The 71,210-nt window shown below is 33.2% G+C and overlaps 4 protein-coding genes and 1 pseudogene across 5 annotated transcripts; 2 read left to right on the forward strand and 3 right to left on the reverse strand.

Moving 5' to 3' along the window:
• Nucleotides 1-2,095: 2,095 nt before the first annotated feature.
• On the reverse strand, nucleotides 2,096-3,187 carry LOC123716468 (annotated as a pseudogene).
• Nucleotides 3,188-6,724: 3,537 nt separating this feature from the next.
• LOC123716234 (monocarboxylate transporter 2-like) lies at nucleotides 6,725-11,582 on the reverse strand. Its single transcript, XM_045671870.1, has 7 exons — nucleotides 11,488-11,582; nucleotides 10,987-11,257; nucleotides 9,723-9,925; nucleotides 9,116-9,335; nucleotides 8,522-8,691; nucleotides 8,232-8,394; nucleotides 6,725-7,516 (listed from the first exon to the last, which is right to left on the reverse strand). The coding sequence occupies exons 1-7, from the start codon at nucleotides 11,572-11,574 to the stop codon at nucleotides 7,182-7,184; spliced, it is 1,449 nt and encodes a 482-aa protein (XP_045527826.1). The 5' UTR covers nucleotides 11,575-11,582; the 3' UTR covers nucleotides 6,725-7,181.
• Nucleotides 11,583-25,858: 14,276 nt separating this feature from the next.
• Nucleotides 25,859-27,115, forward strand: LOC123716469 (NADH dehydrogenase [ubiquinone] iron-sulfur protein 3, mitochondrial-like). The gene has a single exon (XM_045672233.1). The coding sequence runs from the start codon at nucleotides 25,859-25,861 to the stop codon at nucleotides 26,660-26,662; it is 804 nt and encodes a 267-aa protein (XP_045528189.1). The 3' UTR covers nucleotides 26,663-27,115.
• Nucleotides 27,116-27,839: 724 nt separating this feature from the next.
• LOC123716247 (lachesin-like) lies at nucleotides 27,840-50,011 on the forward strand. 2 transcript variants are annotated; one of them, XM_045671894.1, is made up of 9 exons: nucleotides 27,840-28,005; nucleotides 30,380-30,500; nucleotides 30,853-30,959; nucleotides 31,565-31,750; nucleotides 37,572-37,764; nucleotides 38,563-38,688; nucleotides 39,781-39,900; nucleotides 47,334-47,504; nucleotides 48,738-50,011. In XM_045671894.1, the coding sequence occupies exons 2-9, from the start codon at nucleotides 30,386-30,388 to the stop codon at nucleotides 49,067-49,069; spliced, it is 1,350 nt and encodes a 449-aa protein (XP_045527850.1). In that variant the 5' UTR covers nucleotides 27,840-28,005; nucleotides 30,380-30,385; the 3' UTR covers nucleotides 49,070-50,011. The 2 variants fall into 2 exon arrangements, with proteins under 2 accessions (XP_045527850.1, XP_045527849.1); XM_045671893.1 differs by having other exon boundaries at nucleotides 27,841-28,005; nucleotides 38,560-38,688.
• Nucleotides 32,121-34,144, reverse strand: LOC123716246 (sodium-dependent noradrenaline transporter-like). The gene has a single exon (XM_045671892.1). The coding sequence runs from the start codon at nucleotides 34,036-34,038 to the stop codon at nucleotides 32,218-32,220; it is 1,821 nt and encodes a 606-aa protein (XP_045527848.1). The 5' UTR covers nucleotides 34,039-34,144; the 3' UTR covers nucleotides 32,121-32,217.
• Nucleotides 50,012-71,210: the final 21,199 nt, after the last annotated feature.

The following is a 71,210-nucleotide window of genomic DNA, read 5'->3' on the forward strand; positions in this document are numbered from 1 at the left end:
TTTATCGTCTTCGTTTGAACATTGTCTAAATTTTATTGATTTGTATAATTTGTTTAGTTGTTGAATTGTTTTTGTGAAATTGAATGTGTCCCCGTTACTAATATGTTTACTTACCATGTGTCAGATAATATGATCATTTACTGAAATATTATTGTGCTCATAGGTTTAGTATAAATAAAACTTTATTGGAAACAATTAATAATTATGTTATTAGAGTTGGTATCTAGAGGTATAATAATACTTAAATTATATTCTCTCTTCGCATAAAACATTGTCTTTATATAAATGCTCACTGGTTCACGTAGAACTAAATATCACAGCCACCGTGTTCTATAGAATTATCTCTATCAGATTATGCAAAATCTTGGCTATAATAATATCACAAGTTCGTGTGTCTTAGTTTTTACTTCATTTCAGTTTCGTCTACTTTCTCTTTCTTCTTTTGATAGTACTGATGCAACATATCAGGTATCCACATTATTAGGAATATTATCATTATTGAGTTTTGCGCACTGATACAGGCAATATAATCTCCTGTAAAGTCTCGGACCCATCCTAGGAAATATCCAATGGGTGGTGTTAGCAATCCCATACTCAACATCCCAAGACCTACAGCTGAAGCCACTTGATCCATCTGGATCTGATCCACCCTTGTTCAGAAATAGTAATATTCCTGGCCACAATTACTATACTCCGTCCGATACCATACATTGAGGATAATACCAGTATAACATACATATCCGTTTGGTACGCCAGGACTGGAAAAAAATAATCGAATAATGATTAGATTGCGTAATCGCAAATGAGGCAACAGTTTACCTTGAAATCTAATCTAGTTTTGAAGGAAATGAAAAATAGTTGTAATTTCAGTTTTTATGAGCGAATATTAATTGCGGTAGTTTCTATGATCACAATTAATACTATTTATAAATATATAAAATAACTTAACTTTAATCTTTTTAACATATTTATAGACCCATTTTTAGTGCAAGACATCAAAATTAATACAATGTAGTTTGTTCAGATTTCATTTGAACATTGTCCAACTGCTGACACGGCTCACGTGTGTTCCAAATATTATTAGCTGAAGAGTAATTTTGAATAACATTTATTAGAATATTAAGCAATTGCCTGACATGACTCACGTGTGTTCCAAAATGTTAATAGCTAAAGGTGCACAATACACCAACAGCTCACATATATAATATCATGTATGTGTGAATAGGTGTAAGTAGTATTTAAGATATTGTCTTTGAACAATAAACCAGATTTGAATATTGCTCTGTCGTATTCATTTCTCGCTTCCTCTCAAAGTAAGGAAGACTACTTCAAGCCCTTAATTATCGTGGTGAGCCTGCCCGATAGCTTTGAGATAATTCCACCACCTCAAACCAATGGTCTCTTGGTGCAGACATCCCGTACTTATTTATATATTCACTATTTATGTGTTAGGGTACATCTGTAGGGCTTAGGGATCCGTAGGGTTGTTAGGTTCTTACATCTCCCCCCTTTCATATATTTAGCTATGTAGTGCAGCTTGCTCATACATACATTACATATACAATACAGATACTCCTGACATAAAATATATATAAAGATTAAACACACATTGTACAGTCCACTAGCTAGCAAGCTGTACATAGTTTATGGTTTTGTTCTCTATAATCTCAATTAAAAAAAATGCTTGAGATAATTTGGTATAAAAGATTATTTCGATTTCTACAATAAAAGGAAATTAAAACAAACATTTTGCTCAACTTTTTAAAACTATAATCTGATCGGATCAAAAATGTATAATTAAAATCTTTGATTAAATAGGACGTCAGCGGTCCCTACTTAAAACATATATTAACGAAAAATAAATAACGATATTTCGATACGAAAATAGAAACAAAAGAAAAATCGTCCCTATCCTTATCACAGGGTTTCTTGTTGCATTTGACGAATAACACTCAAAGATAAAGCGCCATCGCGTCGCTTCGTGATTCGGTTAAATTGTAAGCTGGAATTTGAGGATCCTTAACAAATACATAAATAAACAGGTATTAATAGCTTTTTAACAATTAAGATTATATTAAACAGTTACTCATTTACTATCTCCTAATGATTTAAGAGCCTTTTGACTATAAAAATGAGGAACTAGCTTATGTTTGCCGTCATCATTTCAAATCGGCAAAGTAGCGCGTCGCGTTGTATATAATTCGTCTTGTTTTTACTTTCCTCCAATAAATGAACCTTTTCATCAACCACTACTTCCTCTTCAATCTTTTTCATATGCCATTCAACCGGTTGAATTAGTAACGTACCACAAATCTATAAATAATATCAATTATTAATTACACGGTCACCGCTCTGTTAGACAGTCAGAAACTGGTCAAGCGTATCAGTTTCTGATTGTCTAACAGAATGCCATGATTTATGTCTCATTATGTATGTGATCACAATCTAACACTTTATACGGAGAGAGTGAAACATGCTCTGATAATCACCCCGTGTAAACTCATTGCCGAGAGCAGCAAACATGCTCCTCTAAATCCGTAGCTTTCCAATAGATATCGGACTACATGAGGCATGAGAGTCTGACCAATCCCCGTTCCAGTCATAGCGATGCCAACTGCAATACTCTTTTTCAATTTAAAGTAACTATTTATAGCTACGAAGGACGCATTTTGTATAAAACCCAATCCAGCGCCTGTAAAATAAATATTAATTTTTAATCTCAAAATGTTGAGGCATTCTATTCATTCATTTAACATATTTTGCTGTATTAAAGTACGTATAAATCAATCATTTTAATATACTATCATCCTGTTTTTAAAGTATATGAGACGGTCCAGAAACGAACCAAAAACTTACTCAAAAGTATCCCATAAGTGATAACAAGGTGAATAATATTAGTAGAAAATCATCTAAGAAAATTCCAACAGTGTAAATCATAGATTTAGTAACGCATACAAATCTGGGTGAAGTTAGCTTAACTAGGTCTCCAGCGAATGGTCCACTACAGTAACTTACACATAACATAGTATTCATTATTATATTTTTAATGAATGCGGTGAAAATGCACAACTGCAGGCCCGCGCATGCAGTCGCTATCGCGGGGACTGTGGGGATGGTTAACTCTTATCCCTCTGCTAATCAGAGGGGGGAAATCCGACTCACTAAAAATTTCTCCTGAGCCTTCCATATCGCATGCTATGCCGTAAACATTCATTCTGAATGAATGACGTCCGGCACCGCATTGAGTCCCCCGGGGGTCGCACTAGGCATTCAACCCAGGGAACACAGGCGAATATGTCTGCATACGGGCTCAGCAACGGCGCAGCGGAACGCTGTTGGACAAACGCTCCTCACGTCTTGCCCCCGCGCCCCCGCCTCGCCGCCGCCGAGCACAACCCCTCCGGCCATCGCCACGCACCTCCCGCTGTCGCTCGCCAGCCTCCTTCTGCAGCAGAACAAGCTGACAGAAGAAGGTTACCACACGCCATGCCTCTTGGCTTTGCTGCAACAACGCTCGGTAGCGAGAGGTCCGTCCCGACTACCGACACTAGGTCATGGCGTTGCCGGGTGTGCTCCGCCCTGTTCTCTGGGACACCACAATGGTGCCACCATTGGGAAAGGTATCCCCAGACCTTATCTGCGCCATCCGAAAAGACGCCCCTACAACGTTCCCCCCGAGAGCTTCAAAGTGGGCCTTGAAGTTCCAGCGGCCATCCAAGACGAGACCAAGGTACTTCATCTTGGACGCTACTGGAAACCCCACTCCTTCCACCATCAGGACCGCCCCAGGAGGTGGACCATTCCTAGGGCCATGGAACAATAGGGCGTCCGTTTTGTCAAGAGACACCCTAAGGCCAAAGGCCATTATCCGTCTCACAACAAGGGAGGTGCCGACCGTTGCGAGTCGAACCACCTCCCCATAACTTGCCCCATTGGCCACTACAAGGGTGTCGTCTGCATACCAGAAGACGCGCAATCCCGGAAGAAGTGTGCCCCTCAACACCCAATCGTAGGCCATGTCCCACAGAAGCGGCCCAAGGACTGAGCCTTCGGGAACCCCACACCGCACAGGGTGGTTGGAAACCGTGCCCTCCATGTTGGAGTACACGATCCGTCTTTCAAAATAGTCTCCCACTATTTGGCGCAGATACAGAGGGACCTCGAAAAACTCAAGGTCCTCTCTGACCACACCAAAAGGGAGACTATTGAAGGCATTCGCAATATCTAACGATACTGCCAATGCTGGTAAGGTATATCGGTAAGGGAACGGATCATCATCCCGTCCCCGGAGCACTGATGGGCCCTTTCCTTTACCTCACAGATAGCCCCCTGGAGAGTCCTCTTGCGATCATTATAGATCGAGCGAAGGCCCTCGGTGACATCGGGACTATCTCCCCTCCTCCTGTAGTAGGCCCTTCTGGCCTCGCCACATACGCCCCGGAGATTGGCAATCTCCGACGTCCACCAGTAGACCGCTCCCCTCCCGTTCGGCGGCCTCCATTTGGGCATTGCCGCATCTGACCCCCTTCGGAGACTCAGACCCAGTCTGCCAGCTCCTTCGTCCACATCCACAAAACCAGTGGGCGCAAACCACCCCTCTGCAATGACCAGGGGAGTCTGGGCCTGCACTCTCCACCTCATCGAAGTAGAGACCCACAACCGGATATATCGGTGATCCGATAGGGTCTCCACTCCGTCCAGCACGCTCCACGCCGTCGTCACACGGGCCGCCGCTGCAGCAGCAAGGATCACATCGACCCTTGAACTGGAAAACGAGGCCCAACTCCGCCGCCCACGAAATGGCTCAGACGCTGATTGGGGGAAAAATACGCTCCAACGAGCATCCAGTCCCCCCAATCAGCAAGAACAAACCCGGAACCTCCATGCGGCTGAGCAAACACAGCCGCATCACCTCGAAGGTCTCCCACCCACGAGCTCTGCCGCGACACATAATAGGGCTCAGTGACGACGGCAGCCATTACAAGGTCTTAAATTCCCCTGTAGGAGACTAGTGTTGCTGTCAACCATTTTATTTGTTTGACAGCTCCAGACCAACCTCCATGGGAGTGTTCCCTACCACCGTGCTGGATGCTTTATGGGCGTACGGGGGCCTCTTGAGCCTTGGAGGGTTGCAAGCCCTACCTGCCATATTGTGGTCCGCCGGCTTCCCGGCCGCTGAGCAGACCACACAATGCAACTCTTTCGAGCTGCATTCATTGACCTTATGGCCCGCAATCCCACATCGGTGGCAAACCTCCGCCAGGTCCACCGCTGAGTCACATGTCGCACGCACGTGACCCAGCTTTTGGCACTTATAGCACCTCAAAGGGCGGTCCTCCCGGATTTCCACCCAGCAGGAACTCCACCCAATGAGAAGTGTCCCGTTCTTCACCTTATTGGCGGAGGCAACCGGGCACAGGAGGAACATCTCCCCGATTCCCAGCTCCCCACGCCTCAATATCCTCCCTGGCTTAATGGCGGTCTCTGGGCACCCCCCCATGGCAGCCATCGCCTCTATCACGTCGCTCAGTGACACTGTCGACAGGTATACCCAAGTCAGGCAGGCTATCAGTCTTGGACTGATAGTCTGCTCCCTGCAGCGGTGTGATAACCACTGCTGCCTTCACCCTTAGGAGGAGGAGACACGTCCTCGTCCCCATCTCTAATTGGATTTTTTTAAAAAGGCCCGCTTCCTTAAATTGGAGCGGACCCTGACCTCAACTTCACCCTCGCTGTCCGAAGACAGCAGAGGCTTTTCTCTCCTTTTTTCATGTCAGCCCGTCTTTACCAACTGACTCTACCAACTCACTCTACCTCCAACTCTACGGTAGAGTCGATGACCCTACCACCGACTCTACCACCAACTCTACCTCAGACTCTACCTCAGACTCTACCAAAAACTCTATCACACATCTCACAGCGATATCCCGCACTTGGCACTTCACTTCAACAACAAGATGACGTCGAATATTGTATATCACTAATCATAAAAGATGCTAACACCAATATCTCATAATCTAATTTAGGCTTGTATTCCAATTCCAATGACAAGTGCGATACTCATCTACAATGTTTAGAAATAATGGTTTTGCTTTTTTGCTTCCGAAACTTGATACAATTTTGTTCGTCGTTCTAGAATACGGAATATTAGGGACTTAAATAAAGGATAGATTTTAGTATATTACTTAAAAATAACATAAACATAACATAACATAAGGAACTCCTATAAAACATATTAATACTTATGTATAAAAAGAAATATACTATTAAATAAATACTAAAGAATAATATATGTAGACTTCACTATGTATAATTTTAGACGTGTCACTGAGAATAACATAACAATATTATGTTATACAGGAATAAAATAATCTTTTTAATAGAATGGGTAAACAAAGTAGGTCGTGATGCGTACTGGGCCCTACTTTGCAACATTTTTTATTTTTATTCTTTCAAGCCAAAATAATTTATTCAGCCGGAAATAGAACTCTGGATTACCAATCCTCGTTCTGTGCCTAAAGTAAGCTGGGTAGACAACAACATCGTGCTAAAGATTGAATTTGCATTGCGGATTTGGACAAAAACGACATGTTCGCACAGAGACAAAAATATGCCATATATATAAATATGTTGCACAAATGTATCAACAGTTTTGGTTCGCTGAGTATTTTAAGTAATGTAATTTTCACCCACAAAAAATAATGCAACAGTATAATGAGGTTTCATTAATCTTTTTATTTTAAATTTTACAAACTTCTTGCTACTTATAGTAGTGCGTATAAGTACGTAATATATACAGTCACATAAAAAGCTCAAAAAAGAACAATTACGTATAGATTCTCACTATCATAACATAGAATAAATATAACGATATTCGATTATATTTTTATCATCGGTTCATATTTGACTTCGATTCAAAGCGTTTTTAAGTACTTTTACCCGCTTAAAAACAATTAGTGGCGCGGCTGTTAGGGTATTTCACTAATAAATCTTTGGAACTTTTATACAAAAACAAAACGTACTTCATTTTTGAAACCCACCCATGCACTCGAAGGCCCTGGTGTCGCAAAAGTCCATGGCTTTAAACTATATTATAACTGACCTGGTATTAACTAACAGCTTATTTCTCCCACGTTCGACAAAAGTAACTAATAACTAATGTGATTTCTTGACATGATTATTTACACATCTTCTGCGTTCCCCTTTTTCTTTCTATAATATAGCAGTAACATATCCGGTAGCCATAAAATCAAAAATAAAATTAGTAAGGCATTTTGAGCAGATATACATGCTATATAGTCTTCTGTGTAATCTCTGATCCAACCTAGGAAATACCCTATAGGTGGAGATGTAATGCCCAAGCATAGCATACCAAGTCCGACGGCAGAGGGTACTTGGTCGGCTCTGCAATGCTCAGTTATAGTCAAATTCCTTGCTACGATGACCACGCTCCGTCCGATGCCGTATAGTGCAGACAAAACTAATAAGGATGTCAAATCTGTTTGATATGCTAACACTGAAAAGAAATAGCTTTTATGAAGAATCTCATTTAAATTTATCTATCTCTATCAATGTTATCTTGTTTGATAAAAATAATAATATTATTAATACTAGTAAAAAGAATATCGGCGCTACCGCTTTCTTAATAGGCAAGATCACACACCGTTGACTTTTGGGGTATATCATGCCGGTTTCCTCACGATGTTTTCCATCGGCGTACCAGAGAGTGTTAAATACGCATATAAAATAAAGTAAAATAGTCGAGAACCTGCCTTTGAACCTGCGATCTCAGGACTAGAGTCGCACACTGAAGCTAATACTGTTTATAAATTATTATCAAACTCAAAATAACTTTATTCATATAGGTAAATAAGTACACTTATGAAGTTAAGAAAAGAAGTTAAATTAATTGTAAATTTACATTTACTACCAGTTCGCAAGTCAAGGGCGTAGGGCGGGCAAGAAACTTTCCGCCACTTTTTTTTAATTGCTAGGTATCAATGAGGTAGGACTCAATGAGTCATACAAATTGTTTGAATTAATCAAGGATTAGGATCATTTTAATATTCGTCAAATACATTGTTATTATTGTTATATTGTTAATTGTTCAATATTTATATTCACTTCAGCCAAAGATATTGACTTCTAAAAGAAAATCTATTATCTAGTTACATAAGGACGCCACAAGCGACGCGTATTCTTTTTAAAGCATAACCTGGAACTGAACTTACTCTGCCTGGTTATAATTATCCAAATGGACGTTAAAAACAGCGTCAATCGAGCTGTCAATTTTAATCTAACTTGAACTTGTGGTACAATAAGCCTTCCAAAAATGTCAGCTAATGCTACAGCAGACATACACGTAGCCGTTTCATTTCTGCTCAAACCTATATTCTGTAAAAACATAATATCGGCAGACGTTGATTACTTCGTTCTCAAAAGTAAATAAAATAAAAAGTAATTTTCTATTTTATATAATTTTTTGAATGATTCTTTGGCGAAATAATTAATAAATGCTAACCAGTAAGAAAAATGGGAACAACATGCCGAAATTCTGAATCGAAATGGCCGTTAACCCGATTCCTATAATAACAATAATGAAACGAGGACTTGATAATAGCAATATGTCAAATAATTCGTAAATTCTTTCCAATGCAGTTTTCTTTAGGTTCGTCGTTTCATTTAAGGATCCTGTAAAGTCAAATAATATTAAAAATGAAGAATTTCCTGAAATGGAAAGCAAATCACGTTATACTAAATTTAAAAAATGTGTGTTGTGTTAAACAATTGTGTTTCATAATGTATTGATTTATAAAGTCAATTTACATTGATATTACTTAAAATACATATTTGGCAATCATTATTCGGTTACCTCCCTATAAATAATTTATGCAACCAACGATACATTTATCTACTTTGTTATACGGTAGATAAAAATCGAACTAATATCCGATGATCTTTAATCTGACTCAGTCACTGTTCTGTACAACTCGTCAAACTTTGTTCAAAATCTTAACTCAGAATATCTATCTATCTATCTTTATATACTAGTTATCGTATTACTCTGATAAATACGTACAGAATACAAGTATATACATTCAAATTACTCTACTACCTGCTTTGAAATCATCAGAAAAACCATTTACAGATATTTTTTCAAGTAATTGCGATTTACATTCATTATTTCTATCTTTAGTAAACATTATTGCTGGTCTATCATCCTTTATATCTGTTTGAGATTTATTCATTTCGATTTTTTCTTCTTCAATTACAACTTCTTCTTTAATTTTTTTCATATGCCATTTAACTGGTTGCATTAACATTCCTCCACAAACCTAAATTAAGTACAAAATACACTATATATAACATGTACTTTTACGCCAAAGAAAAATATTAGGAAACCGGTTCAGAAAACTACTTATTAAATAGAAATGATCAAAAAAGCTAATATAAAAATCTAAGGCCAAGACAATGTTTTAGCACCATACTGGAAACTTTTATAATGCTTAATATGTATGTATTTGTTTTTATCTTCATATTAGTTATGGTCTTATGTTTTAATACCAAAACACTAGCTCCTGTCCTACTGTAGTAGTGTCCTATCACTCGATCATAAAAACTAAATATATCAAGCATTTGTTAATTATTTGAGGCAATAAAATAAAAATTAAACTTATTGACGCTATTTTCAATCTGTTTAGGAGATTTTAATAAATACCTACTCCATGTAAACACAGTGCTGAAAGAAACCAACATGCACCTCTGAAGCCGAATATATCTAAAGAATATTCCACTACGTGTGGCATTAAAGCTTGTCCAATCCCGGTGCCTGTCATTGCAATGCCCACTGCAATACTCTTTTTCAATTTGAAGTAGCTGTTAATAGCTACGAACGATGCATTATATATGAATCCTAATCCTAGGCCTGAAATTTTTGCGATAAATTTAGGAGTTTGCAGCTTTACAGAGGTGAAATTTGATGGATTTGACTTTATTTTCCCTCGTATTCATAAAATGTATTACACATTTTTGGTTAAGTAACTAATTTTCAAAGGTACGAAATGATGTGACTTTTCTAGCGTATCACATACGCCAAAAAGCCATAACGTAAAGTTTAAGGAATAACATTAAGCTTGATTGAATATACATAATATAAAAGAGGTGAAGCGAACTAACAGGGATGTGAAAGGGAAAATACAATGATACGAAGAAATAATTAAACCAATTATACATAAAAACTAGCAAAACGATTATAAGAGACTATTGTCTACATAGGCAAAATATAATAATACAAAATTTAAGCACATTCAGATGCACAAGAAGGTCAAACAAGGAACTGAATCTGGGTAAAATAAGGACAACCCAGAGTGGCACAAACAAGAAAACAAGCCATACATCAGGCAACAACGTTCTAACAAGAAAAGGAAAGAAGAAAATGCAGAAGTCAAAAACACTTCCTATCCTACCAACACACAAATGATAAATCCTATTGCTGGATGAGATATGTACCAACAGTTGAAACAGTTAAACTCAGATTATTAAGTCCCTGCACAAGCAACGTCAAACTAGAATTCAGAGGAGATGTAATGAAAATAGAGATAGGAGTCATATGACATGGTAATATTGTCATAAACCTCATAAGAGTTACAATAACTATTATCTTCTCTCGGGAAAGCAAGCGTAAATATAGGATTAGAACTGAATGTAACAAAAATATTGACAAACAGGTTTAAATCACCCATCAGTATTATGAGAAAAAGTATAAATAATGTCCTCATCTTGGCAAACAATTGTCATTATGTAAATCAATAATGAGAATGAAGTTAAGGATAAAGAAATAAAAAAGGCTTCATTATTAATAATTTGGGTTGTTTGTAAGTTAAGTTTTATTCTTATTTTAACAAAATTTCCAACTAGTAAAATTGTCCATTTTTTATTTATACTCATAAATTCTGATTAAGGATATTTACACCACAATTAACTTACCAAAAACAACTCCATAACTCAAACTCAGGTGGACTATGTTTGTCGAAAATGAACTCAAAAATATCCCCGTTGCACATATAAGTGATCCGGTGACACATACGAATCTTGGTGATTTCAGTTTCACCAAAACCCCCAGAAACGGTCCACCGAGATTTACTACGCAAAGCATTACACTCATAACCATCGCTGCTCCTGTTGTTCGATGACCCATTTCTTTTAGTTTGTCGCCATATAATAAACTAAATTGTGAGAACACTGCCTGGTTGAAAACCTATAAATATTTAAAATTAAAATTTTATTATCGGTAGGCACTGAAAGGCAAAAATTAATTCTTATAAACATTACAAAAAACATAAAAAATCAAGCCGTTATTCATAAAAACAAAATAATGTTTTTAATTAAATTATGCTATCTACATCTATACATATTTTTTTAAACTTTAACTTAATAAACATTACACCATCTTCTATTTACAACATATGAACGGGGTCATTAACCTACATTAGTAACAGCACTGCCAAATAGTACGATCCATCCCCAGCCTCCATCGGGTGGTACCAGTTTTGTTATGGTCTTCGTTTTAGACATTTTCACTTTTATTTTAAATCTAAAATATTTTACTACTTTAAAGCTAGTTAAAGATTTTATAATTAATGTCACGTGCAAGAAATAACGTCATCTGTAGTAGAATAAAATATATTAGTAAATTGTAGTAAAAATCTTACCCAAATAACCGAACAATTCACATTTAGTACACTATACCATAGATAATAATAATATTTTCGAAACATTACTCAAACATACACACGACGCGAGTATGCGACAAAAAATTAAGCGCTATCTAAATGCTAATGTTTAAAGATATGTATTAAATGTAAACCTACAACTATATTACGTCATTTCGGTTTCATCTAATTTCTCTTCCTTCTTTTGATAGTACTGATGCAATTTATCAGGTTATAAGAAATATTATCATTATTGAGTTTTGCGCACAATTGCGGCAATATAATCTCCTGTAAAGTGTCGGACCCATCCTAGGAAATATCCAATGGGTGGCGTTAGCAATCCCATACTTAACATCCCAAGACCTACAGCTGAAGCCACTTGATCCACCTGGCATTGTTCAGATATAGTAATATTCCTGGCCACAATTATTACCATACTCCGTCCGATACTAATATAACCATAATAATACCAGAATAACATACATATCCGTTTGGTGCGCCAGGACTGGAAAAAAATAATCGAATAATGCGTTGCCACATTTGCGATTGCGTAATCGCAAATGTGGCAACAGTTTACCTTAAATATGTAGATATATAGAATATATACTATTTATAAATATATAAAATAACTTAACTTTAATCTTTTTAAAATATTTATAGACCCATTTTTAGTGCAAGACATCAAAGTTAATACAATGTAGTTTGTTCAGATTTCATTTGAACATTGACCAACTGCTGACATGACTGACGTGTGTTCCAAATATTATTTAGCTGAAGAGTAATTTTGAATAACATTTATTAGAATATTAAGCAATTGCCTGACATGACTCACGTGTGTTCCAAAATGTTAATAGCTAAAGGTGCGCAATACACCAACAGCTCACTAAAATAATTGTATGTATGTGTGAATAGGTATAGTATTTAAGATATTGTGTTTGAACAATAAACCAGATTTGAATATTGCTCTGTCGTATTCATTTCTCGCTTCCTCTCAAAGTGAGGAAGACTACTTCAAGCCCTTAATTATCATGGTGAGCCTGCCCGATAGCTTTGAGATAATTCCACCACCTCAAACCAATGGTCTCTTGGTGCAGACATCCCGTACTTATTTATATATTCACTATTTATGTGTTAGGGTACATCTTTAGGGCTTAGGGATCCTTAGGGTTGTTAGGTTCTTACATCTCCCTCCTTTCATATATTTAGTTATGTAGTGAAGCTTGCTCATACATACATTACATATACAATACAGATACTCCTGACATACAATATATATAAAGATTAAACACACATTGTACAGTCCACTAGCTAGCAAGCTGTACATAGTTTATGGTTTTGTTCTCTATAATCTCATTTAAAAAAAAATGCTTGACATAATTTGGTGTAAAAGATTATTTCGATTTCTACAATAAACGGAAATAAAAACAAATATTTTGCTCAACTTTTTAAAACTATAACCTGAACTGATCAAAAATGTATATTAAAATTTTTTAATAAAAAAGGTGGTCAGCGGTCCCTACTTAAAACATATATTAACGAAAAATAAATAACGATATTTCGATACGAAAATAGAAACAAAAGAAAAATCGCCCCTATCCTTATCACAGGGTTTCTTGTTGCGTTTGACGAATAACAATCAAAGATAAAGCGCCATCGCGTCGCTTCGTGATTCGGTTAAATTCTAGGCCCGCTGGAATTAGAGGATCCTTAACAAATACATAAATAAACAGGCATTAATAGCTTTTTAACAATTAAGATTATATTAAACAGTTACTCATTTACTATCTCCTAATGATTTAAGAGCCTTATGACTATAAAAATGACCTAGCTTATATTTGCCGTCATCATTTAAAATCGGCAAAGTAGCGCGTCGCGTTGTATATAATTCGTCTTGTTTTTACTTTTCTCCAATAAATGAATCTTTTCATCAACCACTACTTCCTCTTCAATCTTTTTCATATGCCATTCAACCGGTTGAATTAGTAACGTACCACAAATGTATAAATAATAATAATAATAAGCCTTTTTCCACATCTTTGACATACATTTGATTAAAATAAAAAGATAAATTTATAGTTTTACTAAGATGCGGCCCCTATCCGGGAGAAGGCCTCCTACAACTTTTTACACCCTACTTTATTTTTTGCCATAGTCATCCAATTTCTGCCATCTACTCTCTCTATCCCGTCGGCCCATCGCTCTATTGGTCTTCCTTTCGGACCCGTCCATTCTGTTACTGCTCTAGACCATCTGTCATCTGTACAACGGGCTACGTGGCCTGCCCATCTCCAGTTAAGTTTAAGGGCATATTGCTCAGCATCAATAATATTCGTTTTTCTGCGAATATTTTCTCTTCTATGTTTGTCGCGTAATTTAATTCCGAGAATACTCCTTCTCCTCCTGGCACGGACGTATTTTGGCTTTTGTTTTGTTTTTGAAAATCCAAGTTTGTGCTCCATATGTAAGGCAAGGCAGCAGGCAAGAACCCACTACCTTTTTTTTTAACTTAGTTGGGAGCTTACTTTTGAGGATTTCTTTTAAGCTCCAAAACTTCTTCCAAGTTGTGGTGACGCGGCGCTCCAGTTCTTTGTTATGTCTTTGTTTCTTCAATGAAACTTGTTTACCAAGATAAGTATAGCTGTCTACATACTCAATGTCTGTTCCGTTAAGCATAATCAGGTAAATGTTGTTATTTGTTGCAACTTTTGTTTTCGAAGTATTTATTTATAGTCCTATTTTTTTGCTGGCAGTATTTAGGTCTTCTATCATTTCTTGTCTTGAAAGCCAAAATAATTTATTCAGCCGGAAATAGAACTCTGGATTACCAATCCTCGTTCTGTGCCTAAAGTAAGCTGGGTAGATAACAACATTGTGCTAAAGATTGAATTTGCTTTGCGGATTTGGGCATAAACGACATGTACGCATAGAGACGCAAAAATATGCCGTTTATATATATTTATTTAAAAACATAAAAATAGAACCAAAGAAATAATCCTTTTTCACATACAATGATAGACGTGAATTGAGTCATCACGTTTTCAATTTGAAAAATCACGTGGAAATCATTACGATAATTTACGTAGCGTTTAGAAAATTGAATTTTACTTTAAACTTAATTACTAATATGCGAAATGTAACAATTGCGAATATATTAGGAGAATAATGATTAGAGAGAATAAATATGAGGTCTATATTATCAAATTGATTTTAGTTAAGGATATCATACCATCACCGAATATTCACGTATAATATTGCAATGTAATCATTACATCCCTCTAATGCATCCCCATACAGTTTGTTGTATGGGGATGCATTACAGGCAACGGGACATAGGACAGCTGGGGCTGCTATAGTAATGAATGCTATGTTATGTGTAAGTAACTGTAGTGGACCATTCGCCGGAGTCCTAGTTAAGCTAACTTCACCCAGATTTGCATGCGTTACTGGATCTATGATTTGCACTGTTAAAATTTTCTTAAGTGGATTTTCTGCTAATATTATTGACCTTGTTATCACTTATGGGATACTTTTGAGTAAGTTTTTGGTTCGTTTATGGACCGTCTCATATACTTTAAAAAACAGGACAATAGTATATTAAAATGATTGATTTATACGTACTTAAATACAACAAAATGCGTTAAATGTATAGAATGCCTCAAAATTTTGAGATTAATAAATAATATTTTTTTTACAGGCGCTGGATTGGGTTTTATACAAAATGCGTCCTTCGTAGCTATAAATAGTTACTTTAAATTGAAAAAGAGTATTGCAGTTGGCATCGCTATGACTAGAACGGGGATTGGTCAGACTCTGATGCCTCATGTAGTCCGATATCTGTTAGATTGCTACGGATTTAGAGGTGCATGTTTGCTGCTCTCGGCAATGAGTTTACACGGGGTGATTATCAGAGCATGTTTCACTCTCTCCTGATAAAGTGTTAGATTGTGATCACATACAAAACGAGACATAAATCACGGCATTCTGTTAGACAAGCAGAAACTGATACGCTTGACCAGCTTCTGAGTGTCTAACAGAGCGGTGACCGTGTAATTAATAATTGACATTATTTATAGATTTGTGGTACGTTACTAATTCAACCGGTTGAATGGCATATGAAAAAAATTGAAGAGGAAGTAGTGGTTGATGAAAAGGTTCATTTATTGGAAGAAAGTAAAAAAAAAGACGAAAACCAACGCGACGCGCTACTTTGCCGATTTTAAATGATGATGGCTAATGATGAAGCTAGTTCCTGATTTTTATAGTCAAAAGGCTCTAAAATCATTAGGAGATAGTAAATCAAATGGTCATCTTAATGGTAAGTAACTGTTTAATATAATCTTAATTGTTAAAAAACTATTAATGCCTGTTTATTTATGTATTTGTTAAGGATCCTCAAATTCCAGCGGGCCTAGAATTTAACCGAATCACGAAGCGACGCGATGGCGCTTTATCTTTGAGTGTTATTCGTCAAATGCAACAAGAAACCCTGTGATAAGGATAGGGACGATTTTTCTTTTGTTTCTATTCTCTTATCGAAATATCGTTATTTGTAAATATGTGTTTGAAGTAGGGACCGCTGACCACCTTTTTAATCAAAGATTTTTAATATACATTTTTGATCAGATCAGATTATAGTTTTAAAAAGTTGAGCAAAATGTTTGTTTTAAATTCCTTTTATTGTAGAAATCGAAATAATCTTTTACACCAAATTATCTCAAGCATTTTTTTTTAAATGAGATTATAGAGAACAAAACCATAAACTATGTACAGCTTGCTAGCTAGTGGACTGTACAATGTGTGTTTAATCTTTATATATATTGTATGTCAGAAGTATCTGTATTGTATATGTAATGTATGTATGAGCAAGCTGCACTACATAACTAAATATATGAAAGGAGGGAGATGTAAGAACCTAACAACCCTACGGATCCCTAAGCCCTAAAGATGTACCCTAACACATAAATAGTGAATATATAAATAAGTACGGGATGTCTGCACCAAGAGACCTTTGGTTTGAGGTGGTGGAATTATCTCAAAGCTATCGGGCAGGCTCACCACGATAATTAAGGGCTTGAAGTAGTCTTCCTCACTTTGAGAGGAAGCGAGAAATGAATACGACAGAGCAATATTCAAATCTGGTTTATTGTTCAAAGACAATATCTTAAATACTACTTACACCTATTCACACATACATGATATTATATATGTGAGCTGTTGGTGTATTGTGCACCTTTAGCTATTAACATTTTGGAACACACGTGAGTCATGTCAGGCAATTGCTTAATATTCTAATAAATATTATTCAAAATTACTCTTCAGCTAAATAATATTTGGAACTCACGTCAGTCATGTCAGCAGTTGGTCAATGTTCAAATGAAATCTGAACAAACTACATTGTATTAACTTTGATGTCTTGCACCAAAAATGGGTCTATAAATATTTTAAAAAGATTAAAGTTAAGTTATTTTATAAATATTATTTATTCTATATATCTATCTATTTTTCATTTCGAAAAAATCGAGAAACAAAAGCCTAGGAAGTGTTGGCTCTGAAGCAGCCATGAATAATCCCGCCGTCATCACCACGCGAGCGAGCTGCCCAATTAAAAACGTTCTCTTTCCACGATTTTTAGCTTAGAATATTGTATAATAAGCCAATAAAATACCCCACTTAACGTTTCCAAGGGCCGTCGGCTATGAAATATGCAGCTCTCATTACAGTTAGTAGAAATTAAATGCATAAGCCTTCGCTTTAGCTACGATATTTTAACATATAAAATTCCTTGCAATCAAAATTTAAATATCCAACGAATATTTCACTGTATGGTTTACGATATGTATAGTCTATGGAGTGTTTGGATAGAAGTACGGAATAAAATGAGATGTATTGTTGTCTGGGCATAAGGTTAGACAGACATACAGCTATACTCAGAGTTGTTTATTAAGTGTACTCTATTATTTACTAAAGATGTAATAAATTCACCATACATATTATTTGAAACTGAAAACTTTAATTGTCATAAGTTTCTTAAAATAAAATAATCTACCTATATAATTTAACGAAAGATAAATACATTACTTGAACTACTACAATAATACAATAATAATACAATTGATATGGGATTCCCCTGTTTGTTTAATGTACTCAACTCAGTTTCCATATAAGGTAAAACCTTATTGTAATGAAATTATTAGTATGGTACCTGCTATGTATAAAATCATTTGGTATTAGCATACTATTTGCAATTTAAAGGAATTACGTGTTTTGTAATTGAGCAGTATTGGCCATGTGGCTTCAGTGTGCGACTCTGAGGCTGCAGATTCGTTCAGGCTGTGCCCCAATGGATATTATGTCAATATGCGCATGTAATTCTTGTCACACTCCTTGCATCACGAAACAGAACAAAATATAAAAGGGTATTTGCGTAGTGATATAACCAGTGGGTTATATAGGTAAATTTTAAGTACTTAATACAAATTAACAAATCGACAATACGTCTAGTTTAAGTTGATTATTATGTGTGAATTTTATAGTTAGAATAACAATCGGCAAATAGATCCAGCCCTTAAATTTCATTTTCAACTTTGTAATGTTGCCTATAGAGTAATTACAATAAAAGAATTCTCTTTTCTTAGATTGCTTGAAAGGTTTCGCAAAGGCTTTATCCTGTGTCGCGATAAAATTGGCCACTTACATAAAATTTTACGTAAATTTACAATGCAAAGAGTGAAGATAACACGTTATTCTTATAATCTTAGTGTAAGAAGAATCTTACATGCGCCGTTTTTCTATGCTGAGAATAGAAGTATGAACTTTTTGAACTAAAACCTTTACTATAAAGGAGCATGTTGTTAAAGTTTCAAGAAGACTAATTTCAACGGAGTTCTAGTATTTTGGAAAACAAATATCAATAAAAAAGAAAAAAATGTGGCGGGTTACTCACACAATTCTTTCAAGATAACTCTTGAACTTTTCGCGATAAAATGAAGTCAAAGAAATGAAGTGATATTGTCAATTAATTAAGTTGAGTCTTTTACTAAAAACTATAGCATTACAACAATCTTATTTTCTTTTGACTAATCTAGCATGTCATGATTTTTCCTAAATAATAAATGGCTCGTTTTATCAAAACCATACATACCAATGTGGCACCTCCGCATGACGAGATGATGTTTCTCGTAATTAATTCACTTCTTATCTCTGTAAAGTTTGTTACCTCGAAATTCCACAAAGCCGTTCAATTAAATTCAAATTAAATCGTTATATATTTATTGTGTCTTTCAATGTGCTTCGTTTGACTGCACAAGGATTTTTACAGTCATTGTAATTTAGTCCAAATTTAAAATGTAGTTTGCCCCTTGTTCTATATTTTAAAATAAGTCTTAAAAACACAAACTTGGTGAAGGAGGTTAAATTATATTTTAGTAGACTAGTGCTCGAAAAACGACGCTATAATTATGCTTCACCGGCGCTCACGCACTCGGTAGTTCTTCGTTCAATATGGAATCCGGATGTCGGTAACATAACTTAATAAAAATATGGAAAAGTATAAGAGGTGTGAAACTACTGATATTAGGTCCTTACATATAAAATTGGCGTTTTGTATGTATGCCACGATGAGAGTCGCACTCGTAAATAACGCGATATTACATGTTTTCCATTAAGTGAAGAAAAAAATTAAAAACGGGATATACAATTACTATTATACATATACATCAAGTATAGCATACACTATCAATAGCAATTTAGACATACATTAACAAAATTATAGTAGTCCTAAAATAAGAATGATTATAAAAATAAAACATAATAAGCTTATATACATGACAATTAACAAATTTAAAATCGTTTTGTTCATAAATAAATAAAGCTACTTTCATGTTTGATTTCATATTTTACACCCAGTATGTATTATTCCCAAACGTATAATGTATATTTGTTTGTACGTTCCTATTATTCAAGCACTTTCAAACATACACAGCCCTTTACCGTGATAACAATGTTTGTATTAGTTTCTGTTCGAAGATATTATAAATAAACAAAGGCATGTGTACATTTGAAAAGTGTTGACAGGTTATGGGATGGTTATTACCATTATGTAAGTAAAGTTTGTTATTTCATTCTGATATATATATATATATATAACTTGTATCTACGCGAGGTTGCATTTAGATAAAACTTTTAACGGATTAAATCGTTAAAATTTTGTTGAGTATTCTCGTTAAACCATAAAACCAAATATCATCAACTTGGTCTAGACATAAAGCACCTACCATAAACTAATAAAAATTCTTTATATGTCAAATTTAAGATTGTTTATTTATTATCTATACTACAAAATAAAATAAATAAATCTATAATAATTTATATTCTGTGGATGTGCATGTAGAAGGTACGTCTTAATATTAGTTTTGTTCAACTTGGAAGTGCTAAAATGACACAATGAAGTACACTTTTTAATGAAAAAAGATAAACCTCGTTATCTCTTGCATGTTATCTTGACACTATATAAACAACGTTACTTAGGATAGCATTTTATTTGCTTCGAAAAGGCGGGACGTTGCGGCATCTGATAAGGACACATTTGCGAGCCCTCCATTAACAAATTACCCTTTGAAAATTTTAACTCTGAACATTTGATTATTTTTTTTATTTTATTTATTAACACTTCGTTGCATACATAACTATAATACTGGCGGCCTTATCACTTTCAAGCGATCCAGACAACTTTGAAAAATAATGAAATTAGATAAGGTAAGCAAGAAGTCCAAAAAAACATAATGCTAATAGTTATTTAGACAAAACTAAAACAGGAACAAAAATCTAAACTAAAAAAGGTCACATAAAAAAGGAATCGGGATAACTTTATATCAGTTTCAGATTATGTTTATACAATTAAAATAATGATTTTAAAAATATGTAATTAAAATACGTACAGTTAATATGTTATTATGTGGTATGATAATGTGGTTTTAAAATACATCAATCCAAATCCAATTCTTGTTATATAAATGTTTTCATGGAGTGACGAAGAATATGCCTACAAGAAATTTTGCAAAGCACGTGTCTTAATTTCAAAAGCAGAAGTAAAAACGTTTAATATTTCTTTTTTCTTTATTTTACTGCCATCTATCGAAAAAGCATAACACTAGATGCACGATTGATTGTTATAAAAAGAGGTTGTAATATGTTGACTGAGTAACCTTTTATCAACCAGCCAATACATTATTTGTTATATTCAAATCTGGAACACAATAAAATAAACGTAGACGCGACTTTTGACTATAAGTGTATGACAGCGCCCTAAATTTGACAGTTGTCTGTTTTCTTAATTTAAAAAGTAAATGTATGTTTTTATTTTATCGAGAATTCATATTAATTTTACCGTCCCTCCTATATTAATAATAATTATGGAAATGAAGTACTAAAGTTAATTTATTGTAGCACTTTAAACATTTCTGTAGTTTATTAATTTAATAGTCCTATCATTATACTACACTAATAATATAATAAACTTGAGTGATGTTTTTAAACGTTGAATTTTTACACTCATTATTCAGGTAAGATAAATATATAACGTTTTTATGGGTTTGTTTATTTATCCGCGCCCTTGTTTACGCATCCCGTGAGAATGCTATTATTTAAGCGATCATTGCTTCCTTCATAAGGGATTCGGTTTTTTACGTTTTAAAAGTTATATGCATATCTATAATATATGCGTATGATACGTAGAAAATGCGGACCTGCTGTATATAACTGGATAATTTTGTAAACATTTTTTAATACGTTAGTAAGTTTCAATCAAGTATTCTACTACATACCAAAATAATTTGTATTATTAAAATTATACTATAGTTAAATAATATCGTCTTTTTATAAACCCGAGTATTGCATGTTATACGAAAATTATCGCTTGATAAAAAGTAATATAATGTATACTATAATACTACTTAACGGATATTTATTTTAAATTTTTAACTTCCCAAATGCCCAATAAAAAAAGAGTCATTTGATAAACTAAACTAAAAGATTGTATATTTAATAAATCGATAAGTACAATACTAATGAAATGTGATAAGTCACGTAAATACAATGTTCGTTAAAATATTAAATATTCAAAAAATTAATGTGAAGGTGGAACTTCATTTGTTTTTGCTGTCCACCGTATCGTAGACGTGATGTTTGATTTTACTTTAATAAATTCAGGCGATCGAGTGAAAGGTCCAAGGCCCATCAAGATCAAGACTAATTTAAGGTATATATAGGCCTTCACAGGATATAAACACATTTCAACACAGGCACTTGCCATATACAGTGGGGAATGGAAGAAGACCTTCAACCTTCGGAAATGAAGAAAGTTCTAAATGATTTTTAAATGTTAAAAATCATTTAGAACTTTCTTTTTCTTTGTGAGTTTATACTGATTTTTACGAAAGGAATTGTAAAGGTACGACATAGTGTGACATTGCAAATTATAATAATTTATATTTAATTTATTTCACATCTCATATTGAAAAACTTGTACAAGCCCGAACCTCCTAAAATCTTTACCACAAATTAGTATGTAATTAGGCGAGGAACGGATGTGGGATTCTTCATTCCTTACCCTTTTCCTATAGTAACATTTCGCTACTCTTGCCAAATCCTTCGCGCAATATTAATACTTGTAAATTGCAGCGTTGTTTAAGTGCCAGGTTTTCTGCTCGTTTTTGCGGCCGGAACGAAAGATTTATCCAAGTTTTGAAGTACCGCTCACCTCTCGTTTGTTTTAATACCATCGTGAATTTTTAAATTTCACCCTTCACGATACCTAGTTATTTTAAGCTATGATTGTGGAATTTTTTATCCTGTCTAAGCTTCTTAATATTTTTTAGGATATTATTTTATTTCTTTAAAATCTTTAAGTGGTATAATGATAATCTGTGCGGCTACAACTTTTTTAGACATTAGCTTTCGTTGCTCGTTAGCTTTCATTGAGCGAATGTTAAATGCGCACATGTCCATTGGTGCACAGCCCGGGATGGAACTTACGACGTCAGGGAGGAGAGTCGCGCGCTGAAGCCACTAGGCCAACACTGCTTTTAATTGGTATAAACTCCCGCATATTTTCACACCGACAAAGATTTCTGAAAGCACTCGAAATGCCGTATTACATTCGCATTTACCATCTAGAGTAGAGTTAACCCTTGTTAACTGTTTTAAGTTACCTAAGTATTGTATCTTAGTAATATCCTGATAAACCTCTATAGATCAATGTTCCAAGTAATTCGCCACATTAAAACAACTGCAACTCGTAACATACCGAATTGCAAGAGATAAATATTTAGTCCAATTTTAAATGAAATTGTAGTAAAGTTTATGTTAACGTCAAATTCACTGGACGCAAGCGCAGCAGCGCCGGAAACAGGAAGTTGTGGTAGCGCACACAATCTGGAGGCACTGGCAACACTGAATCAAGTGCAGGCTTTGTTTTATGTATGAGTGTAAAAGATAAATGGCCGCGTTTTCATTTGATACTAACCTTTGGTAGTTGCGGTTGCCAGAGCTAAGTAATCCTTAATGTGTACTGTTTATTCTATATTTTTATTTTGTTTGTATAAGGTAATTTTCAGTGATATGTCTGACTGCCACGATAATATAGCCGTATTTAACGTCCAAAATGTATGTATTCTGAAAGTCCCTTAACCATCAAATGGGATATAGTACATGACATGTTTCATCGTTTGTTTAATTGATAGTTTTCCTTTCGTACATTTTGTGCCTTTGAGCTTAACAAACGTCATTTTTCGAGTCTATGATAAGGAAGAAATGGGTCTTCGCAATATTACTTTTTCACTATACATGTGTTCGTTACACATATATAAAAAATCCAACGGTGCGCGGCCGGTAAACGAACGCACTATCGCACGCTTATCACTAGCTTAACCCATCCTAAAGAGTTCGAGTGGTTTCGATATAAAATAATACGAAAAAGATGTTTTTTATTCAACATAACAAAACCTGTGCCTTTGATGATGGAGTATTTAATAAAGATTTTTTTTCCGCCTCTTAGAGTATAACAAAGTTGAGATGTAAAATACGCTTCATACAACAAATTATATTAAAATGTTCGAAACGACTAGAATGTAATATTTTTGGTTCAGAATGTCTTACGAGCGCATATTAGCTCATAACATCGTACTTACAGCATCTGCAGTTCACGAAGCGAATCACAGCACTACAAAATGGCAACATTTTTCTACTATTATACTATGTCACTAGACTTACTTTAGGTTTTTAAAAGTTTAAGAATCGTTACTCATAGTCATTTTGCATGAGGATTTGCTATTTTAAAAAAGTACCGAGAGTATTTACCGCTGCTTTTTCTCTTGGCTCTCTCTGTCTTCTTTGCCGATGAGAAGGGATATCTAAATAAGTCATACCTGTATCTTATATTCCATAACAAACATATTATATTTTACTTTATAAAATTAATATAAATAATAATTTTCGTGATAATGCTAACTATTTTCGTTAGTCAATCAATATAATAATCAAAACCAGCATCTGAATGAAATATACCACCTTATTTATAATAACTAAATCAGGTTTATTGTAATATTTTAACTAATTACTGTTTAGTCTCTTTCTGTCAAACTGTATTTGTGTGTCATGAAAACAGGTGAGAATTTTAATCGGTACAATAAGACCGATATAGTTTATGATAAGGGCGTTTGACTTATAATTATAGTTTATATATTAATCACATTTTAGGATATTAGTTGTGTTAGCTATTCCATTTAAGAATAAAGCTGTTAATTACCTTTTCAGGCTAGTCTAGACAAGTAAAAAACTTGCGTGCGTACAAAGTACACATGTCAGAAGTGAAACTGTCAGAAGTGTAAATTAATTATTACTAAGATAAAATCCCCAATAGATGATCATGTACCAGTATATGATCACTCCATGTATTTGTATATCTTTATTCACACTGTTTACATACTGTATATGTACATGCTAATGATAATATAAATAAATAAAAAATCTGCGTTTACTGCACATAATAGTTATGCGACAGAATTGCCATAGACTAAAGTTCTAATATGTAAGTACAAAACGAATCCATCAACCAATAGCGTGTGTTTTTTCTCGATCTCTCTCTCTCTCTCTCGATCTTTCTCACTTGCTCCTTTTGTTCGCCCTTTCTCACTCTCTCTCAATCGTTCTCAATCGATCTCTTTTCTTCGACAAAAATGCTGCACATCTTCGTGACGCTAATATTATTATTATTGCGTTTCATCCGTCAAAATATTACCCTCAAGTAGCTTAAAGAAGTTTCACTTCAAAATCTGAAATAAAGTTGCTTAATATATGGGGCAACATGTAAAAATATATAGTAGTTACTAAACAATAACAAAGTAACTAACAGAAACAGCATTTGATAGAATATTTCCAAAATACAATATAGATATGTGGAGCGCCAGTGTTGTGGGACACATGTCGAAACTTCTTGAAAACTCTATACGAACGAAGAGTAAAGCCGTGTTCTTGTAACCTGTTCTCGTTCCGTCTACGCTTTGTATCCAACTTCAATGAAAGTATATGTTCGGAAACCTCTATTGATATAGCTAAATGTTAAGTGCATTGCATTTTATACTGTAATCGCATTTATGGATGTACATAATATCTGCTCGCTTGTACGATTGGTATTTTTCATAAAAAAGTTAAGTTAAGTTGTTTTTATAATATATATATTTACATGAAAAATATAACTATAATGTCACTGCCAAAACGACTTAGTCATAGAACTTGTTTGTATGGTGAATAACAAAGATATCTTAGACCAAAAATGTACGTCCGATATTAGATACTGAATTCTGAAACTATACAAATAATCAATATAGCCTACCCTATCCTCTTCATTGTAACGGAATGTCATACTAATACAAAAGTAATAAAAAAATACTACAAATAAACTAAATAAAATTTGTATTAAAATAATTAATTATTTTGGGATTTACCGTATAAAAAATTGAGACTATTATCGACTTGGTGTACAATAATGCTTGTAACCTTTTATTAAAATTGGAATGAATGAACCTTATTTCTATTAGCCTTATTGCATAACTGACATAAGATGATGTATATGTGACACTTAATTCGTCGAGATGAACAGACTAGCGCCTTTATTTTTCCAAGTTTCTAAAACACTATTCAAACGTAGGATCCATTTGAACAATCGAATATTAAACAAATGTGAAGGGGAAGGAGACGTACAGATTGGTAATCCATTCTGTCTGAAACCAATAGAGTATGAAGCTCGTACATTACGTAAGCACGACAATGATCGGCGACAAAGGCTCTACGAGTTCGGCTTATATGTAGCTGCCTGTATGCCCAAGTACGTGCAAAAAATTCAAATGCAGCATACCGATGAACTAGAAATACTTATCGCTCCGGAAGGATTCCACCCAGTCCTAAGCTTTCTTAAACTTCACCATAACGCTTGCTTCAGTACAGTATCAGCTGCAACTGCTATAGATGTGCCTAGTAGAGAATTTCGATTTGAAGTAGCCTACACTGTTCGTAGTCTGAGATTCGCAGAATTTGTTAGAGTTAAGACGTACACAGATGAGCTTACACCTCTAGAATCTGCGTATTCATTGTGGCATGGTGTAAATTGGTTTGAAAGAGAAATATATGATATGTTTGGCATAATATTCATAAATCACCCGGATCTTCGAAGAATTTTGACCGATTACGGGTTTCAAGGGCATCCTCTGAGGAAAGACTTTCCTTTAACTGGTTATATTGAGGTTCGCTATGATGATGAACTTAAAAAGCTAGTCTATGAACCAGTCGAGTATGCGCAAGAATTCCGAAAATATCAATTAGAATCGCCTTGGAATTATATGAAAAACTTTCACGAGGGTTATAATGATGAAAAACCTGCGAAACAAAAAAATAAGTGATAAATGTAATAATACAGGGATAACATAACCATGATTAATATTTACAGAAAAACTTAAGATCTTATCACGAAATAAAAATTATTCTAAAATTAAAAAAAATCTTGCTGTTGCGGTCGCTAATCTGTTGAGAACACCCAGAGCAATCCCCATATAGTACGCAAATGTATAGAATATAATTGCACTAGGTAGTTACATTAATCTTCAAGGGACCCATGGTCTAATTGGATATTTGATTTAGAGTGCAATATCATTCACTCGCATTTCTATAATATGTAAAAAGGCATATATGGATTGTGTGGTTTAGACAAATAGTGCATTTGACATTGTATGGAAAATTCCACGGTTTGTAGCAATTGACTGCCGTTAATAGAGTTGTCGATAACATTATTTATAAAGGTACATTATTAACTTCCAAGGGCTGGATATTTTAAAATATTTGCTATAAATTTAATAATAACCTGAATGAATATGTATTATATAGCATTCTAATGGAGTATGTTTTTTTAATATGTTCTATCGTTTTCGAGTTCATTCGTTACAAACATTCTTCTTTAAATGGTTAGTATAAATTATGTATTTGAATAAAGCTGCAACTCGTAAAATACCCTTCATAGTTTCACTTTAGATGGTGAACTTTTGCCCTGCCTTAAAGACATTTCACACTAAATTAACCACTATAATTATCGCTGTAAGCCAGATACTACTTCAAATCTCTGAATTCAAATATTTTATTTTATTGCTATGCAATTATGCGTCTAATGGCACATCCTCAATAATTTTAACCAAGCAGATGACGGAATATTTAAAACGCTCAGTTAATTACTTTTAAAATAAGCAGCATAGATTATCTTTCTTCCGTATCTAATCCATAAAAAATTATAATAAAAGCTGAAGATGACTTGTACAAAACTTTAATTATTTATAACCATTATCGCTTTTAGCAGTATTAGATTGTAGATATTAATTAACGATCAGGTGAAGAACACTTAATTATATTAAAGTTGCTATATATACTAAAGTCCACCGATGAGTATTTTAGCAAAAAGTATATTTCAAGTTTCTGTATGAATTAATAAGGTAACTGCTCCTTTATGGAGTAGGGATCTCGAACAAAATCTTTTACATTCTATATAAAATAGCACAGTGATTTCTATAGACATCTGCGTAAGAATAACGATAGGAGAACGCGGTGAATGAGCAAACGGCTGCAGTATGTACGAACTCTCGAGCGCCGAACGCACGCTCCTCGGGGACTCAAACTTATCACGCGGTATAGGAATAAAAAACATCTTTACGAACTTTAGATAAAGCTCTACATTTTTAAATTATCAGCAGCAGTACACGTAAGTGAACAATGTTTTTAATTTGTTGATAATAGCCAGTATTGTTTATTTTTCGCGATAAACTTTTGAAATACTTTTGTTCGGTAACATGCATGGTTAATATTTCATTAATATTATTACATTGTTTAAGATTTCAATAATTATACAATTAACAAACAAAAAATATAACTACTATTTTTTGTTTAAAATTATGTTATATGCCTATGAATATATAATAGCGACCCCAATACTTAATGTTTCAGTAAACATTTTTTTTAAATAAAATACGTTAATTGTCTTTTAATTGTTTAACTTTACTAAATAATATCGACTTTTGTATATATTACATAATATGAGTAAATAAATTTATTGCTATATTTAAATTTATGTTAGAACATTAATTATTTATAGATGTCTTATCATCAGAGTATAGGATACTGCGCAGTTGTTTCAAAATCTTAATAATAAAACTATTAGGCGTACTCAATTGGCATATGTAATTATTATAACTAAGCAGTTAGTTATTTTAGTAATATCACGATTAATTAGGCATGATTTGTTTTTGTTTCTTTATCTTATATCCCAATACAAGACCGTTTTACAAAACAGATATAACCACTACAAATATCTTTTTTACAAATTTCTATTTTTTCCATAAGACTTTGGTATAATTATGGTCAATAGAATGAGATTAATTAAATATTATCATAACATTAAGATATATTTATTCAAAAAATACACATCCTTTAACCACGAATGCTATAATTTCTCTTTAATTAAATTAATCAAAAGTCAAATATTTGCTTCCGGTTAGATGGAATTTAAGGTTTTCTGCTAATTATATGAAGCGTTGCCGGCTTTGGTTAAAGCTGAGAAGTGTCTAAACAATTAGAGCATCCGACTTCATTTTCGTTGCCTTACATTGCCTTAGTAAAGGACTCAAAGCTACATTGTATTCAGACAGAGAATTGATTCTGCTTTTACATGGTTAATTACACTATACATGTTCTTCTTGTTCAGCTAAAAATATCTTGTAGAAACACAATTCGGCAAACCACAATTGTTATTTGTATAAAAACTCCAAGTCAAATAAGCTTTAAGTAAGCTGATTATTTATTCCATCTTTCAAAAAAATATTTATATATTTCCTAATTATTTAGTTTCGTTCTAATATTCAACAATTAATACAGGTGATCTTGTCTTCAAATTGCATCAAATAGATCTTCGACATGCTTATTATATATCTATATATTTATGATAATTATCAATCTCGAATTAAACCTCTCTGTATGCCACATATCGAGATAATTTAATTATAATTGTCATTGAAACTTGATAGGGATATTAGAATGTAGTTGGATATAAATTATATGCTATATTTACCGGTTTTGATTTCATTCGAAGCATATTAATAAATACTTATTCAAAGAAATTTAAACCTATTATGATTTTATTATATTTGTTGCCATTGTGTTGTTTTTTTACTACATTTTAAATAATTTATTTAAAAAAGCAATTAAATTAAAGCATCGTGTCAAGTTACTATCCCAAATATTAACAAAATTTTAGTTTAACAAGTAAGCTTTAAGTTAGGTTCTAGAAAAGATGCATATTCCACAATCTTCATGCTATTAAATATTTATCAAAATTCTTTCAATAAAGATGTGTGAAGCGAGCGAGAGACCGTTACCAGTTCCAATATGTTCACCAAACGTCATATTGATAGGGTTATGCCGCGAATTTTTCTCAGGCTTTATCACCGTACAGTAGTTACCGGTGCGCGATCGCATCCTCCCCTTAACACATTTTCAATCGACAACCCTCAGTGCTTCAATGTACATACACAGCCATTATGTGAATGGAAAAACATCGCGCAAACAAATAGCTTTTCTGTGTACGTTTCTTCATACACTACAATTATGCAAATAACGGTGATGTTTAGAATGCTAATGTTGTGGACATCGTGGAAAGCAATTAAAAGCGGATTTTTAATATTAGGAGTCTAATAACGTCGCCGCATTAACTTTTTTTTAAATGTTTTATTATGCCAGTTAAAAGACATTATAGTGGTTCTATATTCTGCTTTAAATGATATATTCTAATGTCACCTGCATGGCTTTTAATTAGAGGCAGTGTATAATATATTACCATCTTATCCAACCACAGAAAATAATTATTATATTAAATATTATATAATTATATTAATAACGAAAAAGGCAAAGACATGTGTTCGACTTATTTCTACAGTGTTACGGAGCTCACACAATGTCACAACGCTTTTGTTATCTCTAACAGTAATAGAAATACAAAAAAACAGCTTACAAAAAAAGTATCAAAAAAATATTGAACGCAATTTTGTTGTATGTAGATTAGTATAATTTGTCACCTTTTTCAGGTTGAAATGAATATTAAAGTTCAATGGGCAAATACAATCATGTGTAGAAATCAGAAGCACTCACGAGGGTCCCTGTACCTCGTTATTATTATTTTATTAGGACTAGATTCGAAACTTGCAGGTTAGAAAATGAAAAGTTCTTGTTATTTTTTATATTTCTAAACCCTTTAAAAAAATATGATAAAAACTAAATTTAGAATTGAGATTTTTTAATATTATTTTTTACAAAAATGGTAGATGTGATAATACTACTACTAAATAAGAAGCCATAGCGATAATATTTCTAAAATAATTTTCATAACAAACGTTTAATTAATATTTCAAAATTTCTGTTGTACACAAACATAAATCACATGGCGAACGTTGTATATCGACATGTATTGTAATTAGTGCACAGTTCAAACGTGAAAGTGCACTGAATAACTTTTAGAGTAATTATACTAGAATAATATTGAAGCACAGTCTGTTTTTAGGTGAAGCATTTCAACCAGAATTTGTTGAGCCGATAGGAAACCTTACTGTACCTATTGGGCGGGACGCCACGTTTCGATGTTTAGTACAAAACTTGGGAGGCTATAGAGTGAGTTATTACTTTGCTTATGTTTAATGAATGCTTAGATTATATAATTTTATATGTAAATCTTTATATCTAAGAGAAATCAATCAGCTTAAGATTTTTCTTTTAAACATACAAAAGGACTTAATAGACTTATAACCTTTTAATAAATAGATGAAATAATATATAGCTTTGATTTCCCACACATTTGTTTGGAACATCAAAGAGTAAATCCATCATGGTAGAATGATTATCTATATATCGTTTTTTATGGAAAACTATTGTTGACTATTTATTTATTTAGTCTTTTGTTAACATAGCTTTTACACATTTACAGAAAACACTTTTTTACCGGATTGAAGGTATGTATTATTATAAAATTATAATTATTTAACATAATTTTAAATTTTCCGACGTTTCCACGTGACCACGCACGCTGTAGCTTCAATCCGGTAAAAAAGTGTTTTCTTTAAATTTTTATTTATTGTCTTTCTTCGAATACTTTTTGACATACCAGCTACTTTGGTTAAGAAATAAGAGCGTCTGGAAAACGTTCAACGTATTTTATTAGAAGCATGTTTAGAAAATTACCGATAAATGTACAATAGTAATAATAGTAAAATTTACAGGTAGGGTGGGTAAAAGCAGATACAAAGGCAATACAAGCGATACATGTCCACGTAATCACAAATAACCATAGGGTGGGTGTTTCACATAATGGCCAGACTGTATGGAATCTGCACATTAGAAATGTCCAGGAGGACGACCGCGGCAAATATATGTGCCAAATCAATACCGACCCTATGAAAAGCCAGGTAAAGCTTTACGTTTATAAATTTACTTAGTATATGTTTTTTGAATCCTCTTATTTGTGGAATTGGAATTCTGAAAGTATTTGATATAAACAATTCTTTAGCTCTTTACTGAATTATTTGCTTTTTTTCTATTATGGTTTTGTTTACGTTGATATGGAGCGTGCGATATGATATTTTTATTTGAAAATCCCCTTAAATATATTCTTAACAAGAGAAGAGAGAGAGACTAACACAGCTCATTCCTAACTGTAAAGCCAAGGCCTTTATGTTTTGTGGTGTGTTTCAATTAAATAATTGTATTATTATTTTCAAAACATGGTTTATAATTGAGAATACTAATAATAATATGTTGATTAAAATTACCTGTAGGTACTTATTGTAAAATATTTCTACAAATTTATTAATACAATGAAAAATACATAATATTGATTCAATCATTGACGGTGTATTGTAAAGTTAATTTTGTTTTAATTAGAGGTTAAGGCACTCCATTCTAATTTATCGATTGATAATTCTTCTAATACCTCATCAGTTTTCTTTTGCGCAGGTTTATTGCATCTTCCATAGCCCCGAATCCTAACTTGGCGATACAAAAATTCTCTAGTCATAATTTCTGGTACAAACATACTCCTACTTCTAAATAGGATTTTATCTCGTGGACCCCAATTTTCAGTTGGAAAAAACAGTCCCTTCAAATTAGACTGTAAATAATGACGATGGATATCTATAGAAAGTGTAATAAAAATAATTAATATGTAAATACTGACTAAACTGTAACTTAGCAATGAATCTGAGCGCACCATAATTGATTTTATTATATGTGTATTTTCATAATCTCTACTAATAAATTTATTTACTTTTATATAAAGCATGAAGATCAGTAAGATAGGATTTACCATCCACCCTAATTTCCAAAACCAACTAGCTTTAACACCTATCATGAAGATGATATCAATATTATGTTTTTTGTATCCGTAGACCCAATAAATAGCAAAAGAAAAGAAAAAACTACTTATCAGCTGAATAATATCAGATGTATCTGCAAGGGAGCTCGCAAGGTCGGAGCAGTAGAATGGACATGATAGTAAACATAACAATAATATTAATCCAGCTAAACTTACTTTTGAGTACTTTTGAGCAAATTTAATATTATAATATAAAATGTCATTAAGAAATAAAATCAATATCCACAAGTTCATAAAAAGACAGAAAAAAACTAAAGCAAACCATAAGAAGCCCCAAACAGATACAGACTCGAAATAACTCATAATTTCTGATACAGAGGCAAACGGTGTGAAAAACATGCTTTCACCCATTTCCAATACACTTTCCTCCTCGCCGTGATAGTACGACATCGTCTTTATTCCGCTGAAAATTATAAGACCGAGTACCAGCGAAATGAAAACGGAAAATAAAGAAATAGTAACAGAAGTCATAGTGGCCGGGCTGCGAAATGAAACATCTCGAGATAAAAAACCAATAATTCCACATCCAGTTCCGCAGGATAGGGCACCTCGCGTGAACGTGTAAAAACAATGTTTGTAGTTGAATTCACTCCAATTCATAGTTATTTTCGTTGCGTACCAAGTACCGCTTGAGGACAATGCGACACAAAACAAAACGAAAATTACAATGCCAACGTAAATTGCCAAACACCTCACCACAACTTTAATGCATTTCTCTATTTTAATAAACAGTATAAAATAAGCCACGCCCAATGCAAAATTAGCCATTACCATTTTCCAAACGTATACACAATTCTTTTCAAGCGTATTATTGTCACCAATCTCTCTATCAAAAAAGCATCGGCTAGCAGTTTTCATTCCGCAATCGTCGTCGAATAAATTTTGCGCTTCTATGCAATGTTGGAATATGGAAACGTTGATACGTTTAACCATGCATTTCGTTTCTTTAAATTCATCGCAAGAATACCATGGAGGAGGGTCTAAAGCTGCATAAAATGTGTACTCCAAATACCAAGAAGTTAAAACCATTACGTAAAGTGTTTTAAGGATGACCAAATATATTGTTCCGTATCCGATACATCGAAATAGAGGGAAAAAATCCCACATTGTTATCACATTGGAATTACTGTATTGAGCCACACAAACTTCCGAGTAAATTAAGGGTATGCCGATAATTATTGCAGGTACTGCATGTAAAATCCCGTGAATATAAAAACCGTTGTGTGACATGTCAACTGGTGCGAATACTAGGGATACTTCATTCATCATCCATGCCCACAAAATGAATTTGTAAGTGCTATAAGATTTCCACTGACTTTTCATTTCCGGGCAATACTTGGCGTTCAACTTTACTTTATTACACTAGGCACTGTTAAAATTTTTCTTACAATGTTTTCATTTTATATTTCCATAACCATTTTGTCTTACGATCGAGACCATCTAGATACTTAAATAGCTTACATAAAATATTGTTCCTACTATATTCATAAAGTTAACAAATTAAACAATTAGATAACGAAAAAAGGAACTTTAGCCCTATAGGATAAAACTACGAGACGCCTGTGAATCAGCCAACAAAAGCATGTTCCTATCATAAAACTGCCCAAATGAAACTGGAGTCAATAAATTGAAAGAAAATGCGATTACATTAACCGTCCAAGAGATAAAGTGAATTAAACTACAGGCGGGCGGCAAGCGAGCAACGCAGCGGGTAATGATTCGTGTATAGTTCTCCTAAATTATTGCTCTGCGTTGTAATTTATACTCGGGTGTGATAACGGCATAAATCCTCGCTGCCGACAGTGCAGCTGCAGGCTTCGACGGCGGCGTCGGCGCGGCATGACGCCACTTGATGCAATGTGTTACAAAAAGTATTTGAAATGGACTCCACCAATATTTCACTCTCTTGATTGCTTTGTTTACATGTTTGGAACCCCTAACACTTCAGTTCGGGAGACATATTTTTGCATCTTTTTATTGATTGTTTTAAATCAATATTAGTTTTTATACTAATACAATTATAAAACCTTCTACGACTATGCTTGAAACAACTATTGTTTTGCTGATAATCAAATTTCCCGGGTCTGATAAAATTTAACGAATGTATTTTACTTAAATACACATAATCGACAAAGGCGGTTTGTTTAAGTAGTTGTAAAGGCAAAAAGACACGGCCTACCCTAACTGATAAATAAACAGATCATTATATTCTGAATATTAATTATTAACAATGTTAATTCATTCGAGACACAGTTAACGGAGACGACTAAACGGACCTACCAAGGCTACGCAATGTTAAAAAATTAATTATAAATAAATAAAAAAATAACTTTATTTGACTCAAAAAAATATTACATTTTGTACTTATATTCTAAAGTTTATAAACATACAATAACGGCAACGAAATGTTGAAGTACAATATTCATTTTGGTTCACCTTATACATAATATACTTCTATGAGCACTAGCGTTTAAACTAGGCCTAGCCAGTGTCTTAAACGCTAGTTCCTTCCAGTGTCATTAAGAAATTGGTTTAGTTGTTTGTCATTAGATGCTTATTCATTTTATTGTTTATTAAACTAAATGAATGTAGAATATATTTAAGTTGTTGCAATAGGTTACCGTAGTAAGTGTAAACTTTGATAAATATTTTTAAGTCTAAGAAGCTTGGGTAAGAGATATGAATTTAGTGTCGTTATTTAGGTAAGTATGGAAAATAATATTTATTGTTAAGATTTTCTATTTAAATTAAATTTTGAACAATATAACAGACAGAAGTTAGAAATTTTAAAAAGCGTAATTTTGTTATTTTATATTATCAAACAAGTTTTCTATTTCATTATATTTTTGAGTTTTTAGCCATTCTACTAGTTTGATTTATATTCATATATATTAAAAGAATAAATATTCAGAATTTTATTCAGCTTATTGTACAACATGGGGCCAGTGTAACATTGGTATTTTTGAATATAACTTGTTTTAGTTTGTATAACGGGACAGACTCTATGTGTTCGTCTACTTAATATGGCTTCATCATAAATTAATTTTTGGTGTTGATTGATAATTATATTGCTTATGTATAGTTGTTTGACTGTTAAGACGTCGCATTCTGAATAAAGATCGACCGTTTTAAGTGGTTTAAATTTAATGACTTTGAGTAAGCATAATTACGTACGAGTAAGCATAAGTACGCTGCGCTTTTTCTAGTTTTATAAGATGTGTATAATAATATAATATAAACTGATAAACAGAACATATTAATTATAAATAACTTTTCAGGAGTACGCAGTGTTGCGTTTGATTTTATTTTTTCAAATAAACTCAAAACTTTTATATCTGTTTATTGTATATGGCTCGGGACGCGTGGTCTCGGCGACACCAAAAATTTATTCTGAAATTTATGAGTGCTAATGAGACAATGGGAATTATAGTGTGAATTTCTATGAAATATACATAGCACGTGAGGCACACAAATATACTTTTTAATATATTATGTGACTATTTTAGAAGATGCTTACTTATTTTGAAAATTTTCGCACGTTAAAAGGAAGAACGAATGGAGTACAATTACTATATATTTATTTATAAGTTCTAAAACAGCGTGTATTCATAAAATTATACAAGAATGTATGACATCACAAATTTTACACACACACATATTAGAACATAAGGAAGCTACCAAAGGAAAAATTTAAACAAACATAATTTTTTTTAATAACTATAAAAAGTAATAATAACTAAAACTAATTAAAAATCTCTAACCTCATTAAGAGCATGATAAACAAAGTTACGGTAAGTTGGACGACTGTTGTAAAATATATTAATATTTTTAAGAATGTTAGTAATACAGTTGTATGAGTCTAGTGACTAGTACAAAAGTAGCAGAAAAGCGAACCCTAGGTACGTATAGAAGACTTTTAGTTCTACTAACTCAAGAATTACAAAGAAAGGAAAATTATCATCGTATTATTTTTTAATGATGAATAATTATATTGTCACACCGTCATTAGTAAATGTTATAATTGGTAGTCCGGCAATGTTTTATGTAAACTTAGATTAAAATACAAATTCATAGCGATAGACCGTAGTTTACGTCAGTTTGAATTTCAATATATTATATAGGCGATACAAAAAAATACCTTATATTAATTGGTGAGTTTACATTAGTTTTGCCTGACCGGTCCCAAATCTGCGCAGTTACTTAGTGTTTTGTAAATAACTGAAAGTTCTTGAAATTATCCACATTATTGATAATAAAAGAACTTTTTATAGTTGCGACTTTAATTAATTACGTAATTCTTTTCACCTTAGAGTTCAACGTGGTGAAGCTATAATGAAATTCCTCCTATCCACTAATACGGATGGACAGTCTGATCTAAGTAAAAAATATTACATGGTATCTTCTACAGAATGTATTTACTACGTATAGATTAAATATAAATTTTCAGACAAAATTTAATTATTATTAACGTAGTAAAATATTATGATGCTACAGATAGGAGATTCTCAACTCTGAGGTTGAATATTTAATCCTGCCTTTATCCTTTAGAATTTTCTATTTGCCCAATTAGGACTCGCCACTCGCTGCTGGTACAGTAACGGAAAACATCGCGAGCGAACCGTGTTTTAGAGCCAGAAATCAGACAATTTTAGGAACTTTTGCTTAAACCCTATTTGCCATTTATGAGTAGTAATAAATTAGATGCCGGTGCAAATGCCAGATGTAACAAAATATATATTTTTTTAGTTCTCTAAGCTGCTTTGTAAAATTCTCAAAGCTGATACACTGAACACTGAACACTGTATAACAGTAACTACACTTAAGTTTTTATAACAATTCCTTTATATTACTTGTAGATGGGATTCCTTGATGTGGTCGTCCCGCCTGATTTCATAGCAGAAGAAACTTCAAGTGATGTCATGGTACCTGAAGGTGGGACAGCCAAGTTGTCATGTCGAGCTCGAGGTCAGCCCAGACCTCGTATAATGTGGAGGAAAGAGGATGGCTCTGATATTGTTATCCGGTTTTCAAATGGCAGCAAAAGCAAAAGTATGAAACAATATTGAAACGGACAGTATTATTATATAGTAATAAGAGTTATTAATATGGTATTTAAAATAAGAATATAAAACAACAAATAAGAATATAATATTTTTGATGTGAAACATCTATAGCCGCACGTAAAACCGATTTCTGCCGTGGCGACGCGTCGCCACACCGTACACACTACTGCATATAGACTGTATATATACCATAGCATACCATATATTGTTACAATAATAATTATTATTGAAACAAATTTATTGTGAAACATTCATTATTGATACTTATAATTTACGATTTTAGTAATATATTGAAATAACTAGCTAAGATTCTTGAGTTTACTAATATATTGAAGCCAATTTAAATTTACTAATGTTATGTCCAATACATTTGTAACATACTTTAGTTACCATCGACCAATTGTCACAGTAATACCGTCCTCAGAGGCAACATCGAATATAACTATTACCGAAGTCACTGATTAAACGAATTAAGTAGTCACGATTTGAAATAAATTCGTAAATTTTTGTATTTAATGAAAATAAATGTTTATTCAATAAATAGTCATCGATATCTGGAAAAAAATCGTAATATTTTATTTTATCATTATGACATATTTAGTTCCTATCACAATATGTTCTTTTCTGCATATTACTTTTAAAAAATAATGTCGATGTTTCACATCTGCCAGGCGTCCCGTGACGGCTCACATTTTTTTAAATAGAGAAGAGGTTTTATATAACAATCTTTATAACTTCAAGTTGTATATTTTATTAATATAAGTATTTATATTCTTACTAGTAGCTGTATATGAAGATGAAATCCTTACACTGAATAAAATATCCCGGTCTGATATGGGAGCCTACCTCTGTATTGCAAGCAATGGAGTTCCACCATCTGTAAGCAAGAGGATGGTTGTTAAAGTGCACTGTAAGTTGTTAATTATATATCTGTAGATTAAAATATTGTGTATCAACTGTTAGTAAAAGCAAGCGCTGCCAAATGATATCGATACATTTCAGTCATTATAGTAATGCGTTTAGAGACAAAGGTTTCCCGATGGCTTGTACTTGCTCTCCGTTATGACACGTATTGAAACTCGAGGTCACGCTAGGACAGATTTCTGTCATCTATGTTGGTTATTATTCCTTCTGGGTAAGTTTTTTTTTATAGAACAAACGGGCAGGAGGCTCGTCTGATATTAAGTGATACCCCCCATGGACACTCTCAATGCTAGAAGACTTTCGAGTGCGTTGCCGGCCTTTTAAGAATTGGTACGAGTAGATAGGATCTTTTAAGAGTAGGTCATCAAATTGAAGATTTGTGCCTATGGTGTTTAAGGCATGCCCGATTTCGTATGGTGCTATATTTCTTTCACAACTCGAGCGAGTGTAATTTGGAAATAGAAAGAATAATTCAGAGTTCGTACGCACCATACATGCGTATGCGTATGACACTATTAGTGTCAACTACCATGATACCATGTTACTACTATGTTGAATATTAACAATTTTAAAGAGATATTAACCATGCTATATTATAATTCTTCGTCTCAATACTACAATAGAAAACCAATCAACATATTGTTATTACGATTGTTTATTTTAATTCAACATTGGCCGCCGCTTAAAAGGCTTCTACAGTAATTGCTTTATTTTTCATCAGAAGCTCTCCAGTTTTGTATTTATTAGGTAAATATTTCGCTGTAAAAACTGTTATCGCTGTAACAATTGTTAAGAAACATATTTTCATACTAAACAACCTTTTATATAAAAAAAATATATTTATTATTTTATAACACGTTGATTATATTATTTTTGTATATATAAATATTATTTCTATGAGACACGGTAAGTAAACATCTCGACGATTGTGTATTTGCCGATTACTAGTAATGTCAGCACTCATCTGTTTTGATAAGCGTATGTATTAATCAACTTACTGATTATTCTGTTGGGTTTTCGTCTTGGTTTTAATGTCATTAATTTGTCCTTAAAATATACGTAACTTAATTGGTTACAGTCCACCCAGTCATTCAAGTCCCGAACCAGCTGGTAGGAGCGCCTCTCGGCACCGACGTCACTCTGGAGTGTTACGTCGAATCTTCGCCTAGATCCATTAATTACTGGGTTCGAGATTCAAGTAAGTCAATTTTATTTGTAGATTATAGTAAAGTTAAGACTACTACAGTACTAGTACAAGAATAATATAGGTGCCAATTTGACAACAGTCAGCTGTATCCCATATTCATGTAATAAAATAATATGAAGAAATAAAATTAAGAAAAACACTTTTTGAACGGATTAAAGCTATGTATTATTATTAAAACCTTATACATAATTCTAAATTTAAATTTTTTTCCGACGTTTCGCGTGCTTTTCAGCGTGCGTGGCCACGGTGACGATGGGAAAAAAGAAAATGCTATAGAAATAAAATTATAAATTCAACTAATTTTTGCATCAATTTCACTTATAAGTCTAAAAAATACTGACGGTACAAAGACATCCTATAATTCAAACAAAAAGAAATGGGAATGTCTTGAGTAATCCTTCTCACAAGTTTACAAAAATAATAGGGCCAAATGCTCCAAGAAAGCCCTTTTCGTGTCTAGCGGCTTAATTAATGCGAGCTTATTGTGCCTTCGGGAGTCCATCACTTGGTTGTTATGACAACGACCCCTATTATCATTAACGCTAATTGTAACTTTGACTAATTTTTACGGTGATTTCGGAGCCTTCGGTATGCAAATTATATAATTTTTTATCTACACTTATTTGCTGGTATAAAGTAATCATAACTTTTTTTATTTTAATAAACATCTGCAATGCTTTTGCAGAATCCTATTAAACGCTATACAGTGTGTTCAATAAGATTAATTAAATTCCTTATCCCACGCGTTCTGTTTCCAGTTTTTTGGCAAGCGACGATCTTGGGAGGGGCCTAGCTTGCAAGTAATGAGATATTAGATTTAATTTACGGTTAAGACGTTAATGACTTAAGAAAAGTGACCTATTGTGGTAAAATAAGACAATGCTTATTAGTTCCACTTCAATGAATGTGGCGTTTACGACTCCTCCGGAGGGGCTCAACAAAGGTTTCATAATTTATATCTTAAGAATGTATTATATAGACGACACTCTATTATCCTGGACGAACCTGTTACTTATTTTAAAGAGTAAGACTGAAGTTAAAAGTGTTATGCCGTGAATTTATTATTGTGTCTAAACGAGAAAGATGTGTTAATATAATGCAATAAATTAAAATATAATATTGTTTGATCTGTACTTTACTGGTCATTTAAGTATCTTCTGTATATCTCCCATATATCAAAAACGTGTTGGTTTTGTCAAACGGGAATTCTAAAGCGATAAGTTTTAATCTAATTCCTGGACGGCTAATGTCTGTCATAAGCAGAATACCGCGTGAGCAACTACCACCATTTAATATATACGTATGGGCATTAATCTTGAAATAAATCGAAACTTATTACAAATGGAAAAAAAAAATTAATATGTGTGCTGCTACTACTTGGATGCTACTTGTGTGGACACGTTAGCCCCGTCTCCCTCGGAAAAACACAAAAGAAAATAATAAACGGCTCATATTTTCCTCCAACTTTGATATTGTTCAAATGCACAGGCGCTAATTAAATATTTATGTTGACGCCTGGTAAATAGTACCGGTGTCCCAGATCTGGTGCTTTCCTCGCTCAACAACTATTGCAATACAGCGACGAAAGCTGCCAGCATTAAAGGTACACTGCCACAAGTACCAATTTTTTAAATTCATTTTATTTTTCTATTTATCAATTTTAATTAATATTTTTATTACTATGTAATATTGTAAGTACTGTATATTTGTGTGTTGGAAATAAATATAATATAAGGTCCTTAGAGGTAAAATATATAATGCGGAAATGTTGGAGAGACTGGGGCTGCGTGTGCCAAATAATCACTCTCGGCGTGGTAAGCAATCGCAATTGCTGGCAGTGCCTCAGGCGCATACAAACTTACTTAAGGAAGCACCATTTACACGTGCGCACTTGCGCACTCTTGCGCACTCAAATATTATTGCTTGTGAGACACATGTTTTTATTTGCACACTGGCTGAATTCACAGGAATTGCATAATTTATAATTAGTTATAAAATGGTTTGGATTTTAAGTTTTTAGTTGTTATGTTTACATAATGTTTTTAGTTAGTTTTCTTTTGTATAAGTATTAAGTTACGGTAAAAATAGGAAATAAGTAAATAAATAAATAAATAGCTTCTATAATACACAAAACACATAAAATATTTGATATACAAAATATAAATAAACTCTTATCTACCGTAGTATGAATACTTAGTAGACGTTTTGAAAGCCGGAGTGAAGTTTTGTCGACAGTTCAAACATTCCCGAACTATTCAAGCTTTTGATACGCTAAGTTTCCGCTCAAGAAACTGGACAGACCGACACGCGTACTATCGTGACTCTATCGCTTTACTATTAACTACAACTGTTTACATTATACTGTTTTCTCAGTTGACAGTTGTTACGAACAGAATTAACGCAACTTACGCATTGTAATCAATTGTGTTAATATAGTTTCTTCAATGTCTTGGTATAATTATACATACCTATGTATGTATAGTTTTGTCTTTTTTGTATGAAGCTTTGATTTGACAATTTGTATTCAACATATTCCAATATTATACAGTGTTTGTTTATTAAGTTGAACGCGCTAATCTAAGAAGCTATTGGTTTAAATTAAAATTCGGTATGGTGGCACGTCTATGTATCGAGAAAGGCCTAAAATACGGCTACTACTACCACTAGATGAATGTCAAATGTTGCCATGATGGGAAGAATTATTCCATTTTGAACGTCCACTGCGAAAACAGTGAAATTACGTGTTTGAAATACATAATTTCAATTTAATAATTTTTGATGAGGGTGATCCCAAATATTTTTTCTCGGCCGATCGTCACATTTATTAGTTAAGCCAATTGTTGAGATTTACTCGCGTTACGTTAGACACATTTTTATTTTGATATATACTTTTTGTCAATTATAATTGATAATAGTTACGTCCACTGTTTAGAATTTTATAGTGAGTGTTTAGTGCGTTTTTAAGAACTATCGTAAGGCAAGGTATTAGCATCAGTCTAACCTCTCTTTGTTCCCAAACTAATAGAATTTCTCCAAATCCTTACGGCTGATAATATTGTGTGCCTTTCTTCCTGGTAAGAAGATATTGTAACGAGGTATGTACTCAGGACATATTATTCTAGTATAAGATTATGTATCAACGGCCAACGAACCGTTTTTTGTGGTACATAATTTTTTTAAACACAACAAACAGAAAAATCGTAGACAAGCGCTTATCTGTTTATACAGCTAACATAAATTAATATAACAAAGAACAATAACTAACATTAAAATATATTATTATAAGGAGTCCCTTTAGGCAAGGTTCCAAAGATACTGGCGGCGTTCCCTCTTTGAATAGCAATACTAACTTTGTCCGAGGTAGCTGCCAGCTCTTCTTTGATCTCGAGCTTTTTTGCTATTTCCTTAAAAGCCTTTTAGCGCTAGGAACCCTCGGACGTTTCGACACCGATTGGTACAAAATCATATTTGGAGCTCTAGACTCCAGTATCCCCGGTATTTGAATGCTTTTGTTTTTTCAGCCGCTTCACAGCTTAGCGTGTCTGAACAGGTTGTATCTCATACCAGCACCCGGCCCACCTTCCATGGAATCAAACTCTTACCGACCGGTCTCTTGCCATCGTCTCTAGCAGTACCCGTCGGTTCAAGTAGACTTGGACGTTGATTGTGGAAAGGGACCGGCGTATTAATTTGATACTAACGTATTTCATATTAAATAAAAGTACCCTTTAAGCATGTTTGCAATGATGACATTCACTTTAATGAAAGCATAGTTTTAAAATAGCTGGCAATTTTTTTAAAATAACTTCTGCACCTAAATATCCATTAAAAACAAATGAAACCCTAAATGCTAGTCCATTCTTCTTTATGTTGGATATTACAAGCAATTTTCAAAACAAAAGCGTACAGTCGAGATGAAATGTAGAACTATAAAATGCGGATAGTTCAATAATCAAGCTGGTCACGGAAGCTGCGGTTCGTAATCTCGAGTGCATAAAACGAGAATGTGTTCCAATAACATCTTGGAAACTTTACCACTGTGGAATGATAATAAAACTTCTTGGGATTCCCTCTGAAATATCCATTAGCACCTATTCGGGCGTAAAATAAACCAACTAAAGTTATGTAATAAAATAATACATTTTCGCAGCATACTTTAGTCAGAACAATGTGTCAAGAAAATCTGCGCACGTAACCAACCCCAAATCATTCTATTACTTATTCACGAAATTGTAATATTTCAGATCATATTGTTTTTTGTTGTATATACGCACTTATTTACTGCGCAAATCTTGCCAATGCAAAATAGAACGTATTTAGAATATTATTTAAATAATGCGTATTCTTGCTGCATAATAATAAATGTTGCTATTTTTTCGTACAATATAAAGATAATAAGAATATATAATAAAAATACTGGTTTCCGAGTTTATTTTTCACAAGAAAAGCTTGGTGTATGCTTGCTACAGATTACACAGACTTACTTCATAATATTTCTTCGCATAGCCGACGGCGGTTTCAGAAAGTTTTCAGCTCAGCAGTAGCGTAAAATTTACGGGTTAATTTTCAATTGTACAGAATTTACAGCTTACATTGATAAAAATAAGCTAGATCATTTGTACGTTTTCAATACTATGTAATTCCTCTGGACAAAATATTTTTATTACTAAAAATAAAACGTATTAAAAATTGTTCTTGCTTTTATCTCTTACGTTAACATTATCTTTTAGATACTTAAATATTTCAAGGTTTACAGTATTAAACGGCCATTTTTGCTGTAGAGCATACGAAACGGACGAGTTTGGTAATTTTTATTCAATAACAATATACGTATAAATCTTTTAAATTTGTTCGTTATAACGTTTAAGGTTTTGGGTCTACGTCTAATAACTGTGTTACGCTCGATCTCCGATGATAAAAGGCATAACGTCTGCGGGTTTTAAAAGAATATCTAAGGCAATATATTTCAGTGACAATACAAAATGACGGCACTTTAATGTAAAAGGTTAGAGAGTGCCAGGTCCTCAAGGGGTTCGTTATCCGGTCAAGTGTGACGCATTATTTTAACGGGGAACAATTTGTGTGACGATGTCGAGCAGTTGGAAGACCCTGTGGAGTTGCAATAAAATAGAATGGATACCTCAATTTAAGATTTTCTGTAATTATAGAGTATCGTTAGAATTTTTTTCGATAAATGTATGTAAATGTTTTATTGAGAGAAAATGCTTATAAGGATAATTGTATCACATAAATGTGATAATAATAATACTACAGCCAAAATGTAGTCATTCAATTCAGCACACTTAGAGTTGAGATTTTAAAATATTTGTAAAACAGTATATAAAATTTTAAAACCTGTAAACTGTTAACATTCTTACATAAGCATAATGCGCATTAAATAGCGCTGAAATTTTGGTACATTTGAAAAGCATCATTTTCTCCTATTCCATTACGTGACACAGTTTACAAAACACTCGGGAGCTCGTTACAGTCATAACAACTTGAATGGCCGATACTTACCTCAAGCATTGTTATTCACACCTACTAGAAACCGTTGTCTTCTATATGCATTATACTTAGATTTTATATTCTCTGAAATATTGTTGATACTGTATGGGCATTAATGTCGTTTTAAAGGAACCAAAGTACATGTTCCAAATTTGAATAGCTGATGACAACAAAAAGCCAAAGTGCTAATTATTAAAACGCATTAAAGCCCTAAAGTTGTTTGCGATCATAATAGGGTCGCGGCCGCGTAGTAAGCCGTCGATCAAACCTTTGTTTTATTGCGATTTCGAAGTGACTTGCGCTTTACTCAGCCCCCGTCTATCCAAAGGGCGAACGGAACAAGGTTGTCATTTACGTTTGTCATCAATCTATGTTAGGACCTCTGACATGTAAGTGTTAATTAAGCAGCCCTCACTCGAGCGTAATTAAGAGTGTTACATTGTTATTTTAGACATTAATTGAGACGAAATTTCTTGTTATGAAACAAGTGGAGGCGCAGGCTTGTTAATTTCGTTCGAAGGCCATCATTGCGCACGTCGTAAAGCCGAGAACATTCGAGAGTAAACAAACTGAAGTTTCGATCGAAATTAAGATTAGGCAAAACATTGCCGCTCTTATCTTTTCCTTTAAAGTTCTGCGTCTGATAAGTAAACTTTGAATATGATTATAATCAAGGCATATTGTTATTTTAATAATCTATTGTTAATTTTGATAACGAGATAGTACCGAACTTAACCTAAAGAATTTTGTAGTCACTTTGCGTAGAAACATCGAATATAATATATTATGTAATTCCATGCAGGATTTGTGTGAAACTGTAGAGGGCAAAGTACAAAAGATTTGAAACGAGCACAATGCGTTCAACCGGAGCTTCTGTTTATCATTTGCGGACAACGGACACTGGAGCTTACGAAGCTCCCAGTACTGAATTGTTTCGACTAAAGTAGCAAATTGCTACTATTTAAGGTTTACATGAAAAACATTGTCCTGAAATGAAATAGAATGTTAAATCACTGACATAGAATTAAAATGAACTCCTAGCTCATATATTAACATATTATGAAAGACACTGATTCTGTTATTGTGAAATCGCAACAGCGGCTTATCTCTTAATCACAGTTTGACATTTATTATTTTATAATTATTTAATGCAATAATATGGTGGTAGAATCAAAATTTTGCATATTCTGCCACACATAAGTCTTATAAATAAATATTTTTTTAAGTATTGAAGGTTTTTTAATGTTTGCATTTATTCTTATCTCATGAAAACACTTGGCACCTTTTTTAGTTAAATACGTGTATGCAGAGGTAAAAGATAAATAGAGTAATAATAAAATATGTTTATTCAATTTCATTACAATGTGTAAGATTTGGGAACCCTTTTAACTAAAAAAAATTACCTGTGTCAGGGTTTCCAGCTCTTTCATAACAAACTTAGTTATACATTCCTTATAATATTTAATTTATATATAATTTAGTTACATCTTCTATTAATTTTTTTGTTTTGTTATTGATTATATTAAGAATTCAAGGTAAAAATTTACAGTTTTATTAGTTTTATTTGTATAGTTTTATTTATAAAACGGTGTATATAAAGCTATATATAATTTATTGTAATTACTTTATCGACCATACTTTGTTTCGTTCCCAGATAAAGAAGGTATCCAAGACCGATACAAAATATTTTGCCCTTCTTACTTCACTTCATTCATATTCACGAAATTCATCAATCATATTTTTTTTTAAACTGGCAAGATTTTGTTGTTGTTTTATATCAGATTATATAAAGTCAGGTCTTAATTAATAGTATCGGCAATTTGTTAGATAGTGCCAATTATTAAGCCTTAGTTCTCGGCGATAGTACCCTGCAGGATTATACTGAACCGCTTGTAATATTATATACATTATTGCAGATGATATGGTGATATCATCCAGCAAGTACGAAGTGACGACTACAGTACTCAGTTCTTTTGAGAGCCGTATGACAATGGTGGTACGAGCCATCACGGATAACGATTTAGGAGGATACAAATGCATAGCAAAAAACTCCCTGGGAGAAGTTGATGGAACCATACGTCTTTATGGTATGTTTTATGAGTATATAATATATGGTATGTGTTAATGTATATTTTGGCACCATAGGTTCATATTAAATTAATTCTATTTAAAAAATTCTATATAAAAGGCATATTGGTCTTCTCACGATGTTTTCCTTCTTTGTATGAACGAGTGTTGAATTCATATAGAAAGAAAAGTTTTGTGCAGAGCCGTGTTCGAACCTATGAGCTTAGAGATGAGAGTCGCACGTTCATGCTATGCCATCACCGTTCTTAAGTTCTAATTAAGCTAGTATTATATACGGTCTTAACATAAAACGTAGACTTAACGGTTTTCGTTATGATGGTTAGCATACTTCACGTATGGAAATAATATGGTAGTAACTTGAATCATCCTTACAAGGCCCATAAATTATAAACTTTTTGGGGGCTGAAATTTTTATATAATTGTTTAACCATTTGTTTAACAATTGTGTGTTTGTTTTATATAAAAGTTTAAAAGAAATTAAAGTAACAACATTTAATCCAAACAAATATATTTGCACTTCTAAAACCAACTAATATCACGGTAATTTCTATTCCAATCTTGCAATAGTACCAACAGGCTAATATTGCAACATCAGATGACCTTAATAGCCAATCCAAATAATAGGCATTTGCGTACTTCATTTCGAGGTTTATATAATTATATCATTTTTTTTTTGTAATTTCGCTTAATGCTATAAGTATGTTGACTCTGATACATAACCTTATGTCACAACCATAACCAACAAACCTTACAATATATTTTTTTTTCCAACTTATTGATATAAAAAATTGAGAAATTGTGAAATAAATATTACATTTAAAATAAATTGTACACTGTTAAAATAACGTAATATATAGTTAAGCAGAAGGTACATCTTATTTAAAATATAATCTTTAAATAATCATTTCATAAAAGGGAGGTTGTCAGTTTGGAATTGCATAATGTTTGAATATGATTACATTTTTAGACTTCCAAATGTATGTGCTGTATTTCATACATATATATGAATCTTTGTTCACAAATTTCTCGTAAACTAAAAGTAATAATATTTCCGTAGTTTTTGAGATATGGGTATAAGTAGGAGACTTATAAATAAGAAAATTATTCTTAATGTTAAAACTGTTATTTTTTTTAAATCTGTGAGTAGTATTATTGGAAACTACATATTCTTATCAATGAGATAGTTGACTATGAGATTTAATTATAATACAAATAAATACCAATTTTATCAGGAATAACAAGAAATGTTATAAACAACTCTAGTCCTTCGAGCAAGGGCGACGACTACCCAACCCCAATGGAAGGACCTGACAATCAATTTGGGTCAGCTGAACGATCTGATGATGAAGACGAAGCCGTAACTGATATTTTCGAAAATATAACCCAAAATCATAATAGATCATTATACGAGTCAACACCTAATACTGTACAGCAAAATGCAAGTAATAAAGTTAAAAATATTATGAGTAATTCAAAAACGAGTGTTAATCAAAGTTCTATTTTAAAGATTAAGTCTACTTTACAACTATTCATTAGTTTAGTATTTTTCATTGCAAGGTATTAAAGAATCACGAACAAAATTATTATTCCTATTTAAAAATAATATTATCATAACAATTAACAACCATTGATTATACCAAATTTACTTCATCTGTAGGAAACTCAGAATTCCGACAAATTCCCGATTTGGGAAGGCTAGATTTTTTCTCATAAACGATTTTTCATTTAGAATTACTTGCGTTTGCAAATGGATTACTGATGTTTTGCTTCGTTCGTTATTTAATTATGTTCTTAGTAAAGAATCGCGATTCATACTTACTTCAATTTCGGAAACAGCAGGAGAAATTAATCCGTTTACTAAATGATTTTGTAGTAAAAAAATCCACGAATAGCTTGTCAGAAGTCCCATATTTGTGAATTCACAAGGCTCCAAGTAGATAAATCTAATAATGGATGTGATATTAAAAATACGTAGAATTAAACATAGATATATTGTAAATAAAACTATTTAGACATTTAATGTTGTCATAAATACAACATATATTCAAAATTATTTAAAAAGGAGAATTGTAAATTGCTTGATTACATAAAGTGGTGTTTTGTGCTGTAAAATATATTGATTGTTTATGTATTTTTGAGAATTTCGTGAAGTATTTTGTGAAATATTGTTATTGTTTTAAATTTTGAAACTAAAATTATTATTAAATTTTACAAATAATTTCTTATTTATTCACTTCAATGAAAATAAATAAATAAAATCATTTAATTCAGACCATTATATGTCCATATATTGTTAGTAGAGTAATACTTATAACTATGTCAGCAAAATTATTAAAACATTTAATTCATAGGCACCAGGTACATAGGCGAACGTATGAACCCAGAAAACCTCTTAATTTTTTTTTTATCGATTGATCGAAATTTTATCATGTAAAAATATAATGCTACTTGTTCCTGATGTATATTATTGATTGAATTCTAAAATATTATGAATAAATGTTTAAGTGGTTAATTACTGCATTTTAATTACATACATATTAAGATAACAATTTATTTCAGTCCTTATAATTTTCAACGTGAAACGATTTTCTTACATATGTATGGCAAATCAGTGGGCATGTAAATCTAATTATGTAATAATTTTTCCTTAGAAAAATGTTACATGACATCAAAAATCAATAACTCAATAATACAAAGGAATTAAATTATAATATATATATGAAAAGTATTAATGTACAAACACGACGAAATCATGAATATTTTGGGGAATAAAGGAGTTCAGTGTGAAGCCAAGTTTCGTAAACCATTTGGTGCGGTTCTCTCAAGTTTGCGGCGGAGGTAAGACGGATTGCCAGATTCACTCGTCTTCATTATACGAACAAGTTCGTTCTAACACTCCTCTGTTCACGCATGTGCTCAACAATATATGCAAATTGGTTTTCGTTCATAAACAAACAAAACTTTTGGATTAAATGTAAGGCGAACGAATTGCGATTCTGTGTTCGATTTGAACAAGTTGTTAAACTTATTAATTGTCACTTGTTACTCCAAAATTCATTATATAATTTTTCTTCTATGCAATCATTATTTCATTAAACGAAGTCCTTGCGATTACACCACTTTAACCACTGAGCCATATAGACATTTACGGTACATTTGGTTACTCGTTCCGGTTAATTAAAACACATCTGGATGGAGGTTATAAATTTTACGTTTGTGAGTTTTTACCCAACTTTTCAACAGGGCAACCAGTTTCTGTTTATTTATGGGCTTTGGATAGCAGCGGACGGGAGGTTAGGCTGGCATTATTATTTACTCAGATTTGTAACAATATTTTTACCCAACTGTGCGTCCCAGTTTATGAGTAAAATCATTTTATGTATCCGATAAGGGTTTTACTGCAAGCGAAATTTTTAGTGTAACTTTGTCCAATCCTTTTGAGCGTCCGATAAAATATCTAGTGTCTTTATTGGTATTCGCTAACATTCTTTAAATATTCTAAGACCTGCATGCGCTCGCAACGACAACATATCAACAACGAAGTAGCTTAAGTCGTCAAAAAAGGTTTGGTGAGTATGAACGTGTGTCATCTACCATCTATCATTGTGTTTAAAAAGAATGGGAGAAAATGTCTGCGCGTAAACAATAGTGGGACATAGGAAGCGTAACGAGAAAATAATCAATCTCCCGAGTCCACTTGGAAGCAATCAACAGTCTGTTATTGCGTCTATCGAATTCGATAAAAGAGCGATATATCAAAGATGTCCGAGTTTCAATTACTGGCCAATGTGCTATCTCATAGACACAGTTACAAGGAATTAACCAACGTTTATAATTATATATTAAATAATATAAACAGCGCCTGGGTAAAGTTACCCGTACCTGGCTGGTATTAATTAGGAATTTCTAATTATGTTCTCTAAATTTATAAAGATATGATAAACATAAATAATGGTGAATTAGTGCCTGTAAGGGTAAGATGAAGAACTATTGCTCACTAAGTGTCACTTCCATACGTCAAAAATATCTAATAATTTGACACCCAGGAGTCGTAGTTCACAGTAAGTCTCGTGTCTGTGTCGAGTGTATCAATGTGGATTTGACATAATGGAGTATAAACTTCATGCAAAGCATCAACCCTATATCGTACCAATGAATGGCCATATCCAACTAAGAAACGTCGCTACTCAGTACACACCGATTTCATTTATATCTTAATAACTTATTCCTAAAAAAAACCGTCACCTACTATCCCAAGTTCCTGTTTATTGGAAGTGAGCATTTCACTCAGGATCTTGCTGTAAAAAGTCTTGTCGCATTTATTTATTTTCAAAGGTACACTAGAGTGATTAAGACAAAAGCTATTTGACGCTGATAAAATGCATATTTGTATTCGTATTATACATATTGCATTTCGCTTTTTCTTTATCGCTGTTTTAGTAAGTTTACAAGTTATCTATGTTAATATAAGGATTTAACTGATCTTTTTAATTATAAAAATAGCAATAATAAAGATTAGCACTATTTAATTGGTCTTGGAAAAGATAGTAGCGATAAGCCGCCTGTTGTACCAATCTTATTTTATCGTTAATATTATTATGTAATTCTTGTGCAAAAAAGGGTAATTAAAATACATAAATAATTTCACACTTTATTTTCACACATATTCGTAACACTCGTATTCGTAGAATACAACAGGTTGTGACATCCAATACCTTTTGTTTTAGTTATTAGGTATTTACTAAGTACGTTATGCATTATGAATATGCAGTATTTATTGCTTGTTTCATATTATTACAATTTGTAATCAAAAAGTCAGAGAGCTCATACATTATTACGGTAAGAGCAATAAATGTATCTATGAAAATTTTAATAGAATATTCGCGCTCATTTAATAACGTAGGTGCCGTATGTCGAAATTTATTAACACAATTACCTGTTAAAAGCCCCATCTAGTGCCAGAGGCGTCACGTTCAAAGCAATGCTCTCCATCGGTACTCCTTTGTTGGTATTTTCAGATATATTACCGGAACATAAAAAAATTTGATGGTAATTTTAAATAATTATTTTAACGTACTATAAATATTATGTATGGCTATGTTATTCACGTTATGAAATAAATGTACTTAACTAAGTTTGCTGAATTATTCCAGGCGTCGAAATTTGTATTGTGTCACAATAAATATATATTCAGTAATACTCTACTATATTTTAACCATAATAAAGAGAAAAATAGTCTTACTATTTATTTATTCATAAATATACATACAATGCATACAGTCTAATTATTTGACTGTATATTTAGTGCATAATAGCCAATTTGTACAAATTAGACCTAATTTTCGTATACGTTATGATAAATTAGGCAATGAGTTGTTCATTTTCTACGTGTTTCGTTTCTGAGACTGATTATTATATGAGTAATAAGTGTAATCATAACTGAACAGACGTTATTGTTTAGTAGAAATAAAGCTAGTAATTAACGTCGCTAATTAAATTCATATCGCTTTCTATACAAAGTTTATGATAGGTTTTTTTTAATTTATTGCCCAGTTTGCTACTATCATTTATAGTATAGTAAGCAAACTGGCTTTTATTATTTCATAGACATGAATACAAATAATACAATTATTTCATTTTACCATATTACTTCTAAAATTATTACAGAATTTCATTAATTGTTAATAGATTTATTATTATCATTGTTATCGTTATTATATTTATTTTTGTTATTAATGGCTTCGAATCTCTTCGAATCAACTGTACTAGGGACAAGGAAAAGGTGGCGCGTAACCGTAAAATGTGACGGGATACTTTTCTCCAACGCCGAGAAGTTCCTAAAGAAGTTTCACTTCAAAAATTTAACATGGGGTAATTTGTGTGGGATATTTAGTATATATTTTCCCAATTTCCTTTGAAAGATCTTAAAATAATTATAATGTAAAAAAAGAACTTTCAATATAAGCTATACTGCATATTACCGTTATAACAGTAATTGCTGGAAATCCAAACCAAGACCTGCGTGTTAGAAAACCTCTAAGTCAATTCCAAAGTATATTCTTTATAAATGATATGGGACAAACATAACATGAGCCATAAAACCCCAGCAATTGGATATCCATATTAGTAGGGCCACCTGAAATACAGCAAGATATACATATATTTATTTTAAAAATATTTTTATGAACGCACTAACAGATAAACTAATGTGAGGTAAGATGCAAATGCACTGAGATTCCTCTGAGCAGGCTACTAAATAGTTTAGTATGTTTGGAATTAGATGCATCTGTCAGTTTTAGGCAAACACTCGCAGCGCTCGTTTGAGAAGTGGGTATCGCTCTGTTCCTCACATTATTTCCATTCCAATGAATTCCACTTGCCATCAATGGTTGAATTCAGCTAGATATTTTGACGCCTGACTACAATGTATTAAAATAGGATGTAGACTAGCATACTGGTTAACAATATTCATAATTATACTATATATATGTGACTTTGGGTTACAATGTTACAGATTTTTTTATACACAACTCTCAGTTTTTGATTTGTTATTAAAATATATTTTTTAGGTTTCTACTTTCTTAAAAACTAAAATTTCACTAACGATTCAAGACAATATACATTCACTTTCAATCTAAACAAGATCTTCTCAACCCGATCTATGCTGAATCGGAAAATATTCTAATTTTGCAAAAATAGTTTTATTATAAAAAGTAAGTATTATGTAGAAATTACTATGTCGAGTGCCGTCATCCAGTCAAATGGAAGAGACTGTATAGTGGATTCCCTGTTTTTGAGTTTGTTAGTGAACTATCTTTTTTATTATGTAAAACAACGATTTTTAAGTGAAACTTCGTTATCGGCGTTGGAAAAAGATTTACCGACATATTATTCCGTTACGCGACACATTTTTCCGTTAAGTACCATCCTTTTCTTGTCACTACTAATTAATAACAAAATATATAATAACGATAACAATGATAGAAATAATTATATTATAATTAATGAAATTCTGTAATAATCTTAGTAGTAGTAAGGTAAAATGAAATAATTGTATCATTTTTAATCATGTCTATGATGAAAAAAGGCTTTTGTTAAATTTTATCTAATTTAACTTTATTTAACCAATTTCTGTTAAATTGCATACAGTAGATCATTTTTCAAAATATAAGGTCATAAAGAAGTTTAACTTCTTACGTGTGTATACGTACATACGTACATGCACACATCTTTTTTAATCCATAATAATCTTATTTATAATGCTTAAGTTGGTGGATAGCCTTTTGTTTTTTTAATTGGAAATGTGTCTATGGGGTCCTCACATACGAGAGCCTAATACCCACTAAAACCACCTCCCATACTGCCTTCTGTGACACGTGAAACAATTATCGTGTCAGCGGGGCTCTAACCGAGGGCCTTCGTATATCGTAAACTCCGTGTTTTAATTACAAAGATTTTTTTAAATTTCTAAACAGCGATTCATGTTCTGATGTATGTATTTATCTACAAGTTAACAATTAGTGAATACATTATATTTTTATGCTCCATTACAGTTGTAATTAACGTTTATGAATACATGTTTTTGTTCAATTAAACTCAACATTAATTTGTTAAAGTCCACATTTGTAATGCGAATTTAATGTTGGATATTTCCATTTTGCCGACGTGACTGCTTCACTGCTTTCATTGCAAATCGAATTCAATTGTATCAACTGTTTCAAATGTTAATTAACATGCGTAATTATTGACAAAATATAACAGGTGTCGCTCGTGTTTACACGTTTAGTAATTAAGTATCTGTACATATATAGAGCCGTGCCAGGGCCGATCTAGCATCAGTGTCAGCAAAACCAGCGGTGCTACAACCTTTTAGGTCTAGGCCTCAGATTGTTGTATCTGTTTCGTATCCATATGTTTCACCGGCGAGTGGGTGTTCAACCTGTGACTGTTACTCTATCGACTTTTTGGGTCTAAGGCGTGAGGGTGTCCTAAAGATTTTTCTTCACCGTCCGCACAAGTGTTAAATGCGCACATATGCAAAAAGTTCATGGGTGTATAACTGGGAATCGAAGGTACGAGCTCAGGGGTGAGACTCATCAGTTTGCGAGTCTCACCCCTGAGCTCGTACTACCAGGCTAACAGTATTCCAAGAACCAACACAAATTCCTATATCACAGACCGATCAAGCTGGTGTTTTATACTGGATGCCCTTTACCCTGAGGGCAATGAATCGTTAGTTATTATTGACACAGCAAATTTTGGTGCTATAGTTTTATAGAAGATATTAATAGCAACAAAAAGTCTGCCATACCAATACCACATATCTATTACATATTCCATAAAATAAATATACTTGCGAAGCCGGGTTTGAACGCTTGGACGATTAGATATTTTTGTACAGAATCAAGCAAATAACTGTTTGAATTAAAAATTTGTCATAACTCGAGACCCCGACCATACCCCAGTAGCCACACCCCAAAACATCTAGTTTGGTTACATGTTTTGGGGGTACCTAAGTACATAGGAAGTTGATGTTTTCTATGGGAGAAACAAAACTAGTAGTTTTTAAATAGTATATATTTAATTAATGAAAGTATGTACCATTGCTATGCACTTTTGCTATCTTATTGGTACTTCATTAACCCCTTTACTAAAAGAACAATACGTACGGGAATCAATAAAATCTTTGAAGGTGACTGGCGACTGCCCCGTCAGAGTTATCTTTTTCCTTGCAAGAAGTTATGCAAATTTCGAAAAAAATGGAGCGTGTTTCGAGGAGTAGGGTGGATGTCTGAGACATTCCAATTGAAGCTCCTCTAAATTTGGTAACAGTCTGTTGTGTAGTCTGTGGTCTAGCGTGGTCATGAAGCAGCAGTGGCCTAGCGATTGACCAGCCGTGGGACCACCAGTTTATAAAAAGTGATGTGTTCGTCGCCATACACATCATTAATCGTTCGAGGACTGGTGCCGCTGTTGAATTCGTACCTACTCGTTAATAACGCGATATCACGTTAACATCATGTAAAAAAAATATAACGGGAAAAGAAAATGAATCATGGTATTCGCAAAACAAATGCACGAGCTGTAAAAAAATTGAATTTGGAATTCCTAAGAAAGAAGGGGGCCAGTCAAAGTGGCCAGTACGACAAAACGTCCAGTTCATATGTAAGGACCTAATATTTACTATTATATATAGAAGAGTCTGCTTGTAGAACGTATGTGTTTCACGCTAACGTAATTGCACATCGCTGAGACTCATCATCGGACGTCAAAACAGAATAAAAAATACCATCCGTATCACCACGGCATTCGTCGTTTCTTATGTCAGTTTTTGCTAGGCACCACCACTATGTGGTACCAGCTGCCCACTGAATTATTTCCGAACCAATTCGAAATTAAGAGCGTACCAATTTTTAAACGGCCGGCAACTCACTTGTGAGCCCGTTATAAAAAAAATACAAAATCTAATCCAAATATCTGATAAAACCCCACATAATTACCACATTACAATTTATTAGGTATTTTTACTAGTACTAGTAGTAGTCGGGGGGTAAGGGGAGAACGGAAAAATATCTTAACCGGTCTAACAGTCAACCTCACTTGCACGCGTTGGTGGTTCGTTATGAATAGCCGACGGCGGTACCGGACACGGAGATAGATATGCTAGATAACGGACGAGGCTCTGGCGACAGAGCAACGAGAAACCACCACTTCTCATTTCCCAAGAGCATGAAAGGTCTTAGAAATGTAAATAGGCTGTTTGGCGACCCGGATGACGCCCGACGCCATCGTCCCGGGAGAGGTGGTTTGAAATATGTTAACGGTCATCCGGCAGTGAATCGAGCAGTAGCTGAATTTGAATCGATTTGTAAATAGATTCGTCATCCTCATCTCATCGGAATGTGGAATGTGCGCAGCTTTAATCAAGCAACAAAACTGAGAGTTGTAGAAAACGAAATGCATAGAAAGAATATTCACCTCCTAGGGCTAAGCGAGACATATTGGAAAGGACAGGGTCATTTTACAAGAGACTCCTATGGAAGCAGATAGTCCGCTCTAGATGCTTCGTTGCTGACCACGACGCTCAGACATGAGCTGCCGATTGAAGAGAGAGAAAATCTAATTACGGGATAATGATACACTTAACACAAGGCATGATAATTCACTACTGCTTGACTATCTAATATGTATAAAATGTTTGCTTAAATATTAATGTGCTTTGTTAATAAAAATAGAAGTTATGAATGTTTGATCAAATTAAAACGGTAAATGTGAGCACTCAGTGGCGTAGGGTGGTGCTGCCAAAATGCCACGGGCCTCCGACCAAAGAGGGCCCCTGCCCAAGAGGCGCGAGCTCAATTTTGTTTTATTTCATTATAAATGTATGCAGGTTTCCTCACGTTTCCTTTACCGCAAGCCAAGTGAATAGATGATGAATGAATTGAGATTTTATGTTCTATGGATGGATGCAATACGCATAGGGCTAGCGTGGGGACTACAAACCATTCCCTCTCGCCTAAGAGAGGAGTTATTATTGTGGTATTAGTGGGACATATACAACGAGTAATTGAGTACGCTGAAAATCTCGAAGTTTATTAAAATTAAACTGAGTACAAAGTGACGATTTTTACTGATATGGCCCCATCAAAAGAAATTGCCACGGGCCCCAGATGGTATAGTTACACCACTGTCTATGATATACTAAAATTGAAGTGTATCACAGTCAAAACAAAATTAGCATCCAAAAGTGAAGCTAACCGAATCATGTGAGGCTTACGAGTTTGCCAAAAAGGCAAAGACAGCCTCGACTTCCACACTCCTGAAGGCAGAGAGGTATTTTAAAGATAATTTTAATAACCTAAGGTAATTTATATTTTCGGTTTGTTAATAAATTCATATGTTCGGTTAGCTTTGTTAAAAATATAATACAATACTTTGTAAATATACACTTTGGTATGTTTACCATATTAAAGGGAAATTATACGCTTAATTTAACAAAGTCTTAAAAGGTCTGCAACGCACTCACGGGTTTTCTGGCATTGTTCATCATCGACGGTGTCCATTAACATTAGATGAGCACCCTGTCCGTTTGCTCTCTGTTCTTGATAACAAATAAAATAATAATATTTATCACAACGTATCCTCAAGCCAGTACGTAGTCTAAATTATATTCATACAAACTTGAAAGAATGTACAACAGTTATCAGTATATCTTGCTGAAAATCTTAGGTTATTCGCTCCTATATCCTTTAACTTATATTTTTTAGTATTGTCTTTGGTTAACATAGTTTTTACGCATTGAAAGAAAACAATTTTGGACATTTTAATCATACGCAAAGCAGATGGCGCACTAGGTCACACAATACACAGGCAACCCACACAGATAGGTACCTCAATGGTGAATCCCACCACCACCCTTCACAACTGCTTTCTGTCGGTAAATGTTTGTTCCAGAGAGCCCAACGTCTTTGTGATACTGCCCACCTCGAGGAGGAACTACACCATGTAAAACAGGTGCTACACCGAAAGAAGCTGCGCATCCCCCGGCTGCACAGAAATCACAGAACAGACATCACAGAAACAAAAACAAGACACAAACAGTTCCCCGCCAGCCAGCCTACCTGCCATATGTGAAGGGACTTACAGATAGAATAAGCCGGATCCTAAAACGAGCTTCTATTAGTACAATTTTCAAGCCGCACAAGAAGATTCAGAAATTCCTAAGATATTCCCGAATTTCAATATCAACACCACAACAATAAAAAATCAAACACCTGGATCCAATAATATCCAAATTAAACCCCCAAGACAAACAATCCGCGAAAATAGAGGACACCGTGAGTCATTTCTGCAGAAACCCGTCATTTTTTAGTCGATACCAACTCCGGGGAAATAAATACAGATAACACAACTTTCTCCACAGCTGTGATACGTTTGACATTCAACACATTTAAAATTATGTAAAACATTTATAAGTTTATAATAATACAAATAGCTTTAATCCGGTAAAAAAATTGTTTTCTTTCTATATTTTTTATTCAAATCCACCCCTGTGCTGTGACAATATTTATGCAGCACTGAAAATCACAACCGCAATTCCAACTTTAACAATTTACACGGAGCGTCCCCATGCTCATAGCACATGCCACCAGTTGCCGTATTTAATAAAGTAATAAAAAATAAATTTAAAAGTAATTTAACAATAAGCGTTTTTAGATTTAAATTTCCAAATATTAATTAAACAATAGAATTCACGAAAGACCCGTACGCCTCCAATGGAGCCGACTTTTTGCCTACTTTTAAGGTAAGTTTATGATTTCTGAAACGTCCTAACATAACTACTCAGGACAGTTAAGTCTCGGCGGTGTTATCGACACGCCTTTTCACATATTTACCTCAACCTCAATATTACCTTCATTACAATCAAATAATCACGGACGATTAAAACAAAACCCGTGTCATAGCAATCTTTTAGATCTAGGTTTCACGTTTCTGTATCTGTTTTGTAATCATTTATTTTTTTCTAATAGGAAGTTAGTGATCGGCTTTTATGTTTACACACGCGTCGTCGACTTCTTAAGTCTAAGGCATGCCGGTTTCCTCACGTTGTTATCATTAACCGTTTTAACGAGTGTTAAATGAGTACATAGACATAAAGTATCGGTGCATTAAACTGGAGACAAACCTACGGCCTACAGGATGAGCCACCAGGCCAACACTACTCATAGACACAACACTGACAACTTCTATATTTTAAAGTTCTGGTTAATACTATAATATCAAACCTACCAGGATTTTTCTAATTGTACACAAATGTGCTCTCAAAGATTTAAATCCAATTACTACGTATTCAAATTCATGTAAAATTTTTATTGTACGGTTGAAAAAGGGATTTATATTCTTTATCTCGCTAATCCGATGGTGTCACAAAATCCACATTAGCATTCGAGCCAACAAATCCAATCTGCCAAATACGCAACAGTAACAAGGAGCGACAACTTTGCGGAACTTGTCACGTATGTACTGTACTGTATGGATTGCAAATATTCCAACCGCTATAAAGAGTCTTATTTTCTACGCAGTAAGTGCTATTATTGTTTCAAGAGGTTAAATTTGAGTTACTATTCAATTCCATTACATGGTGACAATTCAATTAAGGTACTATGAATTTGGTTAATTCTTAAAAGATTTGGTAGTTTCTTTTCGGGTGTAATAATTTATCTGCATGATGTCATCGTAGTAACTTATTTTTTTAACGCAATGAATAATAAATATTTACGTCATGGTATTACAAAAATTATAAGATTAAAAATCTGCTCCATAACATTGATAATTAATCAAAACTTAAAACGCACTTAAATTTAAATGTATATACAAAACGTACACACACGTTACAAATAAAATTATTAAGCGACATCTTCAGGAATGTTGAAAGACTTTTTAGTCAGAAACTACACCAAAAATACAATGGACCAGTTACATAATTACCACACTTGCCATCATTAAGAAAAGCGACATCTCTTTAAAAATGCGAGAACTGCTGTTATTGAATATTGGTTACAGGCCTATAACTATTAGATCTATGAGTATTAAACATGAAACCAAATTGAGCTTATCGCCATCTATGTCAATCGAAGAGAACTATTACCTTGTTGTTAGATGAATTTGAACAACTTTTTACTATCCCCAAGGTGGCGTTAAATATTTTATTGCCGATTAAAGCGCAAATTCAAAGAACTTACTTTATTTGTTTGATTATAAGTTGTTGTTAAATTGAAACAATTTTACTGTATTTATGTCATGCAGCTGAATTATCTTTGGAGAAAAAAACAATGAATCTACTGCCCGCCATCACTTGCTGTAAAATTCTTAATGTTGAATAAAATCAATATTGTCATTATTATGTATTTCTTCTGTTGTTTCTATTATGACCTAATGTTAATCTTTTTGATTTTCTTTACATTATTTTTAAAAAGAGTTTCAAAATAGGTAATATAGTATTATAATAATTAATATTAAATTGTTGCAAATGTTGCAAAGTACATGTATAACAGAAACAGGTCCAGATCTATGGCGCCCCTGTTTTTTTACGCGATTATTTCTAACAAAACTCTTTCTTTTATGTTAAAGTTACAAAAACTTTCTTTACTAAACTTTATAATATAGGCCTAATCCACCTTCTACGCTTAGGCCTGCTACGTAAATAGGCATTTTCGACAATCTTTTTAAATTTATGCATAATTGTAACTTTGTCGAGGGTAGCCGATAATGTTGAAATAATCTGCTTCAAAAGAAATTGTGTATCCATGAATTTCGACATGTAGTATTTTTGTTTACCTTAAACCCTGTCCAAAACTCCCTTCAGTACTATTTGACATTTGCAGTACATGTCAAACCGGACAAATCTCGCTTTATAATATTACGTATAAGAGAAGCTATATCTGAATAAAAATTACGTTCCTACATAATTAATTATTTCTTCTTGACGAATATCCGTATGTATATCTAGTGACACAAACTGGTCTACAACGTGTTGAAATGTATAAAATCAATGTTCTTAAATAAAATTGCTACTCCCAGGTAAGTCAAACAACATTAATTACTAAGCGCTTCGTACGGTTAGTTGACGTTCTGTTTCTCGAACAAATAATCATCAGTTCGAGTTGCGAAGACAAGAATAAAATTATCTGCTCTACGCCCTGCTCAATCAAGGAAACAAATCTTAACGAGAATTCTAATCGAATGGAAGTCTTCTATAAGTTAATATTGGCATTATTAATATACCGCGACCAACGATACCCTTTTATATTATTTTAAGCAAGTTTGATTTCTATTTCCATGGTAGCAACAGTTTTAAGGTACTATAGGATACTTAATTCAAAATTTCTTGAATAAAAGCGGCATCGATAATATGGGCGTAAATTACAGAACTGGATAAGATCCTTTGAAATAAATTGCGAGAAGAAAAGTAGGTACGTGTTAAAATTCACAATGCATTTGTACAAATGAACCAACTTCTTACCGGAATACGACAAGATGTTATCGAAATTTTTTTTTATTCAGACATAGCTTCTCTTATACGGAATATTATAAAGTGAGATTTGTCCGGTTTCACATGTTAGGAAATGTCGAAATAATACTGAAGGGAGATTTGGACAGGGCTTAAAACAAACAAAAATGATACATGTCGAAATTCATGGAAACACAATTTTTTTGAAGCAGTCCATCTCAACATTATCGGCTACCCTCAACGAAGTTACAATTATGCATAACTTTAAAAAAAGTTGTCAAAAATGCCTGTTTTCGTTGCAGACATAAAGCATGGAAGGTGGATTAGTTTAAGTTTATTGAAGAAAGTTTTTGTTACTTTAACATAAAAACGTTTTTAGTTAGTAATAATCGCGTAAGCAAACAGGGGCACCTTAGATCTGGACCTCTTTCTTTTGATACAGAAGTAACAGTTTCGTGATCATCTCCTTTTATCTAATAGTTAAGAAGGTTATCGATCAGCCTTATATGTATGACACACGCCGTCGACTTTTTGGCTCTACAACCTCAGGGATGAGAGCGGCACGCTGAAAGTTATTAACAATTTCAACCTCTTACTTATAACTATAACGTGATTTAGGATGCTTTCCCGAGAATTCTTTACTAAGTTTCTTCCATACCTAATATCTATATTCATAAAATCTCCTAAAAAATTGTATGCACTTGTACAGACAGGGCTGTATAATGTTCCAATATCTTGTGAACTCTTTATGAAATGTACTAGCAAGGGAATAGAATAAATTATACCTCACCCCATTTCAAACGATTACGAGCAACTTTTCTGTATGAAATTTAAAATTTATGTTTATAGCGGCGGAATAATGATGCTGTGTTTATAAAAATCCGGCGGAACACGAAAAATAAACTAAATGAGTTCTGACTTCAGTGGTTACTTTTTTTGGCGCTTTCAACTTTAGCTAGCAGAATGAATGAATTGGCGGTCCTAAAAATCTTTTTCGCCGAGGGCAATAGGTATATTTCGTCTATGATTTTAAATTACATTAATGCTTTTTATATTTTTTGGAAGAAGCGGATATTATTATGAGTTTCCATTTGTCTCTCATTACATCAGTTACTGTTTCCCCCAGAAATCTTTCAAATTTTATCAGGTTTCTTGTGAACGTTCTCTCTTCTCTCTGCATTAACCTACAAAGTATATTCATCTAACATTTAATGTTATGAAAAATAATTATTAATTGTACCATACATTTTGTATTAAAGTGCGCTTATATACAATTATTTCTTCGATAAATCGGATAATTGTAATTGAAAAAAGAAAAACTTTTTTCGGCTTTGCAGAAGCCCTGTGAACTGTGAATTGGCTAAGTAACGGAAAATAAAATATTATTTATCTCTTAAACTGAGTACTATATTTTTATTAGATATCAAATGATAAATAGATTATTCTTAAATGAACTAAACTACTACATAATACCAAAAATCGGTGTTATTTTTCACATAAAATACACTTTTACGAGACAAACCATTATTGCCCGTTCGTGTTCATCATAATATTATATTGCTTTAGTTTATCGAACGCTGTACTTGCTCCGTCTAAGATATTGAGAAGATTCCCTTGAGAGTGGTGCAGCTATCTGCTAACTTATGTTCACTTGTGTTAATTTCGTTAAGTTAACAAAACTTGTGAACAATTCGTATAAAATGTATGTTCAAAGAGATGTTCCTAAGTTAGATCTCATTGAAATATCTGTCTAAAGGAATATACACATTGTTTCATAATGTCCGAGTAGGCGACTTCTAGGACTAATTTGATTTGCGTCAGGCAAGTATACTTTCTCAGTTTATTTTTTACTAGCCTTTACTTTTTGAGACTGCGCTCACCTGGTTCAAGTAATTATAAAATAAACCTTCAAGAGTCTTCAAAGACCGGCAACGCACTCGCGAGTCTTCTAGCACACTCTTAATGTCCATGGGCGGCGGTTTCACTTAACATCAGGTGAGCCTCCTGCCTGCTTGCCCCCCGTTCTTTATAAAAAAAGTATAACAATATAGTCCACCGACGAAACTGTCTTTTATAGATTACACAGATTTCCCCCGTTGAGACTATACCTAAAATTGCCTCAACAATGTAAAGTAAGATGTTTGTCAAACAGTTTAGCCGTTGTAAGGTAAATGCAGATCAACCTAACGTTTCCGTATTTGAAGTAAAGTAATGTATTTAATTAATTTTGCACTCCTAAATTTATTTAAATTGAATATAAACGTAATTTTCATATAAAACAGAAAATTTCTCTGCAGGTAGAGAGCATAGGCTACAAACAAATCTATACAGCATTCTCCGATCGTGTTCAGAATTAGCATATTCATACCCCATTCCGTTTCTGATGTCACTACGTGAACTAAAATTGCTTTGTTACAAATCCTATCTAAAATATTAAGGAAATTGTGGTCAAATGTAAAATGCAAGGATCCATGGCTATCTATCGAAATAGTTTTCGTAAGTATAAGACTGTCGTAAGCGAAAGTAACATTTTTAAATTTCGAACAATGTTGCACTAATGTAGAGGATAAATTCGTCTGGCATTGTTTTGAAGTTGAAATGGTTGTTCTAAACAGCACAGTGGTTGCGTGTTCCATGGCGTAGTACCGTGCAACTGAATAAGTAAATGCCCGAATAAATCAAGTTAATTGCGTCGGAGCACCTCCTCGTATGAAGCAGCAGTCCTCTAGTTCCCTTTTTGGTAGGCAACTTTCGCTATTATTTTCTAATGAGATTCTTCGTAAATATAATAATGTTCTTAAACATTTGACCAATAATTATTGGTAATAATAATGACTAATGGAATAATATTGACATTTCCAGGATACAAATAAAAACACAGCACATCTGTAAATTTTGTCTAATTTTCAATTAAAATCATGGCGAGTATCATGGAGCGAAAAACTACTAACAAGTTATGATTAATATAAGAATACAATATCCAATATATGTATATTGTGTTCTTATATTGTGTGTGTGTTTAATAAGTTCATACTTTTCGTGTATCGTGTAATATAGACTGTCTCCATGACTAATTGGTTAAAATACATACATTTTCATATCATTGCCATAATTATTAGCTTGTTATTGCAATCATCTTTCGCGCTTTTAACTTTTAATCGTTATTATTAACATACATTCTTGAATTTTATATACCATTTCAGAGGGATGGAATTTACAAAAAACGTTTCGTTGTTGTACTCCCTAAAATTAATTTACAGTCAACATGTATATTTCTAACACATGGCAAGATATACTCAATCTTTTATTTTGTTTTCTATTCATGTTTTCTATTTCTTTCATTTATTAAAAAAAATATTTTATTCGTGAATTTCCTGTCGTGTATGTTACTTATGACTCTTACTTTATCCATTCAAATGCAGAAAGTTCATTTTAACATTGAACACAGTAATAAAAGTTACAACTTACTTGGTATGCGAAAATACTTATTTTAGCGCATGTTAAATTGTTTTAGTTTAATCAAAAAGCAGAAACAATATGGTCTAACATCTAATTTGAGCGTTCCAAAGCCAGCTCGAATTTCTAAACTTCTAAAGTTGAAAACTAATAATGCTACTAGTATTACGTAGTTGGAAACAAAAACTGCTTGCCCCTTCTTGACTTTCGCAATTTGCTGAGCGAGTCTATACCTTCTATATATGGTTCTATTTGCAGACGAGGACTTAAAACAGCATAGTAGGTGTGCATATCTGCTCTTAATCTCATATCTATTTCTGCTAGGTGTAACTAATTTATATTACTTGTCCCATTACTAAGCTAAACTATTCTTCCTTCTTGTAACTTAACTCAAATCCTACCCTTCTCTCTTCAGACTATTTGGACGATAGGAGAAAATCACCGACGTATCTCAGACAGACCTTGCATTTTAAAAGAAAAAAATATCAATTAAAGTTTAACTAGTACAATAATAATATCCAGCCATAAGTTCTATTACAAAATTTAAATATATACCTGCATATTTATTAAAGTCTCAGAAAAAATATAAGTAAAATCTATTTGAAATGGCCACCGTTGGCTTTTTTACAAGCCTTTAATCTATTTGGCCACGAATCTATGTATTTTTGTAGTGTTTCCAAATGCCAATTTGCCACTGCTTACTCCAAAGATTTTTTAAGAGACTCAATGTCACCGTGTCTAAAACTAAAACTAACCATAATTTGAAGTGTAATGGGTTGAGGTCTGGGCTAGATGAGAGCCAGTTCTCAGCCCTTATAAAGTCCGGAAAGTTGGTTTCAAGCCAGGTGTGGGTCATTCTCGAGTTTTAAACAAACGAACAGCAATTCATTTCTATATATAAGGATTATCAGATGTATATTTGAGTTAATTTTTGTTGTCCAATTTTAAGTTTTATTGGAATTATTCTAAATCATAAAGTATATATCGCAGCCAACTAGCTTAATTAGCCGTTCAATTAACAGCCTAGCCTTTTAACTAAATAACGTCGTTTAACTAGCGGCCTGAAAGATATTCAGTCATAGCATTTGATAAACTGGCTGACTAAGGCTTAGGCCATTAAGTATATAGTGACCATGTGACAGAAACAAGAAACATAAAACATCTGACATAAAAAAATATATATTTAATATGTTATAAATGTTACATATTACTGGTTTGAAAATCATGAGATCAATTACCGTAACCCAATTTCCAAGTATACATGTAAGTAATAATAATATTATTTGTTAATACTAATTAAACTTCCATGGCATTTTGATCTATTATTGCGACATTGACTCACAGCAGGCTTACAATTACATTTTTGGAATCCCGGGCCACCGAAAGGTAAATAAGTTGGCAAAGCTTCTCTGAAAGAAATAAGGTTTTCTGAAAATTCATCATCAGTTTATTGCCATAATCTGTATCTGAGTACTACAACTATAGCCGTGAAAACCAGTTTTTAATAGTGCCATACTTTAGTTCCAACCTTGTCAACGCTGTACTTATTGATATAATTATGCCTTCAATTTTTTTTCATGTTCGCAAATCAGTTTTGGTATGCTTACCAAAACACTATTACCAATATTTAACTATTTTTTACCATTAGTGACAATCATATATATGGGCTGCACGTTTAAGTTCTTTGTGTGTGTTCTTCTCTCTCTGAATTTATATCCTGTCTAACCTGACACATCCTGTTCCATGACCCTCTGTACCCACCGTTGTTCCGTATTTTTGTGTTCCAGAGACGTCTTTATGGGTATCTACACAGGTGATGTTTCATTCTATTTCCAACATTTTCCATTACGCTTTCACTGTGGTCACAGTTAGTATGTGTAGCTTCAGTTGACTCTCGCCCTGTTTCTATAATTAAAAATATAGATGGTGGAACATCAGATACATTTAAACCCGCTTTAGGTTCACTTCCAAATAAAGCTTCATATAAAAATCTTTCAATTATTCGATGGAAAATAAAGCATTTTTGGAATATTGCACAAAAAGCAGCTAACAGACCAGTTTTGATTTGTTTTCATCCTTGCTCGGAGCATATTTTCAACGTCTTGATTGCTTCTCACGATACTGCCTTGAGTTTGAGGACGACGCATAAACTGTCAGAATAACATAAAAATAAAATATAAAGATAAAAGCCACTTAACTCGCTATCGGGACAAGACTGAAAATCCATAAGGTCGACTTATCCTCTCAAATTAAAATCATCCCAGACGTGTGTTTCTTTTAGATTTACATATAGGACACAAAGCCACAAAAATGTATACTGTTTTCTTGGGAATATAATATCTGTTCTTTATACCATAAAGTACTTTATCTCAGACCGCAGGATGTATGGACATCTAATAAGATATAGAAATACTGATATCTAGGTAAAAGGGAGAAGTGACTGTAATTATTAGAAAATTAAATAATCTTCATTTACAGTTGTCATAATATCGTATTTGCTCATACAATAACAATCCATAGCGGTCCTTCGCTGTGCAGAACTTATGGCCACTTAAGCTTTTCTTATATAGTTGAAAACCTCCAAAAAAAATTCCGATGTCCAATTTGCTTTTGCAGGATGCAAAGGTAAATTAATCATATGCGGATAATAATGGACTTATTATACAATTCACAGAATAAACAATAATCACGGAAATCAAAAAGAAACTTACTATACATGGACCGGTCCACGAATATGTTATAAATAATAAGAAATGACGAAAAGTTACTTAACGATACACACAAGTGGGAAACAAGCGGGCACGTATTAGACCTATAATTAACAACATTAAACGGTACTATTTCTGACCAGGTTTAGCAAGCGATGTGACGCTATTTGTTTAGAAATATACTTAATGTCAAACGAAAAAACATACGTTGTGAACGGAGCAACCTATGGTTATTACCGCGCAGTCAGCATTTAATCAAATATTTTCAGTTATAGTTGGTTATCTAAGGGAGATAAGGATTATTATAATTATTTCTATATCCCTTGTAGGATGGGACGGGGTTTGGTATGGAATGTTTGAACGTTTGCCATCCTCGGATTCAAGAGCACAGGCGCTAATTATAGATTGAAGTTGGCGCCTGATAAATAGTACCATTCACCCCAGAGATGGTGTTTTTATCACTCAACGAATAAGTATCGCAATACAGCAAGGGGATGTTGTATGCTGTACAAGTCCAAATATTAGAAATTTTCTCAAAAAACTTAACTAACATAATTGAAATGCCTCAATGATAAATGGATGTAAAATTAAACCTGATAGAAATATAAAATGCACGCGATTCACATTTCGCATACGAAGTTAGTGTTTCCCTAAGGGTTAAATTACAAACAAAATGAATTTTCTTACTCCCGTATTCATTCCTCTTTACACGTCAACTTAGGCATATGAATCTGTGAGGCTTTTGTTTTGCAGTTGTATTTATCTTAAGCCAATATTTGTGAATTTCTCCCAAAAATACAGTATCTATAGCTAATACACCACTCATTGGTCAGTTGTCTCACGTAATATAACTTTTCTGTCATTAACATTAATTATTTCCTGTAATATTAAATAGTAGAAATCATTAGTTTCTTTGAGTAACAAAACTAATCTTAATATATATAAATCTCCTGTCACGATGTTTGTCCGCGATGGACTCCTAAACTACTTAACCGATTTTAAATTAAATTGGCACACCGTGAGCAGTCTGGTCCAACTTAAGAGATAGGATAGCTTAGATCTTTAATTATAGTCGCAATTTTATTTTATTGCAAATTATTTGTGTATAATTAATTGACAGTCACAATTATCTGTTAACTCCAAAAGATTCTAACAGATGTCGATACTTTTCGACTGGATTAAGTAAGTAATCAATAGATGGCACTGCTATGGTAAACCGACAAACGTGTCATATAATTATAATAATTCAATATCATGATTACCACGTGTTATTGAGGCTAAAGTATAAATTAAATTTATTTTGTAGTAAACGAATTACCGTGAAATTCAATTATTTCTACTTTTTTAATTTTTGGTGTTAGCATAGCCAACCACGTGTTACTTAGACCGAAGTGTAAATCAAATTCAAATTATAGTGACGATAATACAGTGAAATTATTCTTTCGTGTCACGGTATTAAGGCTAACTAAAACCACATTAAGGAGAAACGAAGTTCGCGGGGGCAGCTAGTAGTCTATAAATATGACAAAGGGTATGAGTGTTGAATTTGAACACTCATGCCGCTTTAAATAGCCGTACGTATATTAGTAGATAATAAGTTTAATATAACCTTTATCTTATTATCAGGGACGTGTAGGACGAAAGTTGAATTGCCACAGTAATAACAATTATATCTGATTCTTGAAAATAAATATTGGTATTGGGTCGGTTTTAAAATGAACAATAATGACGAACGGGAGTTTGTAGCCGCTTAATTTGGCGGTTTCCATGCCGGTGGGTAATTAAACGATTGTTTGCCATTTTGTTATAATTAATGTTGGCGAGTTTGATTTGCGCTAATTATCTTTCATGTATTAAATATTAATTCCGTTCTATGTATGGACGGCATAATTTGATTTTTAGGAACTGCTTTTAGCTAATTGCGAGCCTGGTCGATCCGATTTGATCAGTTATTTTATTAATTGGAACCGAAATTTTGATTAAACTAGATCAAGTTAGACTATTTGTTCATATAGCGTAATTTTCTATACTTATACTTCAAAGAGAGTTCTGTATCAATTTTACTAATATTATAGGTTAAACTACTACATACTTACTAACATTGTACGAAATCAGACCTTTATAACATATAAGGAGTGTAAACATATAATGAGTACTTTAGTATTATAAACCATAACTACTAAAATATATAAATAGCCAAACTTTAATAAACACAAAAATCAAACATTATTATTAAAATAACAGCAACAGTAAAATGATAGTATTATATCTAAATAGTCAATAAATGTAAAACTAAATCAAATATAACAAGATAATAAATTGGCATTTACTACAGTAATTTATTTTTCCAAACGTTGCTAAAATTGACGAAGCGAGCTATAGTCGCAAAAGCCTCAGTTTCGAATCCCGCAAGAGTTGACTTAATAATAAGAACGAGCCGCGAAAATCGCTCCGAGTAAAACGAGCCCCCCGGGAAAAGTCCCGATCAGCCTCTTGCTTTCTTTAACTTCGTCTAGCGTAGCCAACTTATC

Source organism: Pieris brassicae, chromosome 11 (genome assembly GCF_905147105.1).
Source record: "Pieris brassicae chromosome 11, ilPieBrab1.1, whole genome shotgun sequence".
NCBI lineage: Eukaryota > Metazoa > Arthropoda > Insecta > Lepidoptera > Pieridae > Pieris > Pieris brassicae.

Excerpts from the sequence above, each read along its gene's own strand:
- LOC123716234 (XM_045671870.1), bottom strand. The coding sequence starts at position 11,574 with ATGTCTAAAACGAAGACCATAACAAAACTGGTACCACCCGATGGAGGC. Across the intron at positions 9,926-10,986 it reads GAGTTATGGAGTTGTTTTTG|GCCTAGGATTAGGATTCATA; the intron begins GTAAGTTAATTG and ends CAAAAATTTCAG. Across the intron at positions 7,517-8,231 it reads GATAATTATAACCAGGCAGA|TGTTAGCATATCAAACAGAT; the intron begins GTAAGTTCAGTT and ends ATTTCTTTTCAG.
- LOC123716469 (XM_045672233.1), top strand. The coding sequence starts at position 25,859 with ATGAACAGACTAGCGCCTTTATTTTTCCAAGTTTCTAAAACACTATTC.
- LOC123716247 (XM_045671893.1), top strand. The coding sequence starts at position 30,386 with ATGAATATTAAAGTTCAATGGGCAAATACAATCATGTGTAGAAATCAG. Across the intron at positions 30,960-31,564 it reads AAAACTTGGGAGGCTATAGA|GTAGGGTGGGTAAAAGCAGA; the intron begins GTGAGTTATTAC and ends TAAAATTTACAG. Across the intron at positions 39,901-47,333 it reads TTACTGGGTTCGAGATTCAA|ATGATATGGTGATATCATCC; the intron begins GTAAGTCAATTT and ends ACATTATTGCAG.
- LOC123716246 (XM_045671892.1), bottom strand. The coding sequence starts at position 34,038 with ATGAAAAGTCAGTGGAAATCTTATAGCACTTACAAATTCATTTTGTGG.